This window comes from Anabrus simplex, chromosome X (assembly GCF_040414725.1).
Source record: "Anabrus simplex isolate iqAnaSimp1 chromosome X, ASM4041472v1, whole genome shotgun sequence".
NCBI lineage: Eukaryota > Metazoa > Arthropoda > Insecta > Orthoptera > Tettigoniidae > Anabrus > Anabrus simplex.
Genome location: NC_090279.1, coordinates 22,236,093 through 22,308,181, shown reverse-complemented (window position 1 = coordinate 22,308,181; position 72,089 = coordinate 22,236,093).

Sequence of the window (72,089 nt, the reverse complement as noted above, 5' to 3'; positions counted from 1 at the left end):
CAAGAATTATTTTATGTACCGGTAGGTCTGCAGACATGAGACTGCCGTATTTGAGCACCCTCAAATACCGCCGGACTCGAACCCGCCAACCCGAGCTAGTCATACATTCATTCAGGAACTTCCGATGCTATTTCTGTGCCGTGGATGGAGATAAACCGCGCCAATAATATAGAGGAAATGGTCTCAACATTTAATAACCTAGTAACGCAACTGTACGATCGGCACGCCCCAGTGCGTACGGGAAAAGGCTTCAGAACTCCTAAACCGTGGATAGATGACGAAATTCGCCACTTAATGGCTAAACGAAACGCTGCTCATAGACGATACAAGCACTACCCAACGGAAGTGAACCACCAGACTTATAAAACACTGCGTAATAAGACGACCTCTAAAATTCGAAGCGCTAGATTAGGTTACGCCCATAACTTGATTAGACCTGACGTACGCCCTGCGACGATGTGGAAATCTATGACATATTTTGGCATCAATAACCAGTAATCTGACGTAGAACTAAATGTTAACCTAGATGAATTATACGATCATTTCGTCTCGCCAACGGGAATTAATCCGGTCGTGAAAGAGAAAACAATTAATACATATGATAATACGCCATCACCACACAGAGATAAATTTTATTTCAGTCACGACACAACGCAAGAATCGATTGACTCAATAAAACGCATCAAGACGCAAGTTAATACAGGTCACGAAATGCTAATGAAAATTCTCCACCACATCATTTATCCACTGGTGAATATCATTAATTATTCACTGCAACAGGGGACTTATCCGGAAATATGGAAAATGGTCATAGTTCGCCCGCATCTGAAAATACGACTGGCAAAGGATGTCGGTGACTATCGGCCGATTAGCATCTTACGCATATTGTCAGGATCTTTGGAATTCATAGTTCACAAGCAGATTACCAACTATCGTACTCAACACAATCTTCTCGACATCCATCAGTCCGGCTTTAGACCGCGGCACAGCACTTACAGTGCATTAACACATGTGACAGATGGCATAAGGCAAGCTATGGTCAACAGACAACCGACAGTTCTAGCGTTATTGGACTTGAGTAAAGCTTTCGACACTGTTGACAGAGTTATCCAAATTAAATAATTTAAATTTCTCAGCAAGTGCACTCCAGTGGATCAGTTCCTATCACACCGGCCGCCGATAGCGTGTACTTAATAACAACAATGAATATTCAAATTGGCGTACGGTTGACGTAGGTATACAGCAAGGATCTGTACTGGCCTCCCTATTTTTCTCTATGTATATAAATGGCATAGCTTCCGGTTTAAAACACTGTAAATGCCACTTATACGCAGATGACTTACAGATATATATACACAGTAAACCCGAAAATCTACATTAAAAAACACTTCATCTGAATGAAAACTTGATGACTATAGATATATGTGTCAAAATCACGGATTAAAATTAAACCCATCAAAATCCCAGGCAATAATTATTGGTTACCCTAAATTACTTTGCAAACTCAATCAAACACCGTTATCACAGTTGTCCATAAATGGTACTCCCATACAGTATAGCCAAAATGTAAGAAACTTTCGTATAATATTTGACGAACATCTGTCCTGGTCTGCCCAAACTATATCTGTGTGTAGAAGAACATACGGAACGCCACACTGTCTCAGTAAATTCAAATTCACTTTCCCTTTTAAACTAAAGAAAATTCTTGTGGAATCACTCGCATTACCTCATTTTGATTATTGTGATATAGTGTACAACAACCTAGGAGTAGACTGGGGAAGGAAATTACAGTGTCTCAGAATGCTTGTGTAAGATTTATCTGTGGACTTTGTTACGCTGACCATGCCACACCGTCTTACACACGGCTCGGTCGGCTTCGTCTGCGAGAACGACGCACACTTCATTCTCTTTGCTTTTTGCTTAATATCCTTAAAACTTCTTAACCAGCCTATCTCCGAAATCGCATCAAGCTCCTCTCCTCAGACCATAACAAAAATAACCGATCCTGCAGCACCATGTATTTATCCTTCCTGTACACAGAACGGCAATCTACACGAAGTCATTCACCGTTACCGCAGCCCGACAATGGAATCTCTTACCTGTAGACGTCAGCAGCTCAGCTTTTAAACATGCCTGTGTCGAAATACTAGGTAAACATGCATGAATCATCAAATTATGTCCTGCAAACACCTCCTCCTACCGCTTCTTCATATTTATTTCCCTCTTCGTTTCACAGATATTCTCCTTCTTTTCCCACTTCTTCTTCTACTTCTCACTAAACCTTCTCTTCTCCTCTCATTGAAGGCGATATTTCGGTGTACTGTAGAACTGTATACATGTTCTAATCTTCCTTTTATGTAGTAGTTATAGTACTCATTATTCATATATTTTTAATGTATATTTTTTAATGATTTACACGAACCGTAGGTTTGTCTGGTCCTTACGATGTTGTTTATCATGATTTGAAGAGCACTAGGGTTGCTGGCTAACACAATCGTGTCATCGGCAAATCGGATGTTATTAATACCATAGCCATTGATTTTGATATTTAGTTTAACATCTTCCATAGCCTCTCTGAACACAGCTTCAGAGTAGATGTTGAAAAGGAGTGGGGACAAGACACATCCCTGGCGGACGCCTCTTCGTATAGCTATGTCCTCATTAGTAGTTCCTTCTATTAAGACCTCTGCCGTTTGATTCGAGTACAAATGGGTAATGATACGAAGATCACCAACATCTACACCAGTAGATTTTAAAATCTTAACAAGTTTTGCATGAGATACACAATCGAAAGCTTATCGGTAGTCGATGGAGCAAGCATGCACATCTACATTCATATCTAGGCATCTCTGGGTCAAAACATTCAAGGAAAAAAGAGCCTCGCGCGTACCCGTTCCGTTCCTAAAGCCAAACTGAGTATGTCCAACTTGGCGTTCGCATTTGAGGTAGATTGGAGTGCGGATGATACGCAGAGATACCTTTAGCACATGGGACATTAGGCTGATCATATGATAATCATCACAATGTTATGCACTAGCCTTTTTAGGTATGGTGAAAAAAGATCTTAGCCAGTCAGATGGAATTCTGCCAGATTTATATATTGCGTTGAATAATGTAGTTAGCAGCTCTACTCCTCTGCCATTGCCTTCAGCAATGAGTTTGAGAGTTTCTGCACGAATCTTGTCCGGACCTACAGCTTCTCCATTCTCCTGGAGTTTGATTGCATACACTACTTCCTCGTGGGTTGTATTTGGACTTGTTTCGCTGCCTTCGCCAATAAAATGTGGTTTGTCTGGCCTTGCATCGCTATATTCCAACATTTAATATGTCCCCCTCAAAATTATCAATCTCAGCTGCGTTTCTAGTTTTCTACTTTCTACTTTTGCAACTTTTTGTAAATGTCATTATTATCGAAGGAAAATTTAGGTAGTTCGCGAGTTTGAGTCGCCCCTTCTATCTGGACATTATCTTTAAATGATCTATAAATCCTCGCATATTCACCCCTGTGCCCCTTAATGATCCCCGGAATGTCCTTCCAGGTACCTGTTTCTGCCTTAGAGTATATTTACATATCCTGTTTGAACTTTGTGGTAATATTTTATAAAGTGAATCCCTAACTTTATATTTAAAAGAACTCTAACTCCTCCCGAGGACATTAAAACTCTTCCAATCATTAGTACGAGTAGGTCTGCCGCTACTGAAGGAAGTAACAGCGAGCAGGACTGGTGCTGGTGGATATTTCTCTCTGGAATTCATTTGGCTGCCTAACCTAACCTAACCTAACCTAACCTAAAGTAACCTAACGTAACCTAACGTAATCTAACCTAACCTAACCTAATCTAACCTGACCTGACCTGACCTGACCTGACCTAACCTAACCTAACCTAACCTACCCTAACCTAACCTAACCTAACCTAACCTAACCTAACCTAACCTAATAGCTGTTTTTTGTTAAATTAAATTTCCTAGTGAGCTCCTTCAATCTCTCCTTACTCCCGAAGCAATTCCTAACTTCATTTCTTCTAATGTGCACCTCCTACCTAATCTCTTTACTTCCCTGTTATAATGTAGTGGGTCCTGACCACTTTTAAAAGACATATCCGTTTTCACACTTCTCAACTATTGCTTTAAACCCATCCCATAGGTTGTTTACAATTTTATTTCCCATTTTCCATTGGCCATATTTGCTTTTTTTAAATGTCTCCAAGCCACTGTTACCAACCATATGGTAGTACTCCTAGTTTTACTGCATGCTACCACCCTAGCCAGTAGTATTGCTCCAGACAGTTTTCAGAGAAAGAAATGATGGTGTTAAACAACTTGTCTCTGGTTCATCACCTAACTTCAACTCCAAATATCAACTAGCACCAGTCACTTCCTTCAGTAGCGGCAGACCTACTCGTACTAATGATTAGGAGAGTTGTAACGTCCTCAGGAGGAGTTACATTTCTTTTAAATATAAAGGTAGGGATTCATTTTATAAATTATTCCCACAAAGTTCAAAAACTGAAATATCAGAGTCTGGTTGTTTTAAGCTCGAATAACATGTATTCACCTGGGGTGCCCAGATGCCTTGCGTCTGACAGGATACTACCCACGTATCAAATATATATTAAATGTGCTGAGCTTTTATATTATCCTGCTAAAAGGCGAGCTAAATATAATTTTTGTCGACAAAGTCATGACAATGATTTATTTTCTATTCTCTGTAGTGAAGTAGGATAATGAAACAACTCCTGTTCCAGTTTCCATCTAAATAATAAATTTGGAGGCCGCGATGGAGATAAGAGTAAATCTGATTGACTGATTGTTTATTTCAGGAATTCGCTCTCAGGTAACGTGTGGAAGATTGTGCAGCACAGCACAACAAAGTACAACCAGTGAAGGCGTGGCGCGGGAGACGTGTGGTTCCCGCATTCTCGCGCCATTCCCTTCAATGGAGTAACTACGAGATCGTGCTGCATTACAGCTTGTAAGAGCAATGAAGTAGAAGTCTACTTAAGGTCCTTCAAATTTCATGAAATTGTAGCACGTCGAGAAGAATCGATTTGCCCTATTCCAAGAGCCAACTGAAAACCAAATGACAGGTTGGCTGTTTTTAAAAATCCATTTTAATGATACAGACTTTATTACCAGAAAAATGTAGGTAAATAAGGACGACAATGAAGCCCCCGTTTTAAGTACAGTGCCAGGATTATCCTCCTATTTTAAAGTAAGGGAGTTCTCGGAAGACAGAAGAGAAATGGAAAATTGCAAGAGAGGATGAGAAAAAGAGAAATGAAAATGGAAATATAATTGTTTCCTCTCAACACTTTAAATATAATGTTCATTCGCCGGAGTGGTTTGTACGTAGCACTGAAATTGTTTGCATATTGTTTAATTAGATATTACATCCTCACCCAAGGTTAGTAGTAGTATTAGAATAAATAGTGAGAGGTTCATGTGAACGGTGGAGTGATATCTAATGAAATCATACTCGCTAGTAATGAAGTTACTTTTAGGAACGCTCTTTTGAATGAGTAGAGCACTTCATTATTTTAACTATGTTTGTAGTAAGTTATCTAAAAGGATAAGAATCAGTTAGTTACTTTGATAGGCAGTTTTATCCAAAGGTTAGTCTCGGGTAGAGAATTCTGAGAAGCTCAACATATTGCGTGACCAATTTGGAGTAAGATTTCTGAAAAAAACGAGTACAGCGTAACAAGAGATTTGAATGCATTTCTAATTTACATGCAGGCTCTAAAATTTTATCAGGCTAAATCAAACTACATGCCGCAAGTGCCCGGTTGGGACTTGGTCTACTAAGCGACCGCTGCTCAGTCCGAAGGCCTGCAGATTACGAGTTGCGTGTGGTCAGCGCGATGAGTACTCTCGGCCGTTATTCTTCGTTTCTATATCGGTTATCAGGCTATAAGTTCATTGCACCATCCAGGACATCCTCTATTATATCTGTGTTTCAAGAAGGATGGTTTCCTCATACAGCGTCACTAAAGGGGCCCCTAGGTCGCTCTGATCAGCTCGTGGTTGAGTCCGTTTTGGCGGTTTGACATATGAACCAGCAAATCCGACCAACCCGGCATTGTGTGTTTGCCCGCCGTGCTTTTGTCTGTAGCCTCATCTAGTTTACAAGTATTTCTGAGCGAGTTAAGAGGCGGCCGGAGCTGGAACGGCCGGCCACCAGCTCAGTAGTTGTTGTAACATGGGTCATTAGTTTGTAAGTTTTTTTAAATAAGGAAACGGAACAAGGTAAAATTATTTTGTTTTTATAGTGCCGTATTATAAGAATAAATATGAACTGGACGATGTAGAAGTGACGGTTCTCATGATCGGTGCGAGAGGGACAGTCGCTAAGAAGACGATAGAGCTGATGAAGGTCTTCAACATCAGTACCAAGGAGTTCATCGACCGGGGGCTGAAAGCACTCAGGGGTTCTCTTTTGATACTCAGACACCACTTGTATTCGCTAGACTGAGACATAAAGTACTCATTTTTTATATTTTTTGAATGAAACTGTATGCGTATTCTTTGTCTTAGGCAGTACTTAAGTATAAGCTAGTATCATGAAATTTGATACACATATGTCCCTTAATCGTGCCAATGTGCGCACTTAACGTGATGATCCTATCATTCTTATAAGTGTGTCAAACAATGAAATATACTTGTAAAAATCACCAAATTTACGAACAATCCAGAAATACAGCCAAATTTAACGTATAAGGGAGAGAGATACGACAAAATGTCACAGGACCAAAGTTGTAGATCACTCCGAATTGAAGTGACATTGTGCCATCCGTTTTGTGATACGACTTACAGTTTAGCCAAAAAATAGCTCAAAAGGAATGTCTGCAAAGTCATTAAAATTGCCTCCATATTTCGATATCTTTGGGGGTAAAAAGTGAAAAATTTGAACATCTTGGAATTTTCCCGTCGGTTAGGGACCAAAAGCTATAATTTCACCAAATTTCAATTGTCTACATCGTCTGGCAGGTTGTGCCGCCATCTTGATTTGGGGGATAGGGGATAAAAATGAGGAAATTCCCGAATATTTTTAAGCCCACGAAACCTATAGGTTATCGTTTCGGATATACTATACTACTGTGTTCTTATGATGAGCCCAAAATTTTGAGAATTTCCGATTTTTCTAGGGATCCTGGGGTCATCAGTTTCCCCCGTATCAAGTTTCAAATTTCTGAGATTTCTGGAAGTGCCTCATTAATTCACGTCTTTTTTCATTTTTAAATATTTATATATACATCGCTCCAGCCCGACTTGCTTTTTTATATATAGATGACGGATAAGCATGAGCACGTTGAAAAGTGCAGACTTCCACTTCGAGATTCATATCTCCTAAACGGTTTATGATATTAAGAAACGGTTTGCGCCATCAGACGCGTCATTTATCGCTCTAAATGTTTGTTCTAAACCATATCCTCGTATCTCCCATATTAAGAGGGTAAATTGAGTTCAAATTTTGAATAGGGTGAAATTTGGGTGCATTTTTAACATTTTACATTACATTTTGCCTACTTATGTATAAGCTAGAATCATGAAATTTGGTACACATATATCCCTTAATCGTGCCAATGTGCGCACTTAACGTGATGATCCTATCATTCTTATAAGTGTGTCAAACAATGAAATATACTTGTAAAAATCACCAAATTTACGAACAATCCAGAAATACGGCCAAATTTAACGTATAAGGGAGAGAGATACGACAAAATGTCACAGGACCAAAGTTGTAGATCACTCCGAATTGAAGTGACATTGTGCCATCCGTTTTGTGATACGACTTACAGTTTAGCCAAAAAATAGCTAAAAAGGAATGTCTGCAAAGTCATTAAAATTGCCTCCATATTTCGATATCTTTGGGGGTAAAAAGTGAAACTTTTGAACATCTTGGAATTTTCCCGTCGGTTAGGGACCAAAAGCTATAATTTCACCAAATTTCAATTGTCTACGTCGTCTGGCAGGTTGTGCCGCCATCTTGATTTGGAGGGATAGGGGATTAAAATGAGGAATTTCCCGAAAATTTTTAAGCCCACGAAACCTATAGGTTATCGTTTCGGATATACTATACGACTGTGTTCTTATGATGAGCCCAAAATTTTGAGAATTTCGGATTTTTCTAGGGATCCTGGGGTCATCAGTTTCCCCCGTATCAAGTTTCAAATTTCTGAGATTTCTGGAAGTGCCTCATTAATTCACGTCTTTTTTCATTTTTAAATATTTATATATACATCGCTCCAGCCCGACTTGCTTTTATAGACGACGGTAAGCATGAGCACGTTGAAAAGTGCAGACTTCCACTTCGAGATTCGTATCTCCTAAACTGTTTATGATATTAAGAAACGGTTTGCGCCATCAGACGCGTAATTTATCGCTCTAAATGTTTGTTCCTAAACCATATCCTTGTATCTCCCATATTAAGGGGGTAAATTGAGTTCAAATTTTGAATAGGGTGAAATTTGGGTGCATTTTTAACATTTTACATTACATTTTGCCTACTTATGTATAAGCTAGAATCATGAAATTTGGTACACATATGTCCCTTAATCGTGCCAATGTGCGCACCTAACGTGATGATCCTATCATTCTTATAAGTGTGTCAAACAATGAAATATACTTGTAAAAATCACCAAATTTACGAACAATCCAGAAATACGGCCAAATTTAACGTATAAGGAAGAGAGATACGACAAAATGTCACAGGACCAAAGTTGTAGATCACTCCGAATTGAAGTGACATTGTGCCATCCGTTTTGTGATACGACTTACAGTTTAGCCAAAAAATAGCTCAAAAGGAATGTCTGCAAAGTCATTAAAATTGCCTTCATATTTCGATATCTTTGGGGGTAAAAAGTGAAAAATTTGAACATCTTGGAATTTTCCCGTCGGTTAGGGACCAAAAGCTATAATTTCACCAAATTTCAATTGTCTATGTTGTCTGGCAGGTTGTGCCGCCATCTTGATTTGGGGGGATAGGGGATAAAAATGAGGAAATTCCCGAAAATATTTAAGCCCACGAAACCTATAGGTTATCGTTTTGGATATACTATAGGACTGTGTTCTTATGATGAGCCCAATATTTGAGCCCCCCCAGCGTGCCCCCTTCAGGGAATTTTTAGAATTTCCGATTTTTCTAGGGATCAAATCAAAAATCAAAATCTCTTTATTTGCAAATGAGGTGTCTACCTCGGTGGCAAATGGTACACTAAAATACATTATTGTCAAGCACTAAATTTTAAATTAACAGGAGACGAAGAAAAGTTTCCTAGAATACAATATTATACAATTTACGCTAATAATTTTTTCTATTAAACACACACATCATCCTTAATAAATTTATATTGTTTACAAAATTCTACTTATAATATCTTACAAACATAGTCAACTCATATACAGTAAGGTATGTGAAATTACTTCTAATAATACTATACAACTGGTATAAGATTAAAATTAACATTGAATTTATTCACATATTTATATTTTACCCATTTTGGAACCTAAGTAGCATAACGACCTGCTGCGTCTTAACCAGAGCCCCTTTTGCCACCACTTTTCAGAGTTCCTGAAGGGCCTTCACAGCTACCGTAGCGGTCCCAGGGCCCTCGAAGTCCCCACTGTACTTCACCCCTACAGGCAGTCCCCTACTTGGGCTGTCCAAACTCCTTAGACCAGGGGATGGAATTAATTTAATCACACACATTTATTATTTACAATATCCTGCACTGGTTGAATGCCCTCTAACATTTAATTTATTATCTCTGTTGTTGTTTATTCTCTTCTTGATTATCTGTACAGATTTTGGAAAAGGATCAAACACTACCCTTGGTAAACTGTTCCACTCCTTCACGCCCTTCCCAATGAAAGAAAATTTACCCCAATCGCTTCTGCTAAAATTCCTTCTAATTTTGTACTTGTGGTCAGTTCTACCAATATAATTATTTTCCAACCGAAGCCTCTCACGGATATCTCCCCATGCTTCTTCTCCTGTATAGGCTCTATATAATCCTATAAGTCTAGTTTTCTCCCTTCTCTTACTTAAAGTTTCCCACCCAAGTTCCTTTAACATTTCTGATACACTACTCTTTCTCCTGAAATCCCCTGTTACAAACCTTGCTGCTTTCCTCTGCATACCATCTAGTTCTTTTATTAGGTATTCTTGGTGAGGATCCCAAACACTGTTTGCATATTCCAATAATGGACGAACCATAGTTAAGTAACTTTTTCTTTTAATTCTTTGTTGCATCCTTTAAGTAGTCTCATTATGACATGTAACGATCTGTATGCTTTCCCAACAATGTCATCAACATGACCCTTCCAATGCAAATTACTTTCAAATCTCACACCTAAGTATTTGCACTTGCCATCTTTTGGGATAACTACCTCATCCAAAGTATATTCAAATTCAGTTTTAAAGCTCCTGTTTGTAAATGTTGTAACAGTTGATTTGCCTCCATTAATCTTCATATTATTTTCTTCAACCCATTCTTGGATATTGTCAAGGTCCCTTTGTAATTCTGAACAATCCTCAATGTTATTTATTTCCCTATAAACAATTATGTCATCTGCATACAATCTTATTTTCGATGTTATATTGTTCCCTAAATCATTTGCGTATATTAAGAAAAGTAACGGACCGATTATACTACCCTGTGCAATTCCCTTCCAGACTTTCTCTTCCTGTGATATATTATTTCCTACTTTGACTTTCTGAACCCTTGAATTTAGAAATGTTCTTATCCAACGTAAAACCCTTACATCCAATCCTATTCCCTCCAATTTCTTTAATAATATTCCATGTTCCACTCTATCAAAGGCTTTGGAAAGATCTATGGCTATGCAATCTAACTGGCCTCCTAAATCTAACTGATCTGATATGTCCTGCTGAATTCCCACCAGTTGTGCCTCGCAAGAAAATTTCTTTCTAAATCCATACTGGCTCCTCATGAACCAATTTTTATCATCACATATCCCTCTGATGTACTTTGCAATTAAACTCTCCAGTATTTTACAAACTATACTGGTCAGGCTGATTGGTCTGTAGTTCTCTGGTTTCCTTTTATCACCCTTTCCTTTATAAATTGGTATTATTATAGATTCCTTCCATTCCTTTGGTATCACACTATTATTTATGACATAGTCAAAGAGAAATTTTAAATAAGGCACTATATACCACCCCATTGTCTTTAATACCTCCCCAGTAATTTGATCACTTCCTGCTGCTTTTCCTTGCTGAAGCATTTGGATTTCTCTGAAAATATCTTCATTTGTGAATGAGAAGCTTCTTGTTTCCCTCTGTGTCTCTCCCTCTCTATCTTCTGTTACGGTTTCCAAGTCCTGACAATCTTCTACTGAATCTCGGAATTCCCTACTAAAGAGGTTTGCTTTCTCAGTATCTGTTAAATAGTGTTAACCCCCTTCTCCCACCATTGTAGGAATTCGGATTCCTTTTCCTTTTTGATTCCTAATATATGAATACAGCTTTTTCCATTTCCCTTTGTGGTCATTACCCTCTTGAAGAATGCCATTCATATAATTCTCTTTTGCTTCCTTTTTCACTCTATTCAGTTCCCTCATTAGCTGTTTTCTACTTTCTCTACTCTCCCTACCTTCTTTGATTTTCCTGTTTACTGTTCTACATATTCTTTTTAATTTTCTTATTTCCCTTGTGTAATAAACAGGGTCTGAGGTCATTTTACCCTTCTTAACAGGTACAAATTTCTTCTCTCCTTCCCAAATGATTCCTTCAAATTTAGCCCAAAGTGTATCCACTTTATTCCCTTCACTTATCCAACAACTGAATTGTGATTTAAGGTAAGTCCCAATTTCATCAACTTTAGTTTTTCTGTATAATTTCTTGTCTTTTGTGACCCTCTTATTAAGCATTTTTGGTACGAGTCCTACATCCATTATTACAGCCTTATGGTCACCTATTCCTTCAATTACCTCAGTTTTATCAACAATTTCCCATGGTTTAACCAAGAATACATCTAGCAAGTTATTGAGACGAGTTGGTTCTTGTACTACCTGTGTAAATCCTCCCTCCCAAATTAACTTATTTGCCAGTTTCTGTTCATGGGCTTCACTTGCAGCTCCATTTCATTCAACTGCAGGCAAGTTTAGATCTCCCCCAATTATTACCGTATCATTATTGTTTTTATGAGTGTAATCTATTATTTTCTCAAATATTTCCATGTCTCTTTCCTCTCTTCCAGGCCTATATGTTCCTATAATTCCCACCTCCTTCATATTATCACAAACTAATTTTATCCCTAATATTTCATCCCTTTCATCAGTAAACCATTCATGCGAACAATAAGTTTCCTTCACCAGAATAAATACCCCTCCTCCCTTTTTATCTCCTCGGTCTCTACGATAGACTGTATACCCTTCTGGAAATACTTCTGTATTACCCACCCCTTCTCTCAACCACGATTCCACCCCTATCACCACATCCGTCTCATAAGATTCCATCAATGTACCGAATTTTAATTGTTTATTTACTACACTCTGATAGTTTACCAAGAGCAATCTCAGACCTCCTTCCTCCCTAAAACTTGACTGTTGCAATTGGGTAACGTTTGACTCATGAGTTGAGAACTTCCCTCGAACCCAGATCCTTGTACATAGATCTTGATTTAAGGGTCTGGGTTTTCTGGCAAGTTTCCCTGTATGTGCCAGTTTAGTGGTATGGGTTTTCTTAAGTACAGATTAGTTTGCAAATCTCTGTTGATAATTGTAGCAATTTGTCTACAGAGAGTTGCTTTTCCATTATCATTTAGATGTAACCCATGTCTAGTGAACATTTGCCTGCCAAGACCTAAAGTATCTACTACATAGACATTTCTAAAACTCTTACTTAATCTCTTGATTTTTATATTTACATCATGTACAGCTTTGTTCACACATGAGTCCTCTAAAAGGTCAAACCTGGGTGGCACATTTACTACAATTACTTTTGAGTCAGGTAGTTTAGAAATCTTACCTCTGAGAGTCGTGATTAATTCCTCACCTTCATTTGCAGCAATGTCATTTGTACCACTCACAATCACCACATAATTGTCCTTCTCTAACACAGGATCACAACTTGAAAGGACGTCTTCAGTTTTGGCACCTGGTTTTATTAGTCCTAAAACCTCAGTCTCTGGATTCTGCAGCTCATCCTTGATGCCTTCTGCCATACCCCGCCCTTGACTGTCTGCGTAGAGATGCATCTTTTGCGATCTTGACTTTCGGTTGGTTTTCTTACCTCCACTGGATTTAAAATTATTTGGAAAACTTGGTGTGTCTTCTTCTAGAACTTGCTGCAATAACTGAAATCTATTTTGGCACTGCAAAGAGTTTTTTCCCGGTTTTAAGTTGTACGTAGTTTCTCCCATATGTTTAACATTAGGCCTAAAATGGCCACGCGTCACTTCCGTCCACGGCGATCTTTCTTCTCCAATGTCTTCTTTATCTTCCAGTTTCTTTATTCTGTCCTTTAAGCATTCATTTTCATGTTTCAGAGCGCATAAGTCCTCTTGTAGCACTCCTAAAATCTTAATTATAGTTTCGTAAGTCTCTCTTTCTTGTTGTTGTGCCTCACTATCAGTTTGTTTACACTCGGGACACAGCCACTCACTTTCTTCAATATCAGTCCTATTTACAATATTTGCACAACGAAAATGGTACCATTCATCACACTTACGACACAGAATCCCATTTTTAACTACTCTTCTGCATTTGCCACATTTTTCACTGCATCTTACACCATTATCTACTACGGATATCATAGACTCACACACAGTAGTCGCCATCTTGAAGCGAGCTGGGGTCATCAGTTTCCCCCGTATCAAGTTTCAAATTTCTGAGATTTCTGGAAGTGCCTCATTCACGTCTTTTTTCATTTTTAAATATTTATATACATCGCTCCAGCCCGACTTGCTTTTATATATATAGATGACGGATAAGCATGAGCACGTTGAAAAGTGCAGACTTCCACTTCGAGATTCATATCTCCTAAACGGTTTATGATATTAAGAAACGGTTTGCGCCATCAGACGCGTCATTTATCGCTCTAAATGTTTGTTGCTAAACCATATCCCCGTATCTCCCATATTAAGGGGGTAAATTGAGTTCAAATTTTGAATAGGGTGAAATTTGGGTGCATTTTTAACATTTTACATTACATTTTGCCTACTTATGTATACGCTAGAATCATGAAATTTGGTACACATATGTCCCTTAATCGTGCCAATGTGCGCACTTAACGTGATGATCCTATCATTCTTATAAGTGTGTCAAACAATGAAATATACTTGTAAAAATCACCAAATTTACGAACAATCCAGAAATACGGCCAAATTTAACGTATAAGGGAGAGAGATACGACAAAATGTCACAGGACCAAAGTTGTAGATCACTCCGAATTGAAGTGACATTGTGCCATCCGTTTTGTGATACGACTTACAGTTTAGCCAAAAAATAGCTAAAAAGGAATGTCTGCAAAGTCATTAAAATTGCCTCCATATTTCGATATCTTTGGGGGTAAAAAGTGAAACTTTTGAACATCTTGGAATTTTCCCGTCGGTTAGGGACCAAAAGCTATAATTTCACCAAATTTCAATTGTCTACGTCGTCTGGCAGGTTGTACCGCCATCTTGATTTGGAGGGATAGGGGATAAAAATGAGGAAATTCCCGAACATTTTTAAGCCCACGAAACCTATAGGTTATCGTTTCGGATATACTATACGACTGTGTTCTTATGATGAGCCCAAAATTTTGAGAATTTCGGATTTTTCTAGGGATCCTGGGGTCATCAGTTTCCCCCGTATCAAGTTTCAAATTTCTGAGATTTCTGGAAGTGCCTCATTAATTCACGTCTTTTTTCATTTTTAAATATTTATATATACATCGCTCCAGCCCGACTTGCTTTTATATATATAGATGACGGATAAGCATGAGCACGTTAAAAAGTGCAGACTTCCACTTCGAGATTCATATCTCCTAAACGGTTTATGATATTAAGAAACGGTTTGCGCCATCAGACGCGTCATTTATCGCTCTAAATGTTTGTTGCTAACACATATCCTCGTATCTCCCATATTAAGGGGGTAAATTGAGTTCAAATTTTGAATAGGGTGAAATATGGGTGCATTTTTAACATTTTACATTACATTTTGCCTACTTATATATAAGGTAGAATCATGAAATTTGGTACACATATGTCCCTTAATCGTGCCAATGTGTGCACCTAACGTGATGATCCTATCATCCTTATAAGTGTGTCAAACAATGATATATACTTGTAAAAATCACCAAATTTACGAACAATCCAGAAATACGGCCAAATTTAACGTATAAGGGAGAGAGATACGACAAAATGCCACAGGACCAAAGTTGTAGACACTCCGAATTGAAGTGACATCGTGCCATCCGTTTTGTGATACGTCTGACAGTTTAGCCAAAAAATAGCTCAAAAGGAATGTCTGCAAAGTCATTAAAATTGCCTCCATATTTCGATATCTTTGGGGGTAAAAAGTGAAACTTTTGAACATCTTGGAATTTTCCCGTCGGTTAGGGACCAAAAGCTATAATTTCACCAAATTTCAATTGTCTACCTCGTCTGGCAGGTTGTGCCGCCATCTTGATTTGGGGGGATAGGGGATAAAAATGAGGAAATTCCCGAAAATTTTTAAGCCCACGAAACCTATAGGTTATCGTTTTGGATATACTATAGGACTGTGTTCTTATGCTGAGTCCAAAATTTGAGCCCCCCAGCGTGCCCCCTTCTGGGAATTTTGAGAATTTCCGATTTTTCTAGGGATCCTGGGGTCATCAGTTTCCTCCGTACCAAGTTTCAAATTTCTGAGATTTCTGGAGGTGCCTCATTAATTCACGTCTTTTTTCATTTTTAAATATTTATATGTACATCGCTCCAGCCCGACTTGCTTTTATATATATAGATTGTAGGTCGGAGGTGAATCGTCAGTTCGAATAAGCTACAACATATCTCACTAAAAGAATGGCTAAATGACGTAAAGTTACAGAAAGAGATGCAGTAATGGTTGAGAATCCGCATACTGAATAGTAGTTGCTACTAATGTTTCTCTGTTATCTCTGGTGTATACATTTACAAAACTATTTTAAGGTTTAGTAGAAAAAGAATAAAAATGGAATTAATTGCTATAAATATATGTTGTTCCTCTTTCAGTTGTAGCCTATTACAATGTGGGCAGTGGCGGTTCTAGATACTTAAAACGAGGGGGGGGGGCTGTTTGGAATTGAAAGTCTTGGTAACAGAATTCAAAAGAAAAGTAACCATGTTATTGAAAATACAATGGGCAACATTAGCACAACCATTAACATGTTTATTTCAAATACATTATATCTGTAAATTAGAATTTCTTTATTAATCAAGGAATTTTAAAATAATTATTTCACTAAAACTGAGCCTAACCCCGCCAGGGCAAGAATCGCCTCTGGATATGGTTTTAAATATACTCTACGTTTGTTACTAGTGTGCACGGTAACTCACCGCTGCACTGGTTCCCTTGCTCGCGATACAAGGTTTGCAGTAGAGGTGGGGACGGAGCGAGTAATACCGATGAGTAATCCGGTTGTAGCGGTAGAGCGCACCACCGATCCCCTCCGCTTACAACTGCGAGTACTCGCGGAGGACCTGAGCACAGTGTAGCGCTACTTATTTTCTTTGGTGTAGCGCACAACACACGTACGAAAGTACCTGTATTCAATCTGTGTGTTTCGAATGTACGTATATATTTCCTACGCTTGTTATGTTTTGTAGATAATGTAAAGTCTGTTAGATTATATTTGTGGTGTTAGTGTGATATTTAAACATATTCGTAGATAGTAGTTATATTTTTAGAACATTTAAAGGAATTTAAAGAAATTTTTACAGAACGTTGTTCCACAAATGCCACGAAAACCGTCGGATGCCTGGCAGTTTTTTGACATCACTGATAATAGGAAACACGCAAAATGCAAATTTTGTGGCCGCACATACGCGACGGGTGGTGGCACATCAAATATAATATAATATAATATAATATAATATAATATAATATAATATAATATAATATAATATAATATAATATAATATAATATAATATAATATAATATAATATAATATAATATAATATAATATAATAACTGTATTTATAGAAGCATTCTACTGATAGCTGTATGGCATTGAAACGTGTAGTAGTATGTTGTCAGATATGTTTTGTAATCACATTTGCAAAGGACATTTCAGTCAACGTTCATTTACGTAATTCCTTTTGTCATCCTGTAGATGAAATTATGTCAGTGTTTTTCATTACATTCTGATAAGATTCTTTATATTCAGGTTATTCTTCTCATTAACAGTGTACCGTATCACATGAACTTACGAAATAATTGTGAATACATTACTTTTCTGTTAACTTCCAATCCCCTTGTATACAAACCCTTTCGGTAAGTATGCGCCATACTTTGTTTCACTATTCGAATGAGTTAACTATACGAGTTACTAACATTTATTTCATATACTACCTCCTACTCCCTAGCAGTTACGTATATAACAATTATAGTGAATATATATGCAGTTATTTACAGTTGTTACGTTGTGAGAGAAGGGTATTAATAGGGGGATGCAATACCTTCGCAGTGCCATAGCTATAACGTGTTTAAACATCCCGCGTCAGGACAATCACTCGGTAGTTCACTCGGTACTACCGGGTGATGACGTCACAACAGCTGCTCCGCTCCGCTCCGTCCCCAGCACTAGTTTGCAGGCGGACCTGCCCTGTTTCTGCATTACAATCCTCGAGGCTCCGTGCATGTGTCTCTGTTTGTAATACGCATTACAGCTGGGACAGATAGAACGCAACCGTTTCGGGAATACAACTGTTGTTGAATGAAACAGTTACAAGAATATAACCGTTTTTCAGTTGCATTGCGGTGGTGATGGTGGTGATTATTGTTTTAAGAGGAAGTACAACTAGGCAGCCATCCTTTATATAACTCTAATCAGAGAGAAAAATGGAAGGGATCCGACACTTCGAAAATGAAGGTATCAGCCAAGGAAAGACAAGGCCCACGAAGGGTGTGAAAGTGAAAGACACAATAGGCCTCCTTACGTACTGTAATACCGTCGGGGTCGGAAAAGAACAAGAGTTGACCAAATGTGGTCGGATAGGATAGATGAGAGAAGAGAATATCGTCTACTGCAGCCGGTTATTCAAGAGAAGATACAAGGCAAAAGAAGACCAGGAAGAAAGCGCATTCCTTGGATTGATAATTTGTAAACATGGTTCAACTGTTCCACTACTGAGCTACATGCAAAGCAAGAATCTCTATAATGGTAGCCGATCTTCTGAAAGGAGATGCACCGGGCGAGTTGGCCGTGCGCGTAGAGGCGCGCGGCTGTGAGCTTGCATCCGGGAGATAGTAGGTTCGAATCCCACTATCGGCAGCCCTGAAGATGGTTTTCCGTGGTTTCCTATTTTCACACCAGGCAAATGCTGGGGCTGTACCTTAATTAAGGCCACGGCCGCTTCCTTCCAACTCCTAGGCCTTTCCTATTCCACCGTCGCCATAAGACCTATCTGCGTCGGTGCGACGTAAAGCCCCTAGCAAAAAAAAAAAAAAAGGAGATGCACCGAGCTCGATAGCTCCAGTCGCTTAAGTGCGGCCACTATCCAGTATTTGGGAGATAGTAGATTCGAACCCCACTGTCGGCAGCCCTGAAAATGGTTTTCCGTGGTTTCCCATTTTCACACCAGGCAAATGCTGGGGCTGTACATTCATTAAGGCAATGACCGCTTTCTTCCTACTCCTAGCCTTTTCCTGTCCCATCGACCTATCTATGTCGGTGCGACGTAAAGCAACTAGCAAAAAAAGGAGATGACACTTGAAGAAGGATAGATGAAAGTGAGGAGCCCGGCACAAGTAAGTGGAAATAAAACTAGGACTCAGCTAAGGGCCCCGTGGTCGCCAACCCAGACTCCCAAGTTCAGAACTCATGGGGCCCACTTTAGTCGCCTCTTACGACAGGCAGGGGATACTGTGGGTGTTATTCTAATACCCTCACCTACAGAGGAAGTTGCAGTGCCCCTCAGCACCGTTTCAGAGTTTCATAACGGGTAAGCTATACAAAACCGTCGTTTAAAATCCTTGTATTTCTTGGAAACGGGGTTTTCCAACGTAACTACAATATCTCACAGGTCAGATAGAGCAGCGCTGCTATTGGCTAAAGCGCCTGACGTCACCGAGAGCGAGAATGAAGTGGTATTTTTTTTTTTTTACCTTAGTAGTTACTCTAATTACGTTCCACTCAAGTCATGAAATACAGAACTAATGGACCTTTAGATGCTGTAACATTTATTATTTAAAACTTATACGAAAACATACGACTTCAAATCCGTCTTTGTAAAGACAAAGAGACTGTCACAACGGCTCGAAGGATTGAACGCAGGCCTTCTGCCCCTTGGCAGGTTCGAACATGGCTCAGTGCGGTGGTATTGGAAGGTGCTCAAATATGTCAGCCTCGTGTCGACACGTTAAAGAACTCTTGCGGGACAACATTCCGGCACCTCTGCGTCTCCGAAAACACGTTACTTGATCGAATCCAAATTTTAACACAATATCCAATGGGATGTTTTTTAAACATTGTTTATATATTTCAGAACTGTTCGTTTCCAAGGAAGAAACTGTTATAAATTTAAGTTAAGGCTTTTTTTTTACTCGAGGTTGTTGGAAAATTCCTTTCTTGGTCGAGTTACAATCTTTATATTATGTCCAATGTATCACTGTGTGACTAATAAATGCGTAAATTAATTCACTTATTTTGTATCAGTTTGTATTTTCTTTTTTCTTTTCTTTTTTTTTTTTTTGCTATTTGCTTTACGTCCACCGACACAGATAGGTCTTATGTCGACGATGGGATAGGAAAGGCCTAGGAATTGGAAGGAAGCGGCCGTGGCCTTAACTAAGGTACAGCCCCGGCATTTGCCTGGTTTGAAATGGGAAACGACGGAAAACCATCTTCAGGGCTGTCGACAGTGGGGCTCGAACCCACTATCTTCCGATTACTGGATACTGTCCGCACTTAAGCCACTGCAGCTATCGAGCTCGGTGTTTGTATTTTCATTGGATAGAATAATTATAATATGTATCACTGACTGGCCGGTACAGGGAAAGGCGTGAGGCGGGGACGGGGTTGATGCACTACTTCATTTCACCATCGGAAACAGTGTCCGGTGTGCTGGCCATAATTGGTTAATTTCTCTTGCATGGGGGCTGGGTGTATGTGTCGTCTCCATCATCATTTCATCCTGATCACGACGCGCAGGTCGCCTACGGACATCAAATCAGAGGACCTGCATTTGGCAAGCCGAACTTGTCTTCCGACACTCCCAGCACTAAAAGCCGTACGCCATTATATTTATTTTTGTCGGAAACAGTACGTTATTTTAACTTTTGACGGTTGACTGTTTTGCTCAGCACTAACCCATGCTCAATAATCTCCTGGAATGTTTCGCATTCCGTACAATTGTCAACACCACCAGCTCCGTGCAAGTACTGTATCACACTTCCTGGTGACACACTATGTGACGCTGGAGGGTGAGAAGGGAATCGCTCGCTCGGCCCTGGCCTTTCTCACTGCCATCTCTGCACCCGCGATGTATATAGTAATCGCCACGTAACGAAATACCCCAGAAAGTAAATATCGCCGCCCGATGCTCTTCTTTTCTCTTTTTTGTAATGGCTGATCACTGCTGCCAACCTGCCTGGTTACATATTAAAATCACCAGACATAACCAAACAAACTAACCTCAATGTAAACACCGATAATAAATGTTTCCCTACCCTAGTAAATGATAAAAGTTAAGATGAAATAAATCAAGATATTCATAATTAAGTCGGTTTCCACGCTCAATGAGAAATTTAGGAAATAAACACCCTTTCTCACTCAAATTAATGTTACATATATCTGTCTTTATTTTGATATGCAGTAGGCGTACTATAACCATATTCTTTAACTATCAGTGGAGTTAGCTGTCGACAGGAACGAGACTAGTGGCGATATTTTTAAATAAAAGGTGGATCTAGACTTGACTCCGCCCGCCTCTTACGGTCACAATTGCTTCCTTCTCAGGCCCATTCCATCGTTGCCATAAATCGGTACTATATAAAACTCATAGCCAAAAAATGAGACATTATGAAGCACATAATATCATTATAATTGTTCATAAAGGTGGAAAACAAGTGTGTTCAGTTCATGTTCAGTATTGTAATTCAAAATATGTCAAACATATGCATGTTCCAGACTCCATTTGTCTTAATTGCATATCTGCTGAATGGGAAGTGAAATTGAAAAGTGGAGTTATTTTCCAGAAGAACCTTTCAAACATGTGGTTTGGTGCCCTCATAGCCTGTTCCTTTATATGAGCTCATCATTTCTGTAGAATTGTGTGATAAAATTCAAATACTGAAGTGGAAGTGTCATGTGATATTGTGTGGATGAATTTTGTTAAGAAGTCATAGTTTTGGTTAAGCATCCATTTCTACCAAAGTGGTTTCACTGAAAATTGTGTACGGTATTTTGGAAACAATTTCTCATCAGAACACAGGAAATATGTTAAGCTCTCTCCTCTCTTATTTGCAATTTGTATGCACATCCTCCTCTACAGAAGTATGTACTGGCATATATTCAATGTCCAAGTAACTAAATTAATATTTGTTAGTTTTGTGTTGTTGGTAACTGATACATTTGATGTGATGGTAACAGTTGTACAAACTTTCCTGATAATAGTTGTCCCCCTGTGGGTGGGGGCAGTAGAATAACACCCAAGACATACCCTACCTGATGTAAGAGGCGACTAAAAAGGGTCCCATGGGCTATGAACTTAGGAGCTTGGGTGAATCCTGGCATTGCTTCCGCTTACTTGTGCCAGGCTCCTCAATCAATCAATACTGATCTGCATTTAGGGCAGTCGCCCAGGTGGCAGATTCCCTATCTGTTGTTTTCCTAGCCTTTTCCTAAATGATTTCAAAGTAATTGGAAATTTATTGAACATAGACGACAGTGCAAGAGAAGCCTAGAAGTCTTTTCGTCTCCACATTTGCACAATGAGTCCCCATCATGCACGATGCCCCATTTCATATACACCATCTATCTTCGTGACCATGTGGCAACTTTTTTAAATTTAAACACAATCAATCAATCAATCAATCAATCAATCAATCAATCAATCAATCAATCAATCAATCAATCAATCAATCAATCAATCAATCAATCAATCAATCAATCAATCAATCAATCAATCAATCAATCAATCAATCAATCAATCAATCAATCAATCAATCAATCAATCAATCAATCAATCAATCAATCAATCAATCAATCAATCAATCAATCAATCAATCAATCAATCAATCAATCAATCAATCAATCAATCAATCAATCAATCAATCAATCAATCAATCAATCAATCAATCAATCAATCAATCAATCAATCAATCAATCAATCAATCAATCAATCAATCAATCAATCAATCAATCAATCAATCAATCAATCAATCAATCAATCAATCAATCAATCAATCAATCAATCAATCAATCAATCAATCAATCAATCAATCAATCAATCAATCAATCAATCAATCAATCAATCAATCAATCAATCAATCAATCAATCAATCAATCAATCAATCAATCAATCAATCAATCAATCAATCAATCAATCAATCAATCAATCAATCAATCAATCAATCAATCAATCAATCAATCAATCAATCAATCAATCAATCAATCAATCAATCAATCAATCAATCAATCAATCAATCAATCAATCAATCAATCAATCAATCAATCAATCAATCAATCAATCAATCAATCAATCAATCAATCAATCAATCAATCAATCAATCAATCAATCAATCAATCAATCAATCAATCAATCAATCAATCAATCAATCAATCAATCAATCAATCAATCAATCAATCAATCAATCAATCAATCAATCAATCAATCAATCAATCAATCCTGATCTGCATTTAGATTTCATCTATCCTATCCGATCTACCTCGGTCACCACCTGTTCTTTTCTAACCCCGGCTGTATTACATATGGAGGCTTAGGGAGTCTTATTTCCACGCCATAATACTGTACATAAATTAGTGACCAATTCCTTGGACGCAGCTATCTTGTGACGTGCCATGGGAACTTTTTTGTGCTGGATCAGCTGCCATATAGTAGTACGTAGATCCTGATGCTACGTATTTCTTTCCATTTATTGGGACTCCTCTCCTGCTGATGGACTGAAAGGAAGCATTATTTGTACCTCCTGCATGTTGTAACAGGGAACAATCACAGAATCCGTAATCGCTGTCTTGTCTTTTAAGCCCATAAACATTTTCATAATGCTATCCTTATCCGTCTAGCAGAGAAATTTAGATATATCTAACTGATACATGAAATAAAACATTTTAAAGGACTGTAAATAGTGCAGAACAATAAATACAAGGGATGCATACAATTTGTAGCTTGACATTATTTATCATCTAAATGCAGATGATTGATTGAATGATATGTTGTGTTTTGGTGCAATATGTAGGAACAGGGTATGTGCTACCATGCCTTGGTTTCTTTAAACACTACTCTGCCAGAGACTTGTCATCCTCTGGCAGATACAAAAGAAGTACAAATCTCCATATTTCTCAGTGTGTGACCCTATGTGCCTCATTTGACAGACTGAAAGATGTACCATATAGTAAGTTCCTTGAGAAAATACAAATGGTGTTGCTGAAAACTTTTGACGTGTCAGTGCAACGTTAGACTGCAAAAAGACAGGAAAGTATTATGTTGCAACTTGTCAGTTCCACTCTTTCTTTCATAAATGAATGATTTTGTATTTGTATTGTATTGTATTGTTTTCTGGCTGATGATTATTAATTGGTGATTTATACTACTGAATCTAATGTCATGAAATTATGATATACCATGATCACTAAAACTTTTGTGGAAATTTCTACACAATTTTTATACCTGTAATACTGTGGATAGTAGGTAGAATATAGCTCCATTAATCACACGATCGTGTACCATTTCTGCTTACGTTTGAATCCTACAAACTTCCTCCTTAGCATATGAGTTTCCTTTAATCATTTTGGTTCCTGTGTGTGGCATTCTTTCTTACATTGTATTTCAATTTTATTTCCTGCATAAGTGGCATATCTTGATACTATTGACTGTTGAGGTTGGCTTGGATAGTGTTAAGAGGACTGACGTACGAGGTGATGTTAGTGTCTATTTCTGTCGTAGTTCTTAATTCAAGATAAGGATTGTCAATCCCACTCACCTTCTGGTCACTTCTTTCCTTCCTTCCTCCCTTTGTCAGTTGGCTTCTTTTTCCCTCAAAAAAAAAGAAAAAAAAAAACAAAAAAAAAAACAAAAAAAAAAAAAACAGAGCTGCAGAGGCCAGACCGGTCACTCCCTTCCTTCATGGCTTTGTAAATTAATAAAAGTAATATTATAATAAGCAGCACAGGCTGGTAAACTTCTTTTCTCCAGCAAAGTAATAATGAAGCACAGGCAAACCTCCAGGTGTTTTCAGTGTTCAGAATGAAGTATTTCAGAAAAAGGTAACAGAAAGAAAGAAACGAAAAAAGATATGAAAGAAATGAATATATTGAAGAGTGGGGGGAGAATGAGAACCTGGGGACCTGACGCGCTAAACAATTTAAATCGCCCGACCGGTAATTTTAGTTACGGCCTACGACGGTCAGAGGCGCTAGCGTGAAAATCCCAGCAATCTTTGTGGCAGCCGACGAATACAGAAGGGAAAAATAACGTTCAGAGTGGACTCTTACTCATTCTCTATGGCGCACAGTGAACTTTTCAATAAGTGTCATATATTCTGGAGTTGTCACTGGTAATACATCCTTTCCTAAATTCAGCCTCTTCTACTGACTGATACAAATCAAATCCGTTCTTCAAGAGTTTGTTTTAAGTGTAGCAATGGCAAACTACCTCACTCCTCATCCTGCCTAGTACGCCTAATTTAGGCTCTGCCATTGGTTTTTGCGGTTTCCCTATAACTGCATAGTCTTTGGTAGTGCTATTTGAGGATCTAACCAGCCTCTTGGCTGGTGACCTAACAAACTGTAGAATACACTAAAATGGTATTACCGTTAATAAAGTAGGCCTACCGTATTATTATTATCAGGTTTTGCCTCGAAGTGTGAGGTATGTTGTTGTATCAGGCGCGTGTTAACCAGTTGTACAGCTTATGCCGTTAATTGTGTTTCAGATTTTCTTCTTTGAGAAATTTCTATCACTTTACACTTATAGTCGGTAATGTTCAAAATTTAGTAATTTACTTTTGCCAAACTTATAGATCTCAATTGAGAACCGTTAAAGGTTAATGCTAATGTTTCTCAGTTTCAGCATTATACATATTTTTAATTTTCTTAATTTTATTTTTACTTAAGCATTAAAAATGTATAAGCATATAACTACCTTTCTTTTTGAAACCTCCTGGCCTTTGCGTTACAAGTACCGGCAAATCGTGTGTTGTAGCAATATATCGGATATCTAAATTTATTGGAATGAGGAATGAGGTGAAGAATTGCGGATATTAGTTTAAGAAAGAAGTTACAAGATAGTGTATCGGTATAATTTTAATTATTGTGTTGATGTGTTATTTGCCTCTGTGTGCGATTTAAAAGTGGCGCTATGAATGTTTGGTTGTTCTTTACGCTGTAGGCTGCGAAAGATTTTAGTACCGGTAGTGTTCGAAACCTTGAGAGTTGTTCCGTGTAGGATATCTGTGAAAATATCTCCATATATGTAGATTTCTTGGTATATCAGTGTTGTTATGGAGATTCTTCTGTATCACATCCTTATCCCACAACAGCTATATCCGGTATTTACTCCTGATGTTTTAGTTAACAGTAGACTGCCTCTCTTTCGTAAGATATTTCCTGATTCATTGGTGTGTAAGAGATCTTCATGGGCGTGTGGCGGTGAGTTTGCATGGGTTCGAATCCCAGGATAGACAGCCCTGAAAATCGTTTCCGTGGTTTCCCCATTTTCTCGTTAATTAACCTTACCGTATTTAACGCCGCTACCTTCTTAATCCTAGCACTTTCGCTTCGACTTGTTAGGGCAATATTAAACCAGTAGCAGGAATGGAAGAAAAATCTTCAAGAACATATTGTGGCTCTGGAAACTGTAAAAGGTAGTTACTTGAAAGTGAAATCAGGAATATATTAATAGAATAACCAGTGAAGGCCAGAACAAGTAGGCCTAATGTCCCCTACGTTGCAATATACGAAATACAATTGATCATAGTTTCCTGAATAGATATGTGTTTCCATAGAAATCTGTTACCTGGCAATGAGTAAGAATCAACACAATTTGCCACAGGAACGAGCTCATGTTACATGTGTACATTATGTTTACTTTTACAGTAAAATATCACAAAGTGAATAACAAGCACTGTTATTGGCTGAAATGAATTCAGTTAGGCACCACTCAACGTATTCAACACAGACTAGTTTCATACCATGTGGGGAACAAACTGCTAAACATTTAAACCAGTTGTATGACACAGAACTCCCTTCAAGGGGTGCTGTGTTAACCAACCCTCGGTTGTGTCACAAGACATGACATGCACAGACAAATAAAGAAAGTGCATTTAAGTAAAGGTTCGATGAAATGAGCTGGTAGAAGTGTTGAAAAAATTTTGTCTTCATTTCAACAGATTCTTCTTCATTTTCCATTTCCAGTCTTTTGGGTAGAGTTGTGAATTAAGGACCTCCTCATTTTTTAAATTTTTTTTCTGGGGCCGATGACCTTCGATGTTAGGCCCCTTAAAACAACAAGCATCATCAAGCAAGCCTCATTTTTCTGTCTCCCCACAACTCCCTTCTTTTTTCCAATATTTTTTTCTACTTTTACTCCTCTCTTGTCTGTACTCTCCTTCCCCGTATTTATCCACCTATTTCTGGGCATTCCCTGATGTCTTTCTCCTATTATTTTCTCTGTAATCACTCTCTGGAACTCTACCCTGTCCCATTCTCATCGTGTGTCCATACCATTTCAGCTTATTGGTCTCTATCATGTCTTGCAGTTTGTAATGTGCTCCCAATATATATGTTTTCTTACCTTGTGCATATTCATCCCTTCCTTCTAGTGACATTGGACTGCTAGGCTTTCCATCCATCTGTTGCCTTGTCTGCCTCACGACTGTGTGTGTGCTTGCTATCCATTCCCCGCCACCCCCTGACGTCATCATTGTTCCCGCACATTCCACGCCTGGTTCTCCTGCCTATATAAACTTGCCGTTTCGCCTTGTGTGCATTATGCTATTGTAAGTAGTGGGAGTTTTATATCGTCCGCGGCTAGTCCGTGCTGACTTATTTAACATGTGTGGAAACCTTCTACGTCTCGCTGGGTGAGCAGACTCATGTTTTATTTTACATATTCATGTTGATATTCTTTCTAGCTCCTCACAGACTTTGTTACAAATATCAAGTTTGTAAAATTTCGGCCCTTTTTTGGACTTTACTTGCACTATGGAGCACTTCCTTCATTTCTGTGAACATTGACAACTGTGATTGGGGAGTTTTCCTTGGCGGACCAATAAGCGAGCTGGAACCTTACATCGTGTGTTGAAATGAACTTAACCTTCAACGGGTTTTTGCAGCCTGATCCCTGCCTGTTCCTTAATGCCCTCACCTGTGTTTTTTTTTCTTTATCCATTTTCCCTACATCTCCTTCTACCGGTGTATGCCCTTGATACTTCCTATTCTTCTTCTTCTATGAGAAATTAAAAATGCACTAGAAAGATTAGTAATGGTCTGCAAATTTTCATAGGTGTTCTTTCTATTTAATGGTTTTAAAATTAATGTCAACTTATTCTTCTAGCTAAATGAAATTCGTATTCAGGGGATTAAATATTGTGAAATATCAATGTGGTGGTTTCTATGCATTGCTATCCCAATGTTTACTGAATGTATCATTCCACTAGTAATATTTTTTTTATGTATATTCGGGGTACGCCCTTGCTACGATATTGGTACCATTGTAACTATTTGAATCTAGTCATCTGTCCATATTCTCACAAAGTACTTGTACATACGCCTTATTTTCTTAACTTAATCTTCTAACATGTCTACTATTCCAGTACCTGACCAATACCAAAGATTATGAGTTTCATTGCCATGATCATGTTTATAAGCTTTCTTTTGATGTTGCTACAATATATGTCATGATTCATAAAACCTGATCCCTTGGGCTTTTTATTTGTTTGGTGTCCCCTTTTTATTCATATGCTCCTACTACGGAATACCTCTCGGGAAGGGCCTTGATTTGTGTTCTGTGCAACTAACTGCGCATTGCCTCGTGCACGCTTCCACTCTGTTTGGCCTGACACATAAACATTGTGCTCTGTCATATGATTGAGGGAGACTTTCCTCTCCTTTTTTTGAGAAATCGTGTTTTAGAACTGATCTATGCTAAAAACATAAAAGGTAACAAGTTTAGGGAATCCAATTCTTTCCCTGATTTCTATGTTTCTGACTTTATCCCTTCATATCCTCCCTATTATTCCTCTAGGGAATTTCATCTTGGCCTCTTGGATACTGCTTTCATCATAGTTTGCTGTTGTCCATGTGCCTGATGCATATGTCAAAATTGGTGTGTAATACATAGGGTGCAACATTTTCTTTCATTCCTTAGGGACGTCCCAGTTCCAGACTATAGATCTCGCACATCGATAGAACTCATTGGCTTGTTCAATTCTCTTTCCAATTTCTTAATTTATTTTCCCATCTTCTGCAATTACTCTCCCCAAATACTTGAAGCTTTCCACAACTTCTAATGGTCTTCCATTTACTTCAATATTCCCACTTCCTTCTCTATTACCTCTCATCACCACTGCTATCATATACCTCTCCACACTTATGTGCATTCCATATACCTCTAGCTCCTAATTCTATACAATATCTTGTTCTTGTACTTCCATTTCATCTTCTCTCCATACTACTATGTCATCTGCAAAGAGTAAGGCCTCTGTCTCTTTGCTTTCCATTTTTTGTTGTATACTCTTGCGGATTTCATCCATCGTTGTATTGTAGAGTAGAGGGGATTATACACATCCTTGTTGAAGTCCTCTTTCTACTTCGAACCAGTTTGTTTGTCCTGTCATAGTCGTCTTACTACTTACTCACTTTTCGTTTATGGCTTTTATAATTGGTTCTTCTCCTCTCCCTCCCTTCTTTTTTATCAATCTATCGAAGACCGCTTGCCCTGGTACACTTTCGTATGCCTTTTCAATATCTAAAAATGTCATCACTAAATCCTACCTAAACTCCTATCTTTTCTCCATCGTGTTCTTTAGATTCAGTGCATTGAAGAACTTAAAATTGATGTTACACAGTGTGTGGAGTACGGCACTGCATGGAAGTGAAACATGGATAATAACTGGTGCTGAGAAAAACAGAGTTGAAGCCTTTCAAATGCTGTGTTATCAGAAGTTGTTGAAGATCAGATGGATAGAACATGTTAGAAATAAAGAGATAGTGAATCAGCTTGGTGAAAGGAGAACAGTTTGAGAGAATTTGATGCTAAGAAGGAAAATTTTGATAGAACAGATCTCAAGGCACTCTGATCTTGTTCAGTTAGTTTTGAATCAAAGTGCAGAAGATAACAATGGTACGAAGATTCCAAGATATGGACCTGGGTGATCAGAATGATATGCAAATGGAATAGTCACTGAATTTTCAAGAAGTTTTGTGCATTTTGATCACAATCAATGTATGTTTGATTTTTAACAAGAAAACCCATCTTGCTGTGGTTTCACTTCCATGTAAAACTGTATGTTATTTAGCTATGAATACGATATAAGGTGTCATGTAAAACTAGGGATCCTTTGACTATGATCTCGATATTGACAGACATGTTAACTTATATTTTGTATGGAAGTGATAACTGTATTTGAAGTCATGAAAAACTGGAGGTCCTTAGCTCTGATCATAGTATCAGTCATAGAAAACTTGTGGTCCTATAGGTATATTCACGAAATCCACAGGTATGTTAAATTTTTGGGCTTTTTTGTATGATCATGATATTGAGAGTCATGTAAAATTACAAGCTTGTTGCTTAGTCTGTTGAAAAATATCCTAAGTAACAATAAGGTAATACATTTTTCTGGTCTGTGTTTCAGTGTAACATCATTGGAAGAAATTATAAACCCCAGTACCTTCTAACTGCTTCAGTTGCAGTGTGAAATGGACTTGCAAATAAAGATCAAGGAGGAACCAGCCTGGCTTGAAGGAACAACAAATGCATCACTTGTAAGTCTCATTCCACATAACTTTATGGAGGTCAGAATTTAACCCTTACTGGCTGAATAAGGTTGGCAGGGGCATAATTTAGTATGTGCTTCCCCAATATTAACATCAGCGGTCATCTTTTGCTTGCTTGGGCATGTAAGCGTGGTATGTCTCTGTTTTGTTTCTTTGTCTGAGAGTATGCCACAGTGTGCTACACAAAGCTGCCAACTCTTACGAACTAGAAACAACAGTATTGATGTACATCTATGGGTCCAGCTAGTGACAAAAGCATTGTTCGTGGGACAAGGAAAGGGCTTCTGGTGGCATAAGCTCCCAGATAATTGCTGCCGAGTGGACAATTGGCCTCTAGCATTTAAGAGGGAGATGGCAGTGCATTCTATGTTTGATAGTGGCAAAAAGCTGAATTAATGTTGTGGGCTTGATAGTGAAGGAACCATGGTTAGGTCCATCTAGTGATGAAGTTGTGATGGGCTGTGTCTCAAGATTGAGGCTTCAGGGCATTTCATGTGTTAAGTACCCTTTGACTGACTGTCTATTGTCTGTTGGTTATTTTAATTGATTTATGGAGGGTGTGTGGTAATGTCTTTATTCTGCTTGGTTTGGTAATGGAATCTTTGTTGGATTGACATCATTTCCTATCATATGTCAGCCAATTGCAGTGCTAGTAGTTGAAGTGATGGAAAATGGTGGGTGCTAGATTGAATTAGATTATGGCCAGTAGGTCCATGGCTCTCATGGTGAACATATTTTTCCTCCTAAAGAAATTCCAGGTAAGATTTGCATCATTTAAACTTTTTTATATTGTCACTAATGTTGGGTGAGCACGTGTTAAAATTCTGCCTTGGCAGTTTACTGTGAGTGTAGCTTGTCTAAAGCAAACACCCTGATGAAGGTGGAGATGCAGTGAAAATTATTTAAAAGAAGCATGATTTTTCATCATCTTTCCTTGCTCTATCTGTTGCTACTCTAGTCACAGTCCATTGCAATCTTCTGAGTGTGTAACTTTCAGTTCTGTGGCTCTTCATCTGATAGCTCAGACGGTAAACTGATGACATTCTAATTTCGTGTTAGTGAGTGTGATTAACGTTCGGTCTAGAGGTATTTGAAGAAGCTGAGTTATCCCAGCACATGTATGTAGTTATACTGGCAAGAAAGTGAATTCCTACACGTCATTGTGGCACCTCAGAGTCTTTGAAAACCTTGAATGTTGGAAGAGAGATATTCAATGAATAACTGTGACTTGACAGTAATAATCTATTGCAAACAGTTTGAACTGCTAATTTGTAGACTGTATATTGCCCAAGAGTTCCTTAAAGCTAAAATTCTGCAACTAATGCACGCTGCTCTCAGAATAATTGTGTGCTTGTTGAGGTTTTCTTTTCTCTCTCTACCCCCTGTGGGTTGGGATGCAGACGAAGAATAGATCCACAGTATCCCCTGCCTGTCATAAGAGGTGACTAAATGCGGCAACCAAGGGATGATTGAATTAGAACCATGAAACTACTTGTGATTAGTACCATCACCTGGGTAAGTCATGGGTCGCCTTTACTTGCAAGTAGTACCACTATGTTAGGTACACAATAGGTTTGTGATTAGTAGCAGCAGAGCGCGGCTCACTGTGGGTTTCCAGTGCCTGTGATTAGTACCACTATATGCGGAACATAACGGGCATATGTTGCCTGTGATTTGTACCATTATGTGAGAAACACCACGGATCTGGGCATCGCCTATGATTAGTTTCACTTTATGAGCGTTACTTTTGGTCAACATTGCCTGTGATTTGTACCCATTATTTGAGGAACACCACGGGATAGTACTAGTCTCTGTGATTAGTACACCTACGTCAGGTGCACCATGGGTTTGCTTTGCCTATGAGTGTCGCCATTATGTGAGAAACACCGTAGGTCTATTTTACCTGTACGGCGTACATTACTTGTAAGTAGTACCATAAGTTGTTAGAACACCGTGAATTTACGCTACCTTTGATTAGTACCACAACTTGAGAAATGACATGGTTCTACTTTACTAGCATTAAATGCCACTGTGAAGGACCGTTGACCTGGATATAGAAACCCTTTATACAACAAGCATAATTGATTCAGGATCGTGCTTTGGTAGGAGCCCCTTGGTCGGTAATATAGTTTCTGGGAAGGTAAGGCATTGCAGGTCGGATCCACTAATTGTTTTAAATTCATATTCATCCATTCGTTCTTCATCATGTTTTGAATTCTGGTCATTGGGTGATTATTGTACTTTTAAATAGTAATTTCATTTCGTCTCATTTCGTACCATTAGGGTCCGATGACCTAGATGTTATGCCCTTTACACAACAAGCATCATCATCATCATCATCAAACCAGTCTACTAAACAGTGTGTTGGGCCGATGACCTTCGATGTTAGGCCCCTTAAAGCAAGAAGCATCATCAAACAGGATGTCAACACAGGTGTGATTACTCTGGGTTACTCTCAGATCCACAATCTGCTGGAAGATATATGTGTTAAGGAAAGAGCAGATTTGTGTATGGCATATGAGAGATAAAATAGCTTAAAATCTGAATGTAATTTCTCTCATAATAAGTATTTTGCTCAGACTTTGAATTCATTTAGGAAGGCAGAATAGTGATTAGCTTATTTTATTTCTCACATACAGGTCTGTGTCTATGTTACTTATAGAACCCTGCATAACTCTAGAATACATGATTTTTTGAGAAAATTTTCTTTAATATGCCTCTTCTTAGAGGGTTCCAACACTCTCAGGATGTAAGGAACGTAAAAAATTAACTTTTCTTTCCCTTTGTCATTATTTCATTTTGTCATATTGTGCGTCATTTTTCTTCCTTTCCTTAGTTCAGCCACTGTTCTCTTTCTTCTATATTGAATGGATTAAGTCGGTATATTCTAGAATTGTGTAACTTACTATAATTCGTTTTTATTAGTAAATTAACTTATATTAGAACGTCCGTCGCCCACATCTTTATTGCCAACGAGGTTTTATGAATCCAAGTGAGAAATTTCAAGGTCTTATCGTAGATCATGAAAGAGCTCCTGAAACTGCAGATGTACACTCCAACATTGTTGACTCTCTACTGATGGTGTTCTCATCCCCACATTTCTTCATGGAACACAACATAACATCTCCTTAGTAGTACAACATTTTATGTGTAGTGTCATTGAATTTGGGCTACATCTTTCCCTGGTATATGACTGTGATAAGCCTGCTTCTTTCATGTTTGTTTTCTTCTTTTTACACTTGGAAGCATTGAAATATGCTGTTTGAAACAGAACTGTCTCAATGCGTTATGTAGCCCCTGTGAGCTCAGCAAAACCGGAGTAGAGAATGTGATTCAAATATTTCAAATTTTTTTAAAATCTTTCTGTAAACAGACTCTATGCTGAGAAGAAAAATGATTTAGAACAGTTTTAACACCTGGAAGTGGTTCAAACAACCTCTAAGATTTGATTGATATGATTGGACATATGACAACAGTTCATGCAATTTACTTTTTATGTCTGTGGCAGCTTACTCCCAAATTCTGTGCAAGACGGCCTCAATTCCATGGCCAGTAGGATATCTTCTGTAATGGCTAGGAAACGTTTCTCATTTTATATTTGGTTCTCACTCTGATCCTTTTTTCTAACATAAGGAGTGATCAAGGATATCAACACCATTCTCAGTACAACCTTTGGTTTTAACAATCCTCTGCTGGTAAAAACCTTCCTTATACATTAGTGAAATTTTGAAAGTAACTGTCAGGTAATGCTTTATCATACTCATTTGTTGGTGACTAGATTTGTAGATGTCTGTTATGTGCATACCTAATATATCTAACTTTCCACAGGAAAATATTGAACATGTATCAGGAGTGATAGCTCTGAAGAAAGAAGCCAAATCAGAGTTAACAGAGCCAGGGCCAACACGGGAAAGCTCACTTGAGGTAATGTGCATAATTTGATAACCCGTCATCAAGTAACAAAAATACCGTATTACGCAAATAATCCCCGCCACCGAATAATCCCCGCACCTTCATTTTAGGAAGGATCATTTTGAAAAAATGACTCCTCGAGTTCCGCCTGGTCTTTTTTTTTTTTTTTTTTTTTTTTTTTTTTTTTTTTTTTTTTTTTTTGCTACTTGCTTAACGTCGCACCGACACAGATAGGTCTTATGGTGATGATGACGCCTTGTCTTTGTGCAAATATGAACATGACGGATGTAGCTACTTTGCCTGAACATATTAGAGTGGATAAAAATGCATAATCACTGCTATAAAATATATGTCATGAAAATTAGCATGTAGTCCTTGTTACGTGACAAGTATTTAATTAATCTGAACTTGCAATGGGGTTGATTTGCTGTAGATTGGAAGATTCTTTGTCTCTTTCATTACTAGAATCCTTTCCTAAATTACTTAAAAATTCATCACACTCCACGTCCAAAACACTGTATGAAAACTACGTGACCCCGTTGTGTGTTAAAAATCTTGACGCAAGTAAAACCTGCACCCAAATTTTGTGCCTAAAATTTAAAACAGAAATATATCCAGGAATTATTCTCATAAATACGGTAGATAGAAAATGGCTCAACAGATATCAGTGTTTGACTCTTCATTTCAATGCATACAATTGATAGGCCTACGGAAAATATACTTCTTTCATGAGGTTGACTGTTTACTTACCTAATTTTTACTTTTCCTTCAAGTTGTTCCACGATCTTGCGTTATGTATTGTGTAGCAGTTAGGATTGCTCCAAAGACGTCTACTGTATATCATTTGGGAGCTGGTATGATTCCTACTGATACTTTTCACTACTTAAATATTTCAAACACAGATTTTGCTATAAGGTACATTCTTTTGTTACTGGATATTTTATTAGTTGCTTCCAATTGAAACACCTTCGTAATCTTATTGATTATATTAATTATTAATTTGTAGATATTACGATTATTTGTAGATAAATGTTGAAGGTGATGCTTGCTTATTGTGAGCATTCACTTATATGCTACACACATTGTAGCCATCATGTGGCAAGTGAAAAACATTGTTATTTTTCTGAATGTTATCAGCTTACCAGGCGAGTTGGCAGTGCAGTTAGGGTCGCGCAGGTGTGAGCTTGCAGTGGGTTCGAACCCCACTGTCGGCGGCCCTGAGGATAGTTTTCCGTGGTTTCCCATTTTTACACCAGGCAAATGCTGGGTCTGTACCTTACTGAACGCCACGGCCGCTTCCTTCCCACTCCTAGCCCCTTCCTTTCCCATCGTCGCCATAAGACCGATCTGTGTTGGTGCGACGTTAAGCCAGTTGTAAAAAAAAAAAATGTGGTCTGTGGTGTTACGCGTCCATTGTGACTTATAATATTACTTATACTTGCAGTGAATATATAAGCTCTTCAAGAGTGATCTTGCCTTTCTCTTTCATACTTCGTAAGGGATAGTGTTTGTGAATAGGCATTTTATGTTCACCATTACTCACCTGAGCATTCGTTTCATGAATTAATCCGTCACTACCAGGATACACATTTGATCACTGCCATCATCCATTGCAAAGCATGCGTGTCGGCTTCTTTCAGTGTGAGCATGTTGCTATGGGGTATTTCATTGCCCATTTATTGAGATATTCCTTTGACAAGCTCTTCCAGGAGTTCTGGGTTAGCCCATCTGGGCAAGTTACTGATGAGAGAGGAAGTATAATCATGATCATGGGAGTAGTAATTGGCTCTCCTATAAGGAAATGGGATGTAGTTAGGTAAGAAGTGTCAAAGGGTCTTCATTTAACTATAGCGAGGGGATGTATGTTTCGTAAGAGTGGTCTATTCTTTATTGATGAAGCAATAAGAATCCATCACTCTTCTGGGGCGATATATAAGACTCTTAACAGCTGCTTCACAGATTCCACCAAAGTGTGGTGCTGTAGGAGGGATGATATGCCATTTCAGTCCCATGCCTGCAGTTGCGCTGAAGAGTTTTTTTTTTCCGGGGTTTCAATCACTCACTACTGATCTGGATTTAGGGCAGTCGGCCAGGTGGCAGATACCATATCTGTTGTTCTCCTAACCTTTCCTTAAATGATCACAAAGGAATTGGAAATTTATTGAACATTTCCCTTGGTTAGTTATTCCTTTCCCCAACTCCCCTTCGTATAAACGAATATTTGCACGAATTCGTCCTCTTGAATTCCAGCTTTGTCTTCATATTGTGATCATTCCTAATTTAAAGACATCACTCAGACATATTCGTCTACTGATGTCAATCCACACCATCCCTCCACTGACAGCTCAGAACTTACCACTTATGATATAGATGTTGATTCCATAGGGAACCTGAAATGTTTGTCCAAATGAGTAAATTTATAAAACCAACATTAATGTTCCTTTATTGGACATTACAACTAACTCATTCCTGCTTGTCAGCATTTTGCCCCATGTGCTCTGTTGGGCTCATTTACTCATTCAGACAAATATTTCAGGTTCCTTATGGGAATCAACATCTATATCATCTGATGGCCAAGCAGGCATCAATTTTTTGGTAATGAGACAAAGTCTCTCATAGTGCATTGGCACTGCCGGTGGCTGTAAGTAGCCTACGCTGTAGCCTCCATGGTACGCACAAGCCATGCGTCTTGGTGGGTGTGCTATGTACCAACTGATCAGCCCAACATAGCACACGGGCATATGAGTAAACAACACAGTAAAGGTTTCCACCTAGTTTTGACCCATCTAGGGGTCATCATCAGCCACATCAAAGCAAAGATCTGAATAGGTTGAAACTTTTACTGTGTTGTTTACTCATATGTTATTCTCAGTTCAATACGGACCAATAACATGAAATTTATAACCCTTAATTGCACACGGGGCCGAAACACTTGCAACCAGGAATGAGTTAGCACTAAAATTTATAATGTCAATAACAGACAATTTATGTTGGTATTGTGTATCACTTAGTATCACTTCTCCCAAATCTTCTCAGCCCGAACTTTACAAAATTTTTGTAATGCTACTGTTTTGTCAGAAATCACCCAGAAAATTCGAGCTGCTTTTCTTTGGATTTCTTCCAGTTTTTGAATCAAGTAATCCTGTTGAGGGTCCCATACACTGGAACCATACTCTAGTTGGGGTCTTACCAGAGACGTATCTGCCTTCTCCTTTACATCCTTACTACAACCCCTAAATATCCTCATAACTATGTGGAGAGGTCTGTACCCATTAAAAACAATCATATTTATGTGATCACCCCAATGAAGATCTTTCCTTATATTAACACCTGGCTACTTACAATGATCCCCAAAAGGAACATTCACACCATCAATGCAGTAATTAGAACAGAGAGGACTTTCCCTGTTTGTGAAATTCACAACCTGACTTTTAACACTGTTTATCATCATACCATTGCCTACTGTCTATCTCACAACATTATCAAGGTCATTTTGCAGTTGCTCACAGTCTTATAACTTATTTATTATTCTGTATAGAATAACATCATCTGCAAACAGCCTTATCTCTGATTCCACTCCTTTTCACATATTGTTGATATATATATCAGAAAACATAAAGGTCCAATGATACTGCCTTGAGGAATTCCCCTCTTAATTATTACAGGGTCAGGTGGAGCTTCACCTACTCTAATTCTCTGAGTTCTATTTTCTAGAAATAGAGCCACCCTTTCAGTCAATCTTTTTTCTAGTCCAATTGCACTCATTTTTACCAGTAGTACCCCATGATCTACCCTATCAAATGCCTTTGATAGGTCAATCGCAATACAGTTCATTTGACCTCTTGAATCCATGATATCTGCTATATCTTGCTGGAATCCTACAAGTTGTGCTTCAGTGGAATAACCTTTCCTAAACCCAAACTGCCTTCTGTCAAACCAGTTATCAATTTTGCAAACATGTCTAATATAATCAGAAAGAATGCTTTCCCAAAGCTTACATGCAATGCATGTAAAACTGACTGGCCTGTAATTTTCAGCTTTATGTCTATCTCCCTTCCCTTTATACACAGGAGCTATTATAGCAACTCTCCATTCATTTGGTAGAGCTCCTTCATGCAGACAATAATCAAATAAGTACTTCAGATATGGTACTATATCCCAACCCATTGCCTTCAGTATATCCCCAGAAATCTTATCAATTCCAGCCGCTTATCTAGTTTTCAACTTTTGTATCTTACTCTAAATGTCATTTCCATCATAAGTAAATTTTAATACTTTTTTAGTATTAGTCACCTCCTCTATCTGGACATTATCCTTTTAAACAACAATCTTTACATACTTCTGACTGAATACTTCTGCCTTTTGAAGACCTTCAAATACACACTCCCCCTTTTCATTAATGATTCCTGGAATGTCCTTCTTGGAACCAGTTTCTGCCTTAAAGTACCTATTCATACTCTTCCATTTTTCATTAAAATTTGTCTGACTGCCAATTATGCTTGCCATCATGTTATCTTTAGCTGACTTCTTTGCTAGATTCAATTTCCTAGTAAGTTCCTTCAATTTCTGCTTAATTCCACAGCCATTTCTAACTATTTCCTTCTAACCTGCACCTCCTTCTTAGTGTCTTTACTTCTCTGTTATAATACAGTGGATCTTTTCCATTCCTTACCACCATTACAGGTAAAAACCTACTTTCACATTCCTCAACAATTGCTTTAAACCCATCCCAGAGTCTGGTCACATTTTTAATTACCGTTTTCCACCGATCATTGTTACTTTTAAAAAACTCCCTCCTGCCTGTTTTGTCAGCCATATGGTACTGCCTTATAGTCCTAATTTTAATAGCTTCCTTTCTTTTTACATTTATTTTTATCTACGACAAAAACAGCTTCATGATCACTAATACCAACTATTACTTCGATTTCTCTATAGAGCTCATCTGGTTTTACCAGCACCACATCTAGGATATTTTTCCCTCAAGTTGGTTCCATCACTTTCTGAATCAGCTGCTCTTCCCATATTAACTTACTTAGCATTTGTTGTTCATGCTTCCTGTTGTTCGGCTTACCTTCCCAATTGACATTTGGTAAATTGAAATCACCTGCTACTATCATATTCCTTTCCTTATTGTTTCCAACATAGGTGATTATCTTATCAAATAATCTGTATCAGTGTCAGCACTACCCTTTCCCAGTCTGTACACTCCAAAGACATCAAGTTGCCTTTTATCTTTAGAGATGGGCCTTACACATAGAATTTCAAGTTTGTCATTTTTAACTTCTTCATAGCTTACATATTCATCTTTCACCAGAATGAATATTCCCCTCCTACCATTCCTATCCTGTCTCTACAATACACACTTCAGTTCCATGAGAATATATATGCATCCATTATATCATTTCTCAGCCATGATTCAACTCCTATTACAAAATCTATTATGTATATGCTGTATCTATTAAATTACTTAATTTGATTCCTTTCATTACAATACTTCTACAATTAAATTGAAAACTAGGGTTCTTTTTTCCTTTTGGAGATATGTACACTTCTTCTTGTACAGAGTAAATCTCATCGTGTAGTTCATTATCGGATACTTGGAGCCTGTCGTTTTCCTCTATCGAGAGAAACATGATCCTCATCATCAGATTTTTTGGGAAACACAAAATAAGGATCAGTCATGTGTCATCAGCTTCTTCTTATATTCACTCTCACTAATTTCATACAATATATTTCGTTTAGATTTCTCACATAACCGCTGATGACCAGCCATATTTGAACATGGAAACAATGAACAAATTATTACATTCCTTACTGCAGCACTCCCTAGTCGTGGAGGTAGTCGAATATTGTTTCTGTAGTGACTGGCAGGTAGGGCAACATTGAAATTAATGGATAGGTCCATTCGACACATCATATATGTAATTTATTGAGCAGCTAGAGTAGTCAGCAAGTAAAAAATATTTTTAAATCATGTCAGTAAGTACTTAACAAGATGAAAAAATACACAAGGTTTTGGGCATATACAGTCCATATTTAACACTTAAAGCAATTGAAAATTAAATCTGGCCCGATTAGCCCATTCAGTGTAGAAGGGGTAAACGAGGTAGAGACGAATCCTAGTGAACTTGTCCAGATGAAGATAATATTTCCTGACTTCATTATAATGCAAAGGGTGGAGCACAGCTCATTTGTGGATTCAAGGATATGATTCACATACTCTGATGCAATCAGTTTAGGGCAGTGGTAGCGGTTATGAATTAAGTTGTATAGTATGGCGACACTGGGTTTGATTGTGGCAATGTGTATTTATGGTTTTCTTTGTCTAAACTTTCAGGGACAAAGTGATATATTGAAATTTTTTATTCCATTTAGACCTTAATTTTTAGTGATCATATTTGTAAAAGTGCCCTTGAAATATAGTCACAACATTATGTCTCCATCAAAACTTGGTAATTTCATTTTTGGAAGCCAGATCTTTGTCATATTCACTTATGCTGTTGATTTTAATAATTCTTTGCTTTGGTTCATGTTTGTGGGTTACTGTAGTCACGTCCTAGTTCGTGAACTATGGGCAACGGCTGAGTGGCCTAGTAAGTGGTCCTGAGAGTCGGGATACCAGTTGCTATGGAATGGGAGTGGGCATCTCGGACATATTCTGAGTCGTGGCCCTCCTTGTGCTCAGGCGGCTAGGACTATACAATTCACCGTTGGTCCATAACCCGTTAGAGGAGAGATCCTCACTTGGACTATCTGCAAGTAGGGTAGCATCCTGCTTCATGAATTTACCGAGCTCGGAACATTTTAAGCAAGCCTCGGATCTATGGGAGTAACGGAGTCCCACTCCCATTTGACAGGCGAGGGACTCCTTGGATACAACTTGGCGAACGAAATGGAATTCGATGGGGAGCTATCAATATTAATAGGGCTTATGGAAGAAAGAAGGTAGAACTGGCTGAGTCAGCAAAGAGGATGCATCTGGATGTGCTAGGAGTAAGTGATATTCGGGTAAGGGGTGATAATGAAGAAGAGATAGGAGATTATAAAGTGTACTTGACGGGTGCTAGAAAGGGAAGGGCAGAGTCTGGGGTAGGGCTCTTTATCAGGAATATCATTGCACGCAACATAGTTTCTGTTAGGCATGAAAATGAGTGAATGATGTGGGTAGACATGTCAGTTGGAGGAATTAGGACAAGAATTGTGTCCGTGTATTCACCATGTGAGGGTGCAGATGAGGATGAAGTTGACAAGTTTTATGAAGCATTGAGTGACATCGTGGTTAGGGTCAACAGCAAGGATAGAATAGTGCTAATGGGCGATTTCAATGCGAGAGTTGGGAATAGAACTGAAGGATACGAAGGGGTGATTGGTAAATGTGGGGATGATATGGAAGCTAATGGGAATGGGAAGCGTTTGCTGGACTTCTGTGCTAGTATGGGTTTAGCTGTTACGAATACATTCTTCAAGCATAAGGCTATTCACTGCTACACATGGGAGGCTAGCGGTACCAGATTCATAATAGACTATATCTTAACAGACTTTGAATTCAGGAAATCTGTTAGGAATGTACGATTTTTCGCGGATTTTTCGATGATACAGACCACTATCTGATCTGTAGTGAACTAAGTACCCTATCTCTAGGCCTAGGGTAGAGAAAGTGAAATCTGTCTCCAAACGAATAAGGGTGGAAAATTTCCAGGACGAGGAAATTAGACAGAAGTACATGGATATAATTAGTGAGAAGTTTCGAACAGTAGACAGTAAGCAGGTTCAGGATATAGAAAGTGAATGGGTGGCATACAGGGATGCTGTAGTAGAAACAGCAAGGGAATGCCTAAGAACAATTGTGTGTAAAGATGGGAAAAGGCGAACATCTTGGTGGAATGATGAAGTGAGAGCAGCCTGTAAACGTAAAAGGAAGGCTTATCAGAAATGGCTCCAAACAAGGGCCGAGGCTGACAGGGATTTGTACATAGATGAGAGAAATAGAGCGAAACAAATAGTTGTTGAATCCAGAAAGAAGTCATGGGAAAATTTTGGTAATAACCTGGAAAGGCTAGGTCAAGCAGCAGGGAAACTTTTCTGGACAGTAATAAAGAATCTTAGGAAGGGAGGGAAAAAGGAAATGAACAGTGTTTTGAGTAATTCAGGTGAACTCATAATAGATCCCAGGGAATCACTGGAGAGGTGGAGTGAATATTTTCAACATCTTCTCAATGTAAAAGGAAATCATCCTGGTGGTGTTACAAACAGCCAAGCTCATGGGGAGGAGGAAAATGATGTTGGTGAAATTATGCTTGAGGAAGTGGAAAAGATGGTAAAAAACTCCATTGTCATAAGGCAGCAGGAATAGATGAAATTAGACCTGAAATGGTGAAGTATAGTGGGAACGCAGGGATGAAATGGCTTCATAGAGTAGTAAAATTAGCGTGGAGTGTTGGTAAGGTACCTACAGATTGGACAAAAGCAGTAATTGCACCTATCTACAAGCAGGGGAACAGGAAGGATTGCAACAATTATCGAGGTATCTCATTGATTAGTATACCAGGCAAAGTATTCACTGGCATCTTGGAAGGGAGGGTGCGATCAGTTGTTGAGAGGAAGTTGGATGAAAACCAGTGTGGTTTCAGACCACAGAGAGGCTGTCAGGATCAGATTTTCAGTATGCGCCAGGTAATTGAAAAATGCTACGAGAGGAATAGGCAGTTGTGTTTATGTTTCGTAGATCTAGAGAAAGCATATGACAGGGTACCGAGCGAAAAGATGTTCACTATACTGGAGGACTATGGAATTAAGGGTAGATTATTAAAATTAATCAAAGGCATTTATTTTGACAATTGGGCTTCAGTGAGAATTGATGGTAGAATGAGTTCTTGGTTCAGGGTACTTACAGGGGTTAGACAAGGCTGTAATCTTTCACATTTGCTGTTCGTAGTTTATATGGATCATCTGCTGAAGGGTATAACATGGCAGGGAGCGATTCACTTAGGTAGAAATGTAGTAAGCAGTTTGGCCTATGCTGACGACTTGGTCTTAATGGCAGACTGTGCCGAAAGCCTGCAGTCTAATATCTTGGAACTTGAAAATAGGTGCAATGAGTGTGGTATGAAAATTAGCCTCTCGAAGACTAAATTGATGTCAGTAGGTAAGAAATTCAATAGAATTGAATGTCAGATTGGTGATACAAAGCTAGAACAGGTCGATAATTTCAAGTATTTAGGTTGTGTGTTCTCTCAAGATGGTAATACAGTAAGTGAGATTGAATCAAGGTGTAGAAAAGCTAATGCAGTGAGCTCGCAGTTGCGATCAGCAGTATTCTGTAAGAAGGAAGTCAGCTCCCAGACAAAACTATCTTTACATTGGTCTGTTTTCAGACCAACTTAGCTTCACGGGAGCAAAAGCTGGGTGGACTTGGGATATATTATTCATAAGTTAGAAGTAACAGACATGAAAGTAGCAAGAATGATTGTTGGTACAAGCATGTGGGAACAATGGCAGGAGGGTGCTCGAAATGAGGAGATAAAGGCTAATTTAGGAATGAACTGGATGGATGAAGCTGTACGCATAAACCGGCTTCGGTGATGGGGTCATGTGATGCGAATGGTGGATGATAGGTTACCTAGGAGAATAATGGACTCTGCTATGGAGGGTAAGAGAAGTAGAGGGAGACGAAGACGATGATGGTTAGACTCTGTTTCTAACGATTTAAAGATAACAGGTATAGAACTGAATGAGGCCACAGCACTAGTTGCAAATCGAGGATTGTGGCGACGTTTAGTAAATTCTCAGAGGCTTGCAGATTGAACGCTGAAAGGCATAACAGTCTATGATGATAATGTATGTTCAGTTCCATTATTATTAGGTACTGGATTTATGGAGTTTACCATTTTTTCCTCCAGTGAGTCTTTAAGGTCTTCAGATCATTTTTAATATAGTCATGTCAATGTCAGTGAGACACCCCTTTTTTAGAGGCTGGTTTTGTAGTTGTACTTCCTCTTAAAAATCATTCACTACTACTAACACCACACCCCTTATTTTAAAGCATTAAGTCTGAAGTTCCTTAGAAACATTGTAGTTTTTATACGAATATTCTCATTTTCTTCAAGTGGTTGCTATGTTTTCTACAGAGTACTGTAATGCACTGCTAGGTGTTGTGTTACATCTGGCTTTGTTCCAATGCCTTACAACAGCTGATACTGTTCCAAGATTGCAATATACATAATGTGTGGCAGTTGGTATCATTGCTACTTACAGCTTATAAATCTCATGTTTATTCCGTATTGGCTCAGCACAACTAAGGTTAAGTTATGAGTAGGTTCCCACCTTCCAATACTTATCAATTTCTATATAATAGGCTTATTAATTACATAATATAAACCATATAATCTCTAGTACATGTTTCGTTCCGATTATGGAACATCTTCAGCTAAAATTTGATAAAATGGCAAGACAATTAAAATACATTGATGTTATGATGATACAAAAGCTAAAAGATATGATAAAATGGCTCGAAGATTAAAACATATGATAATGATGATGAGATAAAGTTCATTCATGTTGGTTAAAAATTCAACAAGTCAGTGTTCAAATGACGAATTAAAAACGGCGATAAGGTTCTTCATGTTGGAGACGTGTACATTTTGTTGATCTTGAAGATAAATTGAAGAAATACAAGATTTTCTTATATGTATTTATCGGGGGAACTCTTGATAAAGTAACCGTAGTTGAAGTTGAGTTTTGGTAGGATTATTGAAATGAGTCTGAAACAAGGTTTTCTCTTTAAAATATTTTCTATTTTACTCATTCTTTTCTCGTTTCAGACTCATTTCAATAATCCTACCAAAACTCAACTTCAACTACGGTTACTTTATCAAGAGTTCCCCCGATAAATACATATAAGAAAATCTTGTATTTCTTCAATTTATCTTCAAGATCAACAAAATGTACACGTCTCCAACATGAAGAACCTTATCGCCGTTTTTAATTCGTCATTTGAACACTGACTTGTTGAATTTTTAACCAACATGAATGAACTTTATCTCATCATCATTATCATATGTTTTAATCTTTGAGCCATTTTATCATATCTTTTAGCTTTTGTATCATCATAACATCAATGTATTTTAATTGTCTTGCCATTTTATCAAATTTTAGCTGAAGATGTTCCATAATCGGAACGAAACATGTACTAGAGATTATATGGTTTATATTATGTAATTAATAAGCCTATTATATAGAAATTGATAAGTATTGGAAGGTGGGAACCTACTCATAACTTAACCTTAGTTCATTGCTACTTGCAGTATATATCAGGAATTATTCATTTCAAGCAGTGGCTTATAGCTAGGACAGTAGTGTGAATTTTGTATAAGTTGTTCTTTGTGGCTTTGCTGTTATGAATTGAGGGAGTTATTTTCACTATATAAAATTCCTTGTACTAATCGGTACATACGCGGACGTCCCTATCTATGTGGTCATCTGGAAAGGAACTGCTTGGGTTGGACGAGACCGAATGCAATGGAAACTGCTAGGATTATCACTGAAGAGAGTAATCTTGGAGGTACCTAAAATTAGTGACTTTTAGCTGTAACCTGGAGTATCAAAGATATTGATTGTATTAAAACTTGGTAAGATACTCAATGGAGACATCAAGACATCACCTAACTCCTGTAATTGTTGCACAGTTGTCCACAGCACACAAAATGAAAGATTTTGAACACTACTTGTGTTATTTGTACTAATAAAATGTTATCTTAATAGCTTGCATGTTTATATATTGCCCCCAAACTACTCTGCACCCAATTGCTGAACACAGGGAATCCAGAGGTGGACCGTTGTGTTGGCAATGCTTAAATATTTCAGGCATGTTTAGATGTGGTGGGATTTGGAACATGTCTGGCAAAAGAAACAAAGTACAACAGGAGGCTACATTTATTTTAAAACATAACTGCTCGAAAATCACAAGAATTACACAAATTAAGTCTTCTTGATGTTGTTCAATATTAAAGTCTTTTTGAATTGAAAATCAACACTCACAAATTTCTACAGTATAAGTATATTATAACTTTGAAGATATTCTTCACTGTCCTTGGAAGGTATGGAACGTGGTTTAAGTAACACTGAAAAAAGAAGATACTAGTAGATGCTAGTCACATGTTTGTCGGCCACTGTTACCACACGTCCCTGGGAAAGGCCTCCGCCACATGGAATGTGCTGTATAAGAGTGCATACTTAAACTCACAACCTTAATTGGCTGGAGATTTGAAACATAGGGCTTGGCAAAGAGTTCAAGCTTAACCTAACATGCACAGATTCAACTTTAGGCCTAACCTTACAGCCACTGGATTCAACCGTAGGCATAACATTACGAGGGTGTTACCTTTACAGACTCAGGTTTGATGCCCAAGAGTGCTAGCTAAACCCAACTGCCAATGTGATCAGGGACATGGGTGCTAGCTTAAGCTAACAAGCAAGAATTTGATGCCCGGCTTAACCTTACAAAGGCATTACAGACTCGAGTTTCAGATTTGATCTCAGGCATAAGCTAACTAGACAAGCTGAGACATGGTCCAGGGGCTTTTGGATCAGTTCTTGGAACAAGATAGCAGCTACACACATTGTTATAATAGGACTTGGGAAATGGTAGAAGGCTTAATATATACGCTTTATTCATATGGCTATAACTTTGAAACCGAGCTCGATAGCTGCAGTCGCTTAATTGCGGCCAGTATCCAGTAATCGGGAGATCGTGGGTTCGAGCCCCACTGTCGGCAGCCCTGAAGATGGTTTTCCGAGGTTTCCCATTTTCACACCAGGCAAATGCCGGGGCTGTACCTTCATTAAGGCCACGGTCGCTTCCTTCCACTTCCTAGGCCTTTCCTATCCCATTGTCGCCGTAAGACATATCTGTGTCGGTGCGATGTAAAGCAAATAGCAAAAAAAATATATATAACTTTGAAAGGTGGCCTTAGGTCATGGAGCTGAGAAACTGCAAAAAAGGCCAAAGGATTAAATGGCTGTAGGACAAAAGGGCTAAATGGCTTAAGGGCAGGAGGGCTAAATGGAATGAGCTATGGTGTAGGGCTCAGAGCTAAACTTGAAGTAAGATGGTGTTATGGGACTAGGGAGATGGTGAAGGGTTTAAAATATCTGTATTATTCATAGGGGCATACCTGTATAAAGCTACTTAAGGTCTTGAGAAGCCGATCGGCTGCAGAGTCACAGACACTAGCACATGAGCTGAAGCGAAACATGCTGTTGATTTTTAATGTTTGGAACTCTAAATTTTACATTGTAAAAATTAGAGTTTATAGATTAGAATTCTAGAGATTTATAGTACCTTATAATATTGCTGACATCACGTAGAAATCTAGAAAGATTTAAAAATTTACTACATCATTTTAAAAGTTGATTAAGAAAGAATATCACATATAATTTCAATGGCCAATATTCCACTCAGTGCTTTGAAAAAAGTTTTTGGATTAATGCTCCTAACAGTTTTATCCCACATTTCAAGACTTGGTGAACTTCCAACAAGAGGAATTTCACTTCGTATAAGGAAATGGTGCTATATTTTCTGCAAAGAAAACTTTCAAGCTAGTGTTATTAGACATTGTTTCAGGATCATGTTTTAATCACGTCAATTTCTACCAATTATCCATAAGGTTAGTGTACTCTCATATTTATTATGCATTGTTTTGTAACTTTAAGTAGGATATTGTCTGTTTTCAAGTTTATGGCTGAAGATTATGCATACTTGCATCGAAGCTGGTCTCATTAATAATATTAAAATATTATAGTTAAGCTTATAACATTGTGTTGCATTGAATAGGTGGACCCTACTATTTTGTTCCCATTTTATTATCGGTTCAATACGGATTTAAAATGAAGTTCTTAAACTTGATTGTCTAGTTAGGTTAAGCCTGGGATCGAATCTCAAACTCGAGTGTGAAAAGCCCATGTAAGGTTGAGCTGGGCAACAAATCTGTGCCTGCTGGCTTAAGCCAGCACTCTTGGACGTCAAACATGAGTCTGTAAAGCTAATGACCTTGTAAGGTTATGCCTAGGGTTGAATCCAGGGCCTGTGATGATAGGTCTCAAGTCGAATCTGTGCCTGTTAGGTTAAGCTATCACTCATGACCAAGCCCTACTTTTCAAATCCCCCCAATAAGAATCATGATCACTTTAGGACATAAAGAAGATTTGTCATTCTATCTTCGCACATTATAGAAGACAGACTAATAATGGTTTAAAATTTCCGTCAATTAGGTACGTTTTATTAATTAGACAAGCTTGGTGTTGTTGAGTGAGCACAGAGAGTGATTATTATCTTAAACTGAGCTGGTCGCCTCATGTGCTCGGTACTATACTCTCCATAATGCAATCTTCATTGCTACTTCCACAGTGTTCATAAATATGAACTATCATCCCATTCTGTCACTTAAAAATGCTGGGCTGTTCCCATTGAGCACGATCTGCCTTCTTAAATAGAGCATCCTAGGTCATTAAATCCTATTATTAACAGTCAGTCATTTACATCGACGTTCATTACTTTCGTATTTTTTATCATAAGTTTAGTTCCTAACATACATGAATGACATTTAGTTGACAATTTATACTTCATTGATGAAATTAAGCAAGATGGCATGTCATATTCTATAAAAATTTACAAAAGAATTCTCCGTATCCATCCCAATTATATTCTTTTAGGTTCTAAGTTAAACAAATTGGTTTATGGTTTTAAACACTTGATTGTTAGTACACTACGCTGTTAACGAATTTCAAATAATTGAAGACTTACAATATGAACACATTTCAACTGATAGAACTACACTCATATTCATAAAAAGAAAACGCCTTGAAAGACTAGAGATAGGAAGTTCATATTCACAAGAGATGTTCATTAGTAGGCTATGTTCTGCAGAAACGATTAGAATTTCAGTTAACCATTTTCGGCATGTGCCCTATTGTCTAGTAGGCACTGCGTCCTCCAGGGACACTGATAACTTATTCCATGTGTGATGGCATGGACAAGTATAAGGCGCGAGTGGTATTTGGGGTATAGTCATCCTTGCTGCATTCACCTGGTTCCACAGTTCATCTTTGGTGGTTGTCATTGTGTCACGGCACCGCACCCGTCCTTTCACCATAACCCACACATTTTCGATTGGCGACATGTCGGGTGATCAGGTGGGGCAGGGCAACAGTCTGACATCATGTGACAACAAGAAGGCATGTGTTCGGGCAGCAACATGTGGTCGCGCATTGTTCTGCTGAAGTATGGGGTCTAGGATTTCGTGCAGAAAGGGTATGGTTACTGGTCGCAGGTTGTCATTTACATGCATCAAACTTGAAACAGTGACCTGGATATTCACCAACTGTGAATTGTCTTCGTACCCAATAGCACCCCACACCATATCGCCTTGAATTGGCGTCGTATGTCTTGTGCGAATGCAGTCAATGTGATGCTTCTCCCCCTGTCTGCGGCAAACCAAAATGCGGCCATCATTTTCAAACAAACAGAACCTGGATTCGTCCGTAAACATTATCTGCTGCCATTCCTGTCGTTGCAAACACCATTGCAGTCTAGCATGTTCATGCACATTAGTCACGCGCCAGTAACGCAGATCGTAATATACACTTTACTTGCGTGTTCAGATGATTTATGCATACCACACGTGTTCAATTAATATTGTAGTGGTTTTGTCTTGCAGAAGACAAAATAAAGTGTTCCCTTTGTAACACATTACGGCGAATAAATGTCGCTTGGCGTAGAATATCTTGTAGAACTGTAGGGGGAAAGCGAAGTGAAGTTGTGCTCTAAAGTAAAGCGGTATGAAAGCAGTAGTGTAAGAGCTGAGTAAGTGGAGCGTGGATTACACACTGCCTTTATCAGTCCTCAGCCTAGAAGGTGTGATTATTTGGAAACCAATCATAAATTTTCTTCACGTCTTCTTAAAATATCATGGTTCGAAACTGGTCTTGTGAAGAGTTCTGAAAACTTGCCAGGCGGTGTTAGCCTTGAAAATGTTAACTATTCATATCTGTCGCATGCTAGGCTCCTGATGAATAAGAGAAAAGTAACACATTCCCACATTGTCATGCAGCTATGAGCTTAAAGGCGACTTGCTCCAAGGTTATCTGATCCTGGGTTTCGTCACAGCTGCTATAAATGACCCACTGACCGAATTATATTAGGCTTTCCTTTGAGGCAATCTCAATTTTAACTCCAATTATGCCAAAATGTACAGGTACAATGTTTTGTAGATGAAATATCTTTGAACAGTATATATTACTGTATAAATGTTACAGAAGTATTAAAAATGTAATGTTTTGATATATTGATGTTGAAGTGAATTACCATGTAATCACCTTTTGTAAGGTTTTATTAAACTTAAGATGACCAGCTGGTGCATAAACAAATTCAGTGGCAACAGTAACATCTGACAAGAAAGTGTCAGGGAAAATATACAAATAAGGCAACTTTAAAACTGGATTAAGGGATGGCAAAGAGATCACACAAATAAGTTTTATCATTCACCTCCACCTAGATAATAGTCTTTAACGTGGGCAGGACGGCGACGGATTCTTGTTCTCCATCGGTAGCTGGTGTGGAGTGGGAGGGGCGGTTGGAACCCTCTCCTCTGACCTTGATGATTCAGGAGATTCCGTCTCGCATGGAACTGGATCTAAAGATCTGGGCGATGAGGCAGTGGTGTGTCTTCCATGGGAATGTTGTCCATCTATTACTTCTCCGGCATCATCTTCCCCCCTTTCTTCAGAAATCCCTATTTCAGAATGAGAAGGCAATGGTGCCGGGTTTCTAGTCGAAACAGTAGTTTCCCTTTCATCTTGGTGTTGTATATGAGTATACTCGGGATTTGCTTCAAGAAGAGTAACTACTTCCACGAGTGGGCCCTACTTAGGTTGCCTGACATACTTCCTTAGGAGTTTCATTGGTAGTAGTACATAGCAATGATCTGACGGCATGGAGGGCATCATGTACAACTTCCTCCCATTGGATATCCTTTCCCCCTGTTTTCTACGCGAGTTGTATATTTTTCAACACAACTCCAACATATTTTTCTGCTTGGCCATTGCCTCTTGGATTGTATCGAGTCGTCCTGCTTGTCGCCACACCAACAGCCGTGAAGAATATCTTCAGTTCTTGGGACATGAATGCTGAGCCTCAGTCGGAGTGAACATTTGAAGGTAATCCAAATATGGGGAAAGGTTCCTTATGTTTAGAAATACAGTGGACGAGGTGGCATCAGTAGTATAATAGGACAGTTCGGCCGCCACCACCACCACCGGCTCCCAGATGCCTCCTCCACCACCACCACAGCCAGAGGCCTCCAAGAGGCCTCCTCGACCACCACCACAGCCAGAGGCCTCCCAGAGGCCTCCTCCACCACCACCACAGCCAGAGGCCTTCCTAGAGGCCCGCTCCACCACTCGCGGGAAAGTTGAATTGGTAAACAAAGCCACGTGCTTTTTGACAGCTATCATCGACAACAACGCATCGCTAACCTCAGTACTGCCATCTTGACGGGCCTAAACCTCAATAGTACCAATTTAACCTCACAAGCGCGAGATTTGAATTTGTAAACAAATCTACGTGTTTTTTGACAGCCATGTGCTTTTTGACAGACAACAACGTATCGCAAACCTCAGTGCAGCCATCTTGACGGACCTAAACCTTAGTGGTACCAACATAACCTCACTAGCGCGAGATTTGAATTTGTAAACAAATCCACGTGCTTTTTTACAGCTGTCATCCGCCATCTTTAAACTACAGAGCACCGTGCTGCCCTCTTTATCACAGTAGCTGCAAATTCGTCACCTGTCATCCGCAGTGCTGCCATCTTGGCGGGCCTAAACCTTAGTGCTACCAACTTAACCTCACTAGCGCGAGATTTGAATAGGTAAACAAATCCACGTGCTTTTTTGACAGCTGTCATCCGACATCTTTAATCTATAGAGCACAGTGCTGCCCTCTTTAGCTACTTACCTTTGAAATGTGGTGGCGGATAATTTGAAAAATGCTTTTTGACAGCAGGCATCTTTGAGCACCGTGCTGCCCTTTTTAGCTAGATACCTTTGAAATGTGGTGGCAGACAATTCCACGTGACAGCAGCCATCTTTGAGCACCGTGCTGCCCTCTTTGTGGCGGTGGCAAATTCCACGTGCTTTACAAACTGACGTGCTTTTTTCTGACAGCTGTCATCCGCCATCTTGCATCACAAACCTCAGTGCTGCACTCTTTAGCTAGATACCTTTGAAATGTGGTGGCGGCAATTTGATAAATTCTATGTGCTCTTGTTTGGAAACAAACCTATGCATTTTTTGACAGCCATCATCCGCCATCTTTAATCCAGAGAGCACCGTGCTGCCCTATTTAGCTACTTACCTTTGAAATGTGGTACGTCACAGCTGTCATCCGCCATCTTGCATCGCAAACCTCAGTGCTGCAATCTTTAGCTAGATACCTTTGAAAAGTAGTGGCGGCAATTTGAAAAATTCTTTATGCTCTTGTTTGGAAACTAACCTATGCGCATTTTTTGACAGCTATCACCCGCCATCTTTAATCCAGAGAGCACCGTGCTGCCCTCTTTAGCTACTTACCTTTGAAATGTGGTGGTGGTAAATTCTACGAGCTCTTGTTTGGAAACAAACCGATGTGCTTTTCTGACAGCTGTCAACCGCCATCTTTAATCCAGAGAGTACCGTGCTGCCCTCTTTGTGCCGGTGGCAAATTCCACGTGCTCTTGTTTGGAAACAAACTCACGTGCTTTTTGACAGCCGTCATCTGCCATCTCGCATCACAAACCTCAGTGCTGTACACTTTAGCTAGATACCTTTGAAATGTGGTGGCTGCAATTTGAAAAATTATATGTGCTCTTGTTTGGAAACAAAGCCACGTGCTTTCCTTGACTGCTGTTATCCGCCATCTTTAATCAATAGAGCACTGTACTGCTATCATGCGGGCAATTTCGTCAGCTGTCATCCGCCATCTTTAATCTACAGAGCACGGTGCTGCCCTCTTTATGACAAGTAGCAGCGGGCAATTTGAAAAGTTCTGTTAGCTGTCATCCGCCATCTTTAATCAAGAGAGCACCGTGCTGCCATCTTTAGCTAGATACCGTTAAAATGTGGTGGCGGCAAATTGAAAAATTCCACGTGCTCTTGTTTAGTAAACAAACTCACGCGCTCTTTGTCAACTGTCATACCCCATCTTACATCGCAAAACTCAGTGCTACACTCTTTAGGTACATACCTTTGAAATATGGTGGCGGATAATTTAAAAAGGAAAATTCTACATCAGCCATCTCTCGACGCTAATTGCACAAGATGGTGGCTATACATGACTCCTGAAAGGTGCTTATGCAAGATGGCCGCTATACATAGGTTCTTATGAGACTCCCTTGGGATGCTTGCGCAAGATGACGGTTATACAAGGCTCCTTATGAGACGCCGTAGGGATGCTTGCACAAGATGGCGGTTGCTCTTATGAGGCGGCTTAAGGGTCTTTTGCACAAGATGGCTAGAGATACCCTAAGGATGCTTGCGCAAGATGGAGGACGCAAGATGGCGGCTATACACGACTTCTTATTAGACGCCTTAAGGGTGCTTGCGCAATATGGCTGCTGCTCTTGTGAAGAAAGCTAGCTTAGAGGCTAACGTGTCGTGCTAGTTCGATTCAATAAATTTGGGGCTTAAATGCAAAATGTTAAATATCTCTAAAACGGTGCATCGTAGAGCAAAACGTACAAAATTTTTCCGCCGAATACCTCGGTTCACTGAATGAGGAACATGATAGCATAAGAAAAACATAGTCTAATGATGAGATCAACGGTTCGGTTCCTACTTAGGCCCTTTGGCATTAGCTCTGTTTCAGCGTCTCATAAGGCGTCGTATATAGCCGCCATCTTGCGTCCGCCATCTTGCGCAAGCATCCTTAGGGCATCTCTATCCATCTTGTGCAAAAGACCGTTAAGCCGCCTCATAGGTGCAACAGCCATCCTGCGCAAGCATCGCTAGGGCGTCTCATAAGGAGCCTTGTATAACCGTCATCTTGCGCAAGCATCCCAAGGGAGTCTCATAAGAACCTATGTATAGCGGCCATCTTGCATAAGCACCTTTAAGGAGTCATGTATAGCCACCATCTTGTGCAATTAGCGTCGAGCGATGGCTGATGTAGAATTTTCCTTTTTAAATTATCCGCCACCATATTTCAAAGGTATGTACCTAAAGACTGTAGCACTGAGGTTTGCGATGTAAGATGGGGGATGACAGCTGACAAAGAGCGCGTGAGTTTGTTTACTAAACAAGAGCACGTGGAATTTTTCAATTTGCTGCCACCACATTTCAAAGATATCTAGCTAAAGATGCCAGCACGGTGCTCTCTTGATTAAAGATGGCGGATGACAGCTAACATAACTTTTCAAATTGCCCGCTACTACATGTCATAAAGAGGGCAGCACCGTGCTCTATGGATTAAAGATGGCGGATGACAGCTGACGAAATTGCCCGCATGATAGCAACACAGTGCTCTATTGATTAAAGATAGCGGATGACAGCTGTCAAAAAAGCACTTGGCTTTGTTTCCAAACAAGAGCACATAGAATTTTTCAAATTGCCACCACCACATTTCAAATGTATCTAGCTAAAGAGTGCAGCACTGAGGTTTGTGATGCGAGATGGCGGATGACAGCTGTCAGAAAAAAGCACGAGAGTTTGTATAGCACATGGAATTTGCCACCGCCACAAAGAGGGCAGCACGGTGCTCTCTTGATTAAAGATGGCTGCTGTCACGTGGAATTGCCTGCCACCACAGGTATCTAGCTGAAGAGGGCAGCACGGTGTCCTCTGGATTAAAGATGGCTGCTGTCAAAAAGCATTTTTCAAATTATCCGCCACCACATTTCAAAGGTAAGTAGCTAAAGAAGGCAGCACTGTGTTCTATAGATTAAAGATGGCGGATGACAGCTGTCAAAAAAGCACGTGGATTTGTTTACCGATTCAAACCTCGCGCTAGTGAAGTTAAGTTGGTAGCACTAAGGTTTAGCCCGCCAAGATGGCAGCACTGCGGATGACAGGTGACGAATTTGCATCTACTACTATAAATAGGGCAGCACGGTGCTCTCTGGATTAAAGATGGCGGATGACAGCTGCACGTGGCTTTGTTTACCGATTCAAATCTCGCGCTAGTCAGGTTAAGTTGTTAGCACTAAAGTTTAGGCCCGTCAAGGTGGCAGTACTTAGGTTAGCGATACGTTGTTGTCTGTCAAAAAGCACGTGGCTGTCAAAAAACACGCGGATTAGCGATGCGTTGTTGTCGATGACAGCTGTCAGAAAGCACGTGGCTTTGTTTACAAATTCAAATCTCGCGCCAAAATTCTTATTTCCCGCCAAAATTCAACTTTCCCGCGGGTGGTGGAGGCCTCTCCCGAGAGCCGGAGGAGGTGGTGGCCGCCGAATCCGCCTATTATACTACTGGCATGTGGACAAGGAAGGGCGAAGGGAAATCCGGAATATTCATTAACTAATATGAGGAGATACCGGTTTCTAGATTTTGATGGTAGACGTCCCTTGAAGTCCATGCTGATGCGCTCAAAGATTCAGATAGCTTTGACGAGATTATCCTCATGCCTTATGAATCTAGGTTTCAATTCGGCACAAATTTTACAAGCTGATATGACCTTCTTTACATATCTTCTAGTGAATAAGGCAAGTTCTTCTACTTAATAAAGTGATTAAGCCGTGTTATACCGGGGTGACATAATGCTTCATGGAGGATCTTCAGTATAGGACCGCAACACTGAATAGCCAGATGCTGGAAAAGGCATCTGCAGCTTCATTATGTTGTCGTGGTCTGTAAACTATTTCATAATCAAAACACGAGAGTTCAAGTCTCCAGCGCAGTATCTTCTCATTCTTCACCTTATCAAGATGTCTAATATCAAACATAAAGGCTAGTGACTTCTGGTCAGTGATGAGTCGAAAATATCTTCCTAGCAGGTAATGTCTCCACCTTTTCACGGATTCAATGATAGCCTGCGCTTCATTCTCCACAGATGAATATCGATTGAGTGTACGAGAGAGGAAAGCAATGGGGCGTCCATTTTGTGATAGTGTTGCTCCAGTGGTGTGTTCTGGAGCATCAGTCTCTACAGTAAACATAGCTTTATCATCTATAGCTAAAACTAGTGCATTTTACACATCATCGTTCAGTGCTTTGAATGCTTCAGTAGCTTTGTCATTTAATAGAAAACTACCACTTGAAGGGTTATGTATTTTCTGGGAGAATCTTGGGATGAAGTTGGCAAAATGAGCGAAGATGCCCATCGATCTTCGAAGAGAAGCAGTGTCAGTTGATAATGGGAGCTCTTGTAAAGGTGTCAGTCGGTCGGGATCTGGGCGAATTTCATGATTGGAGATGACATAACCCAGTAGCTTTATTTTTTGACCGGATAAACGCTCTTCTTCTCGTTTTTCGTGAATTCATATTTTACCATGGCTTTCAGGATCTTCTTCAAATTGAAATCATGTTCTTCCTGGTTCTTGCCACCCACAGTGATATCGTCTAGGTAAGGAGTAACCCCATTAAGTCTTTCATTTTTGATAATCGTATCTATTCTTTGGAAACGAGGTACTCCATTTGTGGGGCTAAATGGAATCCGTTTGTACTGGCACGGTTTACCGCATGCTTCGAATGCTGTATAAGGGCGATCCTCCTCACAGATTGGGATCTGGTGGTAGGCGTTTTTCAAATCAACTGAACTGAACACTTCATAATTTGCTACCTTGTTAACTATATCCTCGATACGTGGGAGTGGGTAAGCATCTAGCTCGGTATACTGATTTATTGTTCGTGAATAGTCACATACCATACGGCGCTTGTGGCTTTCTGATTGGGTAACAAGAACCTGAGCACGCCATGGAGATAAGCTCTCTTCTATAGCATCCTCATTCAAAAGTCGCTGAACTTCTTGATCAATGAATTTCGTATCAGTTGTTGTGTGGCATCGGGACTTTATGGCGATTGGCTTGCAACCTGGAGGTATATTTCGGAAAAGTCGAACAGGTTCGACCTTCGCGACTGTTAATCCGCAGATACTCAGAGGTTCTCTAGAACCCCAAACTCAATCTCTACAGATGAATGACGGCCAAGGATATCATGTCCTAAAATGGCGTCAGAGCAAAGGTCTGTCAAGATGTTTAGTTCAACATCTTTGTAAATATGGTTTTCAGTTTTTATATCTACAGAACAGGCTCCTTTCACTAAATAGCTTAGCGAGGTTGAAGCCATAGTTACAGTGAGGCCACTACCAGAAATAGGTACTTTGAACTTTCGGTCCAGCTTCTCGGAAATAAAACTTGTTGAACTGCCCGTATCAGCAAGAGCGTTTGTCTTCATTCCATTCAAACGGATGGGTATCATAGCTTTCGATAAACAAACCTTTGGAGGAATAGAAGCTAAAAATATGATAGTGGCAAGATTTGGCAGAGCTTGAAGATTTTGATCTCTTACACACCTTTGTGTAGTGGCCTAATTTTGAGCAGGCACGGCAAGTGGCCTCCCTTGCTGGACAAGAGTTTCTGTTGTGATAATTAAGTCCACAGAAGTAGCATTTCTTTGTTGTTGCAGCGACAGCCTCACCTGATATTTCACTACCCGCCGAGCTACATTAACCCATTTGTTCCCAGAATTATTTTTTCGAAGGATTGCCTTGATTTTCACAAAAGTTACTCAATAGGGGGTGTGGAACTGTAAGAAAAAATGGATTTTGAATTAACATCATTTTCAGGGTTATTTTTAGCCTGGCAGGATTTCCTGCCAATGGGATTAATCATTATCTGTTTCAACTTGTCACTTTGAACTTATTGTCAAAGTACTGCAAAATAATGCTCATCAGGTTAAACATTTAAAACAATGTGACAAAATATATCAACAATGATGACTGAGTCCACATTCTTACATAACTATAAAAACGTTTTGAAATAAACTTGTTAGGAAAACTTGCACTGTGTTGTTTCTTTACAGAGGTCTCACATGGTAGTGCTTGTGACATTCAGGATGAAGAGGTGTGTTACATTTTTCACACTTGTATGTTGTTCTACCTTTGCACTGCTTGCATCTCGAATTAGGTTGCTCACTTTTTATTATCCAATTATTTATTTCATCAAACCATGTTTCATTATAGGCGATGACACTGATTTGAAATCTTGGACCGGAGCATTTCCTTTCACTTCCATACTGCAGGAGCAGTTGCTGACTAATATCCTACTGGAACATTACCAATGTTATGTTATTACCAAGACTTCGGAAAAGGCACCAAGCGTTCACAAACAGCTGCGTTCAGCACCCAAACAAACAATGGCCACCACCATTTTTTGGACCTGATATGAATCCTGTATGTAGCCACATATTGGTCATGTGAATCAATTCCTCCCATGTATTTATTATAGACTGCTATTAGTTTAGGTTGAGGCACTTGGATAGATTTCTTCAGTTTGGCAGACCATCTTTTAGCAGATGTAAGTGGATAGGATTTTACAGCATTACTAGCAACTGTTACAACTCTATTGTCAAACCACCTTACTAACATTATTATATCATCAGCAACTGTTTGGCCCATAGCTTTCTTTTCTAAAGATTTCTTGTCAATGAGGGGTGCATCTCCAATCCTATTTTCTCTGATAGTCCCCGTAGCAGCTATTCCTTTTTGTGACAAATCTTCCAGAAGAGGAATGGAGGTGAAAAGATTGTCAAAAGCAATATGTGAACCAGCTTCAATGTTACATTTTTTGGCAAGTGTTGTAACAATATCATATCCTTGGCCTGATCCTCAAGGTGGAATACGAGTGCTGCTTCCGCAATATGGTTCGATATGAAGCATATAGCCATCTGCTGAACAAATGGTCCAAAGTTTAAAACCAAACCTGATGGGTTTGCTACAAATGAACTGTTGTGTACGGTGTCTTCCATAATAAGGTACTATAGTTTCATCAGTGCTTAGAAACTCTGGATTATCTGTAGCTTTGAACGCTTCATTGAGCATGTCAAACAATGGCCTAACTTTGTAATAACAGCCTCCATCAATAGCTGTGTTATCTGCTAAGTGAATCCGTCTCATTATATCATCAAACGTATTTCTGCGCATGGATTTACTTACAAGTTCGTTATGTGTGTCAGGGGACAAACTCCAGAACATACGTCTGGTAGGCAGAGGTACGTAACCAGAAAGGAGTAATATTCCTAAGAAAACTAGAATATTTTCTTTAGTCAAGCACTCTACTGAAAGATTTTTTTGTCCTCAGTCTGTTTTACTTTGTTCTAAAATGTGATCAATGAGTTCATTTGGATAAAGGACCTGAAAGGAGTCCATAGGAGATTTCAAGTGTTCCCTCCAATAATCTGTCAGATTTGGATGGTAAGGCTCTTTGTACGATGGTATGTTTTGTCCAACTCTTTTGTCACAAGCACCAAAACTTATTTTCTGATATTTCTTCTTTCTTGGTGGCATTTGAGCTCTATCTGTTGTAACAGCTGATCCGGCTAATAATGTAACCGAAGTATGGCGCGCAGATCTCTGGTGCAGGACATTGGAGGTCTCTCTGGATATAGGAGATTTAGGTGACATATTGGTTGTAAGGAAAGCCATTTTCTCTAGTCTACTTTCTTTGACTGGGTCAATGGGTATTACTGCTGAGGTTGGTGGTGAGCATAAAGTGTTAAAATTACTAAATACTAGCTGATCTTCGTCCGTTTCTATAAGTAGTTCAGCAGAACTTTTGAGTATTCGCCTAGGTAAATGATGCAACTGAAAATCTACTTCATCATCACTTTTGTCGGAGTCAGCATCTGTCTCTGTGTCTGCATTTTCAACTGACGGGAGTACAGAAATTGCTGTCACATTGACGTCATCCAGGGCATCACATTCTAACAGGTCACATATTTCATTGACGCACAGCCTAAAATAAAAAGAACACGCATTTTTAGGACTATAAGTATTACGGCTAACAATGATAGTGTTATATCCCAATGGCAGGAAATCCTGCCGGAGGATTTAAATGGTTCATTGTTTCCCTTTCAAGAATAATGAGCAAAATTCCAGTAGCAACACAGTCTTCCTGACTGTCTTGAGAACTTAAATACATAATACTACTCAAATCCAAGGTGAAGGAAAGGAATACTTACAATGTATGTCTGTTGCTGTATGCCATTTCATTCCACTCGATGTTTTGCTCAAACTAATACACCTGTGGTGATTAATAGCACAAAATTATGGTATGGATCTTTATAACTGTCTTCTCTATGAAGGTCAGGGAATATGCTAACACAGTGAATAAACAAATTAACTTAATGCACTGCTATCTAGATAGAGAAAACTACACCGGTAGGAAATCCTGCCAGCGGGATGAAATGGGTTAATGTCTTTCGCCGATTGAGTGAGATGAACTGGCAAAACGATGCTCCAGGACAGTATTGGCTAAAGCAGGCCCTTGGTATTGAATAGATTGTTCCAGTGCCGACTCTAAAGCCTTTGCTTTAATCGAAGCCTCCTCGAGAGTAAGATCAGGCCGGCAATAAAAGCATCGCGAATACAATCGTCCCTCTTCACTTCTGCCATCACAGCCTTAAAATTACAATCCTTGCTCAGAAGCTTTAAATGTTGTACATATATCGATACACTTTCGCCAGATAGCTGCTTCCCAGTTGCCAATTTGTGTCGGGTAAATATCTCGTTCACAGGTTTGTAAAAAATACTAGCCAAGATACTAATGGCGTCATTATAAGTTTTGGCTTCCTTCGTGTATTCGTAAACGGTAGGTGAAACATGGTTGATGATGAACCCAACCCACGTCCAAGTGAGACACAGCTATCACTCTGGCTAGTCAGATGTAGTCTCAGGGTATCTACAAGCAAGAAAAATGTTTAATTTTTCTATAAGTTAGGTTTTACGTGAATTCCAAGAAAGACGCAACGACCGTACGCGATACTTTGCGATGAACGTCTCCATCTTACCGCATAAATTCGCAAATTCATCTTCGACCTTAATTTCATAACACAACTCACATAAAAGTTACCTAACTTACTAAGTCAGTCTACTATCTACCACTACAAATGATCACTCCTTGAATTATGAAAAAAATTAAGAAACATATTTATTAAACTAATAAATTGTTGAACGAAGTGATAATAATTATCATCATGAACTCCATAATTGTTGATTGAAATAAATATTATTCCGTGAACATTAAAGTTTAAGTCAGCGCTGGGTTATTTTTAAATTATCGTGATATTATGAATCCAATATTTCTGAAATGAAGTCAAAATATCCCTAATTATCCTTGAAAAATTAAATTAATAATTCATGTGCATTAATATAACATAATTGCATTATCATTATGAAAATTCGGAATTCCTCCTCATAATTTATATATTTAAAATATTATATCTGAATTCGTTAGCGTCGAATATCATTCTGATGAACAGCATTATGACGACTGACGGTCTATGGTTTTCGACCCTACTGCCACTTAAATTACGGCTCCTAGTCTAATATCTTCTCATTCAAATTTCTAACTTAAAATATAAAACAATACTCAACATATAAAATAATCTATATTCCTATTCTACCTGTATAATTCTTAATTCATTGCATCTCGGCTCAGTATGCGTTCAGCCGTTAAGCCTAACCCAAATATATCATGTGTGCAAGAAATTCAACAAGTATCTGCGGTGTGACATCTCGGTATTATGCTTGTACGTCAGCTACATATATCATCTTGCCTACCTCACATTTCATATTTTCTGAGAATACGTCTCGAAACTCACATATCTATCTATCTATTAACAGCTGTAATTACCACCATATCATCTTCAATTCTCAACTGTATACGAATTTTATCCATCCATACCTTATTACATGTTACTCCCGCGGCGTATTTCTTTTCAGTATTTGCATCGTCTATCTGCATCAATTCCATTCATATTTAACGTCTGTTCTTCACATATATGTCTCATAATATTCACGACGCGTAATATTATACTTAAATCATCTCATAAAACTCCATATTACCATTTATAACCTTCAATTAATACAATCGTTAACTTACTCAATATCTATAATCACCTTATTTATATCATTTTCTACTATTGAGACATAACGTTTTTCTCCGCGTAAATATTCCTTTTCATTGACCAATTCTCTTTAAAAATACGATGCATAACCTTAAATATTATTCGACAAGGAATAACTTGACTCTAAATATTACTTCTCCATACGCGATCCACCTGTGACGTAGTCTATGACTGGATGGCTTACGAAACTCATAGATATTATTCATCATTTGACACTCTTTGAAATCAGCTGTTATATTACTTTCCTTCTTAACCGTATTCTCATTTACCTCGTTGAATCACTTGTTAATACGTAACCATACTCCACGAGATATCCGTCTAATTCTACACTGACTTAATATATCATTAGTATATTAAATATAATTCACATCACTTCAGTGTTTCACTTGCACACTTAATTACCTCATACTTAGGCTATTCTATTGCATGTGCCAAAGAATATATGAATTAAGAATTATGTTACTTATTATAAACACTTCGCTCGTCACATGGCTAGTTGATTGGCCATGGCTGGGCGACATCCTCCTCTCATCTCGGGTAGTTTTAACTGCTCGGATGATATCTCCCTCCAGGTCGGTCCATCTGGATGTTTAGCAGACCATCATCTTGTTGGAAAAACTGCCGATAAGATCAAATATTTCTGAGAAGTACGTATTCATTTTAGATTTTTGTTAAAGTAATATTTATTTTAAGCTATTTTTTCTCAACCTTCTGTGATATAATCGTCCAATTCTCTAAGTTCGCGTAAGATATTTGCGCCTCGTCTTGCACAAATCTTCAAATTCAGATTATTGAATTTCTAAATATTATTTCTTCCACGACTTCTCTTTTATTGCAGTAATTCTCTGCTATCATTTCCTTTTCCTGCGGCTTCCAGTTTCTGTTTTCGTAGTATAACTGATCTTGTACTTCGGGACAATCTTCGTATTTCTCGGCGTATTTCATATCCTCTACCGTATTTTTATATGTTGATTCGCCGTTTCGAGTAAGTCATGGCCTCCTATTTTGTTTAAATGCTAAGACTTTGTTATGTTCTCTTTTTAGCTTGAGTGGTGTATACCTTCCGTAGGCGCCATTTTGGAATCCGGCCGGAAATGCAACGGGCACAACGAATATGCGTAATTTGTCAGTGTCACTTACTTGATACCTCAAAATGAAGTTCATGAACGTGCTGTACCAATGTTTCCATTCTTGTTGAGCGTTACTGGATTCTGGATCAATGCTTAAACGTTCCAGACGAAGTAATTCTTCATTATCTTACTGTCTTCTTTACTTTAATAAATTGAAGTAAATGAACATGTAATGACCTTTTATAAGGTTTTATTAAACTTAAGACGACCAACTGGTGCATAAACAAATTCAGTTGCAACAGTAACTTCTAGCTAGAAAGTGTCAGGGAAAATATACAAATAAGGCAACTTTAAAACTGGATTAAGAAATGTAAAATAGATCGCACAATTAAGTTATATCAGATGTGTTGTTGTATTAGTAAAATGGGTTTGTAGAATTCCTATGTGTGGAGTGAAAGTATCATTTTCAATATGAATTGTTGTGTAGAACTTTAAAGTGAAACTATCTGTAGACTTTACCGTGCTTATGCAGTGTAATTGTACATTATTAACAGTCAACTTTTCTGATATATCGAGCTGTCTTTTAGCTGTTAATTTTAATACTATAATTGGTTTTATGGTAAAAAATGATAATCATTGAATTTACTATTTGTTAATTGAAAATTCACCCAAATGTTATTGAATTGTGTTTGATCCAACCCAGTCTCTTCCCTTTGGAGATAAACAGACCCATGAGCGCTTCTCTATGCCCAGATACATTTGATCCATGATTCCCTTTTACAGCGTATACCCTGCAACTTACTAGTGTTTTTTCTTTACATTTCTCTGAGTATTAGCTTCCCAATATTCTATGGGATAATTCTGGACGTCGGTTTATCATCAAACAAGTGTACAGTTTGTTTCTTAATATGGATAGATATGTGTTGATAGAACTATAGTTCATATAACTATTTGATAAACCTATTTGTTGATTGCTGCCTCTTTTTCCCTGTCCCTCAGTCGGACAGTTTGTTTATTGTATCGTGTGGTACTGAATGTTCACATTGTCAACAAATGTTAGTTGAAGTGAATTATTTTTTAGTGTTTAACACCTACTGAACTTCTGTTAGGATCAACTTGCGTTAGCTTGATCACCTCAAGAGTCATGTATTGGCAGTTTTTCTGAGTAGGGTACCTTCATGCGGTTACTTCAGTCTCTGCTGCAAGAATATAAGCATAAACTTTGAAGCTTGGTCTATCGTAATTACAATGTCGATATGCTTGATAAATCCCTAACTGAGCTCGAGCCGGGCTGAGTGGCTCAGACGGTTAAGGCGTTGGCCTTCTAACCCCAACTTGGCAGGTTCGATCCTGGCTTAGTCCGGTGGTATTTGAAGGTGCTCAAATACGACAGCCCCGTGGTGGTAGATTTACTGGCACGTAAAACAACTCCTGCGGGACTAAATTCCGGCACCTCGGCGTCTCCGAAGACCTTAAAAGTAGTTAGTGGGACGTAAAACAAATAACATTATTATTATTAACTGAGCTCGAGAGCTGCAGTCGCGTACGTGCGGCCAGTATCCAGCATTCGGGAGATAGTGGGTTCGAACTCCACTGTCGGCAGCCCCGATGATGGTTTTCCGTGGTATCCCTTGTACACACCAAGCAAATACTGGGGCTGTGTCGGTGCGACGTAAAACAAATTGCAAAAAAAGATAAATCTCTTAAAAGGATTCTTGGTGAAAGACATACGGAAAAACTGCGAAGAAGTAAAGGCTACCTCGAACCTAGAACCGAAGAGCACAGGTAGACAGCCCATGTTCACTTCAAGGGAGGAAAGCATGCTCTGCATGGGATTTTGAAAGATGTGCATTTGGAGTTCTATTTTACTCTTTATTTTTCCAAAGTAACCCCATGCATCGTAAAATTTTGGACATGTATATGAAAACTTATGTCCAAAGGTGCATGTAAGTCTGGGTAACTTGAACACTGAATTTTTTAAATTAAAACTTACTTCTTAACTCACAGTCAGTATTGGAAGAGGAGGAATTCAAGCAATTGCTTCTTTATGGTACTGAATGACTGGCCGTTTAGCTATCAACCTGCATTTGGGAGATGCTGTGTTCGAACCCATCGTCGACAGCCCTGAAGTGCATGTTTTCCATGGCTTCACATTTTCACACGAAGCAAATTGTGGGGCTGTCCATTAATTAAGGCCACAGTTGCTTCCTTCCCACTCCTAGCCATTTTCTTGCTCATCATCGCCATACGACCTATCTATGTCGGTGTGATGTAAAACAATAGTGAAAAACAGTTCTTCGGTGAAAGAGAAATAGCAGAAATCATAAAAAAGCAATATGCCATAGATTGTGTTTAATTAACTTTCGTTAGTAAAGCTTAAAATTAAGAATTCAACTGGCCGCTGTTCTTTGGCTGATAATTGCATTCAAACTTTTCACCTTTTGTCTCTTTCATAAACGAAGGAAACTAAATGTTATGTACATAATAAATGAAAATTTACAGGCCCATAAGTTCCATAGATTCATAGTTTAAGAATATTTGTTGTTACAGTTAAACTATTGTAATTTGGATACATCTAAATGTGGCTTAGAATTATTGTAATGCAATTATTTTATTAGTAAATGTTATGCTTGATTTATTATTACATAATCTTTCAATTGTAGGGGAGATATCTCCCTAGAGATTTAGTTCTCACTAAAATTGTATTGTTTGAGTTAACCTGTTGTAATTAGGATAATGTAAGTCAGCTTTAGAATTGAAGTGTAGCTATGTAAATTAGATAGTAAGTTGCCTGCTTTGGAAAGGCCAGAAAACTCATGATATCAGATATGTCTACGAACGTATCTACCAGGGTACATCCAGCAGAATGGTGTTGACTTAATTGTTTGCACAAGTCTGCAAGAATGATTTGCTGAGGTTCGGCGCTATTCAGACAGCCTTATGTCAATTACAGTCGACATTGCATACTCTCGAACGTGTGTTTTCTCCGTAACAGTCTGGCTGTGATGACGTAGATAAGGAACAGCATTGGCAGGATCTAGGAGATCGTGTTTCAGCGTGTCCCAGAGACGAGTTCCCACTTCTCTGTGGTGATATTAATGCGCATGTTGGTCACACTAAGAATTGTTATAACTGCCATGGCTGTAATGCCTACGGAATCTGATATGATGATGGAACTCATATTTTAGATTTCACTGAGGCAAATGACTTGGTTTCTGGTAATACGTTCTTCAAAAGTGCATCAGTCACCTCATGACCTGCACTTGTGATTGCAATAACCAAATTGACCTTATCGTTCGGCACCGTGATCTCCGACTAAGAAAGGATATGAATATCATGTCATATGTGTACGACCTTAGCATAAGGTAGTCATAGCTGATTTAATGCATCATAGAGGTGAAGGGATAAATGCCCCCGAGAAGATCAAGTGGTGGAAGCTTAAAGACTAGAAGGAGACCCTAGCGGACAGCATAAATTTTCCTCTCGTTGCCCTGAATGCAATTGACAACACGTGGACACATTCTACAGATCTCTCACTGCAACCTTCACAATAAATTTGGGTACAACATAACCTAGTTCGTACTGTAGTGAAATCAAACGTTTTTATGGATGATTCCAGTCCTAGAAAAGGTGTAGGAAAAGACAAAGAAATACTGTATGTAAACTGGGTTTCACAAAAGACGCCAGAACACAGGGAAATAATTGTCTTTGCCGAACGTGTGGCTAAGAAATCTGTCGTTGAATCGAGGTGCGCTCACTCTAATGACGTGCGTACAAGATGTATCAGAACTATACTGACAAAGGAAGCAGACATGCTCTTCATGTGATGTTGAGAATGATGGTGCAGTCAGATTGCCGGGGGAAATGTTTCATTTTGAGGAAATGAAGTGACCTTGTTACTTCAGGGCGTGCAGATCAAATTGACGAACTTGCTGTATTTGCTATGCCAGAGAGCCAGCCGCTGAGCGTCAGAAGAGGGAAGGGAGGGGAAATGAAAATTGGGAGGCAGAGGTAATGTTCGATGCAAATGCACAAGTTCATTTCGCATAGTCGCTTCTGGGCGCCGGTAGGAGTGTACAGTTTTTTCTACACAAATTGACTACTATGTGAACCCCATAGGAAGAGAAGACATAGTTGTACCAAGAACACAGGCAGCTTTCCAAGCCGTTCGCCACACATTACACATCCTGGACAGAGTCCAATGTCACTCACTACTACACAACTGTGAACTATGCACCAAAGTAGGAGGGGGCCATATTGAACATCTACTCTAATCAAACCACTGGGTGTATTGATTCCTTCGTTCAGTATTTCATTGAAATTGCAATGTTGTGAGTGAAGATCGGCACTGCGGTGTAGGATGCAAAGCGCCCGCCTGTCACCCGGCGGCCCCGGGTTCGATTCCCGGCCGGGTCGGGAATGATTAACAGCCCAGGCCTGGGGACTGGGTGTTTGTGTCGTCCTGAACGTTTCTTTTCTCACATTCAACACTCTACACTTCCGCAATTCCAATTACACGCGGCTTCATATCATATGGTGCAAGTAGTGACAAAAGATCTCTAGAGGTCGGCGCCACGAAAAATATCGTTATTTAAAGAAAATGTTGTGAGTGAAGGAATACACAATCGCGACGCGTCAACGTTGCTCCTTCGAGCATGTTAATATCGAATATTACTGCGAAAAACAGACGAGAGGTGAAACAATCTGGTGCTTTCCTTGACTGACAAGTGTGTCTTAAATACAGTGTGTTCTTTAACTGTATGTGCAGTTATGGCTACTTAATAAATGAACTGTGGATATTGCCTGTTAGAGACAATCCTATGGAAGTCGTATGAAGAAATTGCATCATACACTCCACAGCCCCTTCCTACTCTTGTCTTCCGTGAAATACCGCAGCAGCTCATCCGTTTGAATCGTACACCCGCAAGTAACAATTTAACCTCATTTTCTTTTTTTTTGCTAGGGGCTTTACGTCGCACCGACACAGATAGGTCTTATGGCGACGATGGGATAGGAAAGGCCTAGGAGTTGGAAGGAAGCGGCCGTGGCCTTAATTAAGGTATAGCCCCAGCATTTGCCTGGTGTGAAAATGGGAAACCACGGAAAACCATTTTCAGGGCTGCCGATAGTGGGATTCGAACCTACTATCTCCCGGATGCAAGCTCACAGCCGCGCGCCTCTACGCGCACGGCCAACTCGCCCGGTACCTCATTTTCTCAAAAACAATAATTTTCCCCGCCAGCCTGATTGAACCGTTATTCTTAACATAACACGAAGAGCATCCCTGTTCTATGTCGGTATAGTTCTGATAACACTGTACACCACTTAACCGAAAGGAAGGAGAAAAAGAACTATTTTCCAGCTGACCAAAATTTACTTAAGTATTGAGCACTCTGTTTGCATTAGAGGCAAAGAAGACCAGTAATTACAGGACAAACAAGAAATCCTCTAACATTGGCAAAACATTTGTAGAGATTTCCTGCATTGAATTCCCACATCACCCTATTCTAGATGGTAATCCCATCTTATGCATCATATGAAAGGAAGACGGCAGTGCCATTAGGAGTATGAAACCAATGGGCGCCAGGACCAGATGACCATCCAGCATACTTCTGGAAGTTGTAGCAATTTAAAGAACTCGTTATCAACTGGCTGACAAGCTTGTTCAGTGCCAGAGTTGACTCTGGCTCTGTTCCCAGTCATTGGGCCACAAACACCCTTGTGCCTATTTTAAGCAAAATGACGATCCAGGAGAATGGGCAAATTACCGTCCAATTTGCCCCTGATTGTACATGAGAAGATCTTTGAAGGTATCCTTCATTATTTACTGTGTGAAATCGTCGGCATTATTGGTAACCAGTGCATCTTCATTAAGCCAGAATGCTAATTGAAGAGCACTGAGAGAAGCAGCAGGCAGTGTACTTTGCCTTCCTTGATATTGAAATGACTTTCGACCGTGTTACACACCGTGTGATCTGGTCTGCACTCGTGACCATGGTGTACACGCAATGCTTATAATTTGGATCAAGATGTTATACACGAACACCAGAGGTTGTGTATGTTGCGTTGTCAACGTCTCGGAGAGCTTCTCAGTGAAAGTTGGTGTGTACACCAATGTACCACTCTATCCCCATTGCCCTTTGTCCTCAGCATGGACACCACCACATGGGACCTGCAAATGAGTGTTTGTAGGACTCTCTTATATGCAGATGATGTTGCACTTACTGATAGACCCAGAATGGGACTGCGGCATCAAGATGAAGATTGGTATAACTGTTTCTCACAATACAACCTTAGCATGAACAAAGAGAAGCGTGAATACCTGGCTAATGGCTCCATCCAAGTTGATTCTGGTATCTACGATCTTGCCTACAGACTGATACTGGGGTAGTTGTTGAAGTGCGAATTATGGTAATAGCAGCAAGGATGAGATGAAAGGAATTCACAGGTACATTCTATGACTGAAGATTACCACTGCATCTGAAGTCCAGAATATACGGCATGGTACTATGTCTTGTTGCTGTCATTGTGTACGTTGTTCAATATTGCAAACTGGGAAAGGTATGGAGTAGCAATTATACAACATGGAAATGTGTATACTCCCTTAGTCGATGGGCATCGCAGTCCTGCATCATATAAAGAAGACACTGTTCACAAGCAAATGAGCATCGCACCCGTCACCCATGAGGCGTAATATATGTTACTAATGGTATGGTCATGTCCTTCTGCAGTACCTGAAGCAGTTCACAATTTCACCCAATCTTTTGAAATTACGAGTACTACAATAAAAATTAGACATTGAAAATAAGATACAAAAATTTAAAACTAGAAATGCTGCTGGGATTTGTAGCATTTATGGTGTATACGAAAGTCAATTCGCTGAGATATAGAACTGGATCTGTAGTGCTTAATTGATTAGTGTATGTATGAAGCAGCTATACCAGATGAATTAAGGATTAGTGTACTAGCACGCTGTGTATAAAGAAAACGTGATAAACATAAAGCCAACAATTACACACTAGACATCTTGAATGGTGTTGCACGCCAACTCTTGGAATGCATTCTTTCTGATCATATTACACACATTTACGAAATTACCAACTGGTTTGATAGAAGGTAGTTCAGGTTTAGGAAGCATTACTACACTGAAGCTTATCTTGTAGATTCCAGCAAGATATAGCAGATATATTAGATTCAGGAGGTCAAATGTATCACGATTGACATATTTAAGGCTTTTGATAGGGTAGATCTTGGGAGACTACTGACAAGAATTAGTGCAGTTGGGCTAGATAAAATAGTGACTAAACGAGTGGCTATAAATTTGCGGCCAAATTATTAGAGTAAACGCTAAGAAATTGAGAATGGAACACATAATATGTTACCAATTTTTAAGTTTATTACTTTAGTACTTGATATGCATCGCCTTAGCTTTCATGAGTGACTTGATTCGACTGGGCATGCCCTCAATCCGTATTCTACACTGACTCTTAAAATCGTTATCATGAAACCAGATCTGAACGAGCTTCTCAATCAAGCCAAATTTTGTCGTTATATTTGTTTTTTATTTGCTGTCGTCCAAGTATTTTATATGGGGTTCATGACTGGACTGTTTCTAGGCCAATCAAGCACTTTTACATAGTTTTCCTTTAAACATTCCATTACTTTTTTTGCTTTGTGGCAAAATAAATTCACTTTGGCCAACCCACTCTTGCACCTTAGGCAGCACACGGGTTCTTAATGCTATACCGTTCGCGTCTCATAGTTCCTTGGACAATATATTGTTGTCCACAGCTGTACCAACAAAACACAATCCAGACCGTCACTGAAGTTGGGTGCTTCACACAATCTGGATAGAATGCTTCTCCTTGTTTTCTTCTCACATATTGACTTGTCTCTTCTTCGACAGTAAATACCGATTCGTCACCAACACAAACTTGCAATAAATAAAAGAAATAAGCCTAGCATTATATGCAATAAGCTGTGTAGTTTCAAAGAAATAAAATTATACTTGTATCGTACTGTATGGTTTCATCAGTTAGATAGGGTTAAAATGGAATTAATGAATGATAATTTATGAATTAACATTCTTGTCATGCACTTGCCTTTTTCCAGTCATCAGTTGACCGATTCTGGAGACTCTTGGCCCACTGAAACCTCTTTGCAGCCATAGCAGGAGTAATCTCTGCTTTTATTCAAGGTCGCCTTGCTTTCATTCCAGCATTAAACAGCTCTCGTCTCATAGTCCTGGCTGATACGAATGACCCATGCTCTTCTAATTTCTGACGTACATCCAAATTAGTAGCCTTGCGATTGTTTACTGACAAATTAATCAGTTTTTGCTTACTACTTGAGGTTAGTTTCTTCTTTTTCCCACAGTTTCCAACACGTTGTTGACAGTTTGTCTTCCTCTTGTCTTCACATTTTATAATTCTACTAACAGATTGCAGTGATATTTGCAATCTAGAAGTTATCTCTTGCTGTGAATAACATTACTCAACAAGTAGTTCTCTTTCTTGGCGAAAAGGCCTTTCGTCTCCCCATAACATCAAAATTTAACAGTTCTCTAGAACCACTCTTAAAAAATATCAGCTG